We start from the raw sequence: 72,089 nt of genomic DNA on the forward strand, positions 1-72,089 counted from the left end.
CCTCCTCTTGCCTTGTTGGAAAAGGAAGGGGGAAGGGAGAAAGAGGAAAGGGGGGCGCTGCCCCTCCCTTCCTTGTCCTATTCGGACTAGGGGGGAGGGGGCGCGCTGCCTGCCCTGGCCGGCTCTCCTCTTCTCCCTTATGGCCCATGTAGGCCCAATAACCCCCGGGGGGTTCCGGTAACCCCCCGGTACTCTGGTAAAATCCCGATTTTACCCGGAATGTTTCCGATATCCAAATATAGGCTTCCAATATATCAATCTTTATGTCTCGACCATTTCGAGACTCCTCGTCATGTCGGTGATCAAATCCGGGACACCAAACAACCTTTGGTACATCAAAACACAAAAACCCTAATTATGATCGTCACCGAACTTTAAGCGTGCGGACCCTACGGGTTCGAGAACTATGTAGACATGACCGAGACACGTCTCCGGTCAATAACCAATAGCGGAACCTGTATGCTCATATTGGCTCCTACATATTCTACGAAGATCTTTATCGGTCAGACCGCATAACAACATATGTTGTTCCCTTTGTCATCGGTATGTTACTTGCCCGAGATTCGATCGTCGGTATCTCAATACCTAGTTCAATCTCGTTACCGACAAGTCTCTTTACTCGTTCCGTAATACATCATCCCGCAACTAACTTATTAGTTGCAATGCTTGCAAGGCTCAAGTGATGTGCATTACCGAGAGGGCCTAGAGATACCTCTCCGACAATCGGAGTGACAAATCCTAATCTCGAAATACGCCAACCCAAAAAGTACCTTCGGAGACACCTGTAGAGCACCTTTATAATCACCCAGTTACGTTGTGACGTTTGGTAGCACACAAAGTGTTCCTCCGGTAAACAGGAGTTGCATAATCTCATAGTCATAGGAACATGTATAAGTTATGAAAAAAGCAATAGCAACAAACTAAACGATCAAGTGCTATGCTAACGGAATGGGTCAAGTCAATCACATCATTCTCCTAATGATGTGATCCCGTTAATCAAATGACAACTCATGTCTATGGTTAGGAAACATAACCATCTTTGATCAACGAGCTAGTCAAGTAGAGGCATACTAGTGACACTCTGTTTGTCTATGTATTCACACATGTATTATGTTTCGGTTAATACAATTCTAGCATGAATAATAAACATTTATCATGATATAAGGAAATAAATAATAACTTTATTATTGCCTCTAGGGCATATTTCCTTCAGTCTCCCACTTGCACTAGAGTCAATAATCTAGATTACACAGTAATGATTCTAACACCCATGGAGCCTTGGTGTTGATCATGTTTTGCTCGTGGAAGAGGCTTATTCAGCGGGTCTGCAACATTCAGATCCGTATGTATCTTGCAAATTTCTATGTCTCCCACTTGGACTAAATCTCGAATAGAATTGAAGCGTCTCTTGATGTGCTTGGTTATCTTGTGAAATCTGGATTCCTTTGCCAAGGCAATTGCACCAGTATTGTCACAAAAGATTTTCATTGGACCCGATGCACTAGGTATGACACCTAGATCGGATATGAACTCCTTCATCTAGACTCTTTCATTTGCTGCTTCTGAAGCAGCTATGTACTCCGCTTCACATGTAGATCCCACCACGACGCTTTGTTTAGAAATGCACCAACTGACAGCTCCACCGTTCAGTATAAACACGTATCCGGTTTGCGATTTAGAATCGTCCGGATCAGTGTCAAAACTTGCATCAACGTAACCATTTACGATGAGCTCTTTGTCACCTCCATATACGAGAAACATATCCTTAGTCCTTTTCAGGTATTTCAGGATGTTCTTGACCGCTGTCCAGTGATCCACTCCTGGATTACTTTGGTACCTCCCTACTAGACTTATAGCAAGGCACACATCAGGTATGGTACACAACATTGCATACATGATAGAGCCTATGGCTGAAGCATAGGGAACATCTTTCATTTTCTCTCTATCTTCTGCAGTGGTCGGACATTGAGTCTTACTCAACTTCACACCTTGTAACACAGGCAAGAACCCTTTCTTTGCTTGATCCATTTTGAACTTCTTCAAAACTTTGTCAAGGTATGTGCTTTGTGAAAGTCTAATTAAGCGTCTCGATCTATCTCTATAGATCTTAATGCCAAATATGTAAGCAGCTTCACCGAGGTCTTTCATTGAAAAACTTTTATTCAAGTATCCCTTTATGCTATCCAGAAATTCTATATCATTTCCAATCAATAATATGTCATCCACATATAATATCAGAAATGCTACAGAGCTCCCACTCACTTTCTTGTAAATACAGGCTTCTCCAAAAGTCTGTATAAAACCAAATGCTTTGATCACACTATCAAACAGTTTATTCCAACTCTGAGAGGCTTGCACCAGTCCATAAATGGATCGCTGGAGCTTGCACACTTTGTTAGCTCCCTTTGGATCGACAAAACCTTCTGGTTGCATCATATACAACTCTTCTTCCAGAAATCCATTCAGGAATGCAGTTTTGACATCCATTTGCCAAATTTCATAATCATAAAATGCGGTAATTGCTAACATGATTCAGACAAACTTAAGCATCGCTACAGGTGAGAAGGTTTCATCGTAGTCAATCCCTTGAACTTGTCGAAAACCTTTCGCAACAAGTCGAGCTTTGTAGACAGTAACATTACCGTCAGTGTCAGTCTTCTTCTTGAAGATCCATTTATTCTCAATTGCTTGCCGATCAACGGGCAAGTCAACCAAAGTCCACACTTTGTTCTCATACATGGATCCCATCTCAGATTTCATGGCTTCTAGCCATTTTGCGGAATCTGGGCTCACCATCGCTTCTTCATAGTTCGTAGGTTCACCATGATCTAGTAGCATGACTTCCAGAATAGGATTACCGTACCACTCTGGTGCGGATCTTAGTCTGGTTGATCTACGAGGTTCGGTAGTAACTTGATTTGAAGTTTCATGATCATTATCATTAGCTTCCTCACTAATTGGTGTAGGTGTCACAGAAACCGGTTTCTGTGATGTACTACTTTCCAATAAGGGAGCAGGTACAGTTACCTCATCAAGTTCTACTTTCCTCCCACTCACTTCTTTCGAGAGAAACTCCTTCTCTAGAAAGACTCCGAATTTAGCAACAAAAGTCTTGCCTTCAGATCTGTGATAGAAGGTGTACCCAACAGTCTCCTTTGGGTATCCTATGAAGACACATTTCTCCGATTTGGGGTCAAGCTTATCAGGTTGAAGCTTTTTCACATAAGCATCGCAGCCCCAAACTTTCAGAAACGACAAGTTTGGTTTCTTGCCAAACCATAGTTCATAAGGCGTCGTCTTAACAGATTTCGATGGTGTCCCATTTAACGTGAATGCAGCCGTCTCTAAAGCATAACCCCAAAACGATAGCGGTAAATCAGTAAGAGACATCATAGATCGCACCATATCTAATAAAGTATGATTACGACGTTCAGACACACCATTACACTGTGGTGTTTCGGGTGGCGTGAGTTGCGAAACTATTCCGCATTGTTTCAAATGTAGACCAAACTCGTAACTCAAATATTCTCCTCCACGATCAGATCATAGAAACTTTATTTTCTTGTTACGATGATTTTAAACTTCACTCTAAAATACTTTGAACTTTTTCAAATGTTTCAGACTTATGTTTCATTAAGTAGATATACCCATATCTGCTTAAATCATCTCTGAAGGTGAGAAAATAATGATATCCGCCACGAGCCTCAACATTCATTGGACCACATACATCTGTATGTATGATTTCCAACAAATCTGTTGGTCTCTCCATAGTACCGGAGAACGGCGTTTTATTCATCTTACCCATGAGGCACGGTTCGCAAGTACCAAGTGATTCATAATCAAGTGGTTCCAAAAGTTCATCAGTATGGAGTTTCTTCATGCGCTTTACACCGATATGACCTAAACGGCAGTGCCACAAATAAGTTGCACTATCATTATCAACTCTGCATCTTTTGATTTCAACATTATGAATATGTGTATCACTACTATCGAGATTCATCAAAAATAGACCACTCTTCAAGGGTGCATGACCATAAAAGATATTACTCACATAAATAGAACAACCATTATTCTCTGATTTAAATGAATAACCGTCTCACATCAAACAAGATCCAGATATAATGTTCATGCTCAACGCTGGCACCAAATAACAATTATTTAGGTCTAATACTAATCCCGAAGGTAGATGTAGAGGTAGCGTGCCGACCGCGATCACATCGACTTTGGAACCATTTCCCACGTGCATCGTCACCTCGTCCTTAGCCAATCTTCACTTAATCCGTAGCCCCTGTTTCGAGTTGCAAATGTTAGCAACAGAACCAATATCAAATAACCAGGTGCTACTGCGAGCATTAGTAAGGTACACATTAATAACATGTATATCACATATACCTTTGTTCACTTTGCCATCCTTCTTATCCGCCAAATACTTGGGGCAGTTCCGCTTCCAGTGACCAGTCTGCTTGCAGTAGAAGCACTCAGTCTCAGGCTTAGGTCCAGACTTGGGTTTCTTCTCCTGAGCAGCAACTTGTTTGCTGTTCTTCTTGAAGTTCCCTTTCTTCTTCCCTTTTCCCTTTTTCTTGAAACTGGTGGTCTTATTGACCATCAACACTTGATGCTCCTTCTTGATTTCTACCCCCGCGACTTTTAGCATCGCGAAGAGCTCAGGAATAGTCTTATTCATCCCTTGCATATTATAGTTCATCATGAAGCTTTTTTAGCTTGGTGGCAGTGATTGAAGAACTCTGTCAATGACACTATCAACAGGAAGATTAACCCCCAGTTGAGTGAAGTGATTATGATACCCAGACATTTTGAGTATATGTTCACTGACAGAACTATTCTCCTCCATCTTGCAGCTATAGAACTTATTGGAGACTTCATATCTCTCAATCCGGGCATTTGCTTGAAATATTAACTTCAACTCCTGGAACATCTCATATGCTCCATGACGTTCAAAACGTCGTTGAAGACCCGGTTCTAAGCCGTAAAGCATGGCATACTGAACTATCGAGTAGTCATCGACTTTGCTCTGCCAGACGTTCATAACATCTGGTGTTGCTCCTACAGCAGGCTTGGCACTTAGCGATGCTTCCAGGACGTAATTCTTCTGTGCAACAATGAGGATAATCCTCAAGTTACAGACCCAGTCCGTGTAATTGCTACCATCATTTTTCAACTTTGCTTTCTGAAGGAACACATTAAAATTCAACGGAACAACAACACGAGCCATCTATCTACAATCAAACATAGACAAGCAAGATACTATCAGGTACTAAGTTCATGATAAATTTAAGTTCAATTAATCATATTACTTAAGAACTCCCACTTAGAAAGATATCCCTCTAATCCTCTAAGTGATCACGTGATCCAAATCAACTAAACCATGTCCGATCATCACGTGAGATGGAGTAGTATTAATGGTGAACATCAATATGTTGATCATATCTACTATATAATTCACGCTCGACCTTTCGGTCTCCGTGTTCCGAGGCCATATCTGTTATATGCTAGGCTCGTCAAGTTTAACCTGAGTATTCCCCGTGTGCAACTGTTTTGCACCCGTTGTATTTGAACGTAGAGCCTATCACACCCGACCATCACGTGGTGTCTCAGCACAAAGAACTTTCGCAATGGTGCATACTCAGGGAGAACACTTATACTTTGATAATTTAGTGAGGGATCATCTTATAATGGTACCGTCAATCAAAGCAAGATAAGATGCATAAAAGATAAACATCACATGCAATCAATATAAGAGATATGATATGGCCATCATCATCTTGTACTTGTGATCTCCATCACCGAAGTACCGTCATGATCACCATCGTTACCGGCGCGACACCTTGATCTCCATCGTAGCATCGTTGTCGTCTCGCCAATCTTATGCTTCCACGACTATCGCTACCGCTTAGTGATAAAGTAAAGCATTACAGCGCGATCGTATTGCATACAATAAAGCGACAACCATATGGCTCCTGCCAGTTGGCGATAACTCGGTTACAAAACATGACCATCTCATACAATAAAATTTAGCATCATGTCTTGACCATATCACATCACAACATGCCCTGCAAAAACAAGTTAGACGTCCTCTACTTTGTTGTTGCAAGTTTTACGTGGCTGCTACGGGCTTAGCAAGAACCGTTCTTACCTACGCATCAAAACCACAACGATAGTTTGTCAAGTTGGTGCTGTTTTAACCTTCGCAAGGACCAGGCGTAGCCACACTTGGTTCAACTAAAGTTGGAGAAACTGACACCCGCCAGCCACCTGTGTGCAAAGCACGTCGGTAGAACCAGTCTCGCGTAAGCGTACGCGTAATGTTCGGGCCGCTTCATCCAACAATACCGCCTAACCAAAGTATGACATGCTGGTAAGCAGTATGACTTATGTCGCCCACAACTCACTTGTGTTCTACTCGTGCACAACATCAACGCATAAAACCTAGGCTCGGATACCACTGTTGGGGAACATAGTAATTTCAAAAATATTCCTACGCACACACAAGATCATGGTGATGCATAGCAACGAGAGGGGAGAGTGTAGTCTACGTACCCTCGTAGACTGGCAACGGAAGCGTTGACACAACATAGAGGAAGTAGTCGTACGTCTTCCCGATCCGACCAATCCAAGTACCGAACGTACGACACCTCCGAGTTCTGCACACGTTTAACTCGGTGACGTCCCTCGAGCTCCGATCCAGCAAAATGTTGAGGGGGAGTTTCATCAGCACGACGGCGTGATGACGGTGATGATGTTCTACCGATGCAGCGCTTCGCCTAAGCACCGCTACGATATGACTGAGGTGGAATATGGTGGAAGGGGGCACCGCACACGGCTAAGGAACGACCACGAAGATCAACTTGTGTGTCATAGGGTGCCCCCTTGCCCCCGTATATAAAGAAGGGAGAGGGGAAGGTACGGCCGGCCCTAGGGGTGCGCCTGGAGGAGTCCTACTCCCACTAGGAGTAGGACTCCCTCCTCTTGCCTTGTTGGAAAAGGAAGGGGGAAGGGAGAAAGAGGAAAGGGGGGCGCCGCCCTTCCCTTCCTTGTCCTATTCGGACTAGGGGGGGAGGGGGCACGCGGCCTGCCCTGGCCGGCCCTCCTCTTCTCCCTTATGGCCCATGTAGACCCAATAACCCCCCCCCCCCGGGGGGGGGGTCCGGTAACCCCCCGGTACTCCGGTAAAATCCCGATTTTACCCAGAATGTTTCCGATATCCAAATATAGGCTTCCAATATATCAATCTTTATGTATCAACCATTTCGAGACTCCTCGTCATGTCCGTGGTCACATCCGGGACACCAAACAACCTTCGGTACATCAAAACTCAAAAACCCTAATTACGATCGTCACCGAACTTTAAGCGTGCGGACCCTACGGGTTCGAGAACTATGTAGACATGACCGAGACACGTCTCCGGTCAATAACCAATAGCGGAACCTGGATGCTCATATTGGCTCCTACATATTCTACGAAGATCTTTATCGGTCAGACCGCATAACAACATACGTTGTTCCCTTTGTCATCGGTATGTTACTTGCCCGAGATTTGATCGTCGGTATCTCAATACCTAGTTCAATCTCGTTACTGGCAAGTCTATTTACTTGTTCCGTAATACATCATCCCGCAACTAACTTATTAGTTGCAATGCTTGCAAGGCTTAAGTGATGTGCATTACCGAGAGGTCCCAGAGATACCTCTCCGACAATCGGAGTGACAAATCCTAATCTCGAAATACGCCAACCCAACAAGTACCTTCGGAGACACCTGTAGAGCACCTTTATAATCACCCAGTTACTTGTGACGTTTGGTAGCACACAAAGTGTTCCTCCGGTAAACGGGAGTTGCATAATCTCATAGTCATAGGAACATGTATAAGTTATGAAGAAAGCAATAACAACAAACTAAACGATCAAGTGCTAAGCTAACGGAATGGGTCAAGTCAATCACATCATTCTCCTAATGATGTTGAAGGTGCGTTATATCGACTAGAGGGGGGTGAATAGGCGATTTTTATGAAAGTCTTCAAAACGTGGAAGTTTCGAAGACAAATGATAGAAATAAACCTATTACCATGCAGCGGAAGGTAGACTGCACTAGGCAAACCATAGTCAAGTATTCAATGAAGTGAAAGCACAATGACTAATAGCAACTAGGTAGTAAGGATCAGGTAGGAAGATATTATGAAGCCGATCAGAACAGGCAGTCACTCAGTGAAGACAGAAGATAGTGCAATCATACATGACTTCACAAGGACCAACAGTAAGTAAAGGGAAGGGAAGGATGAAACCAGTGAAACGTTGAAGACAATGATTTGTTGGACCAGTTCCAGTTGCTGTGAAAACTATACGTCTGGTTAGGGCAGCTAGGTATTTAAACCTGAGGACACACAGTCCCGGATACCCAGTCCTGAACACGCAGCTCAGGACACCCAGTCCTCACCGTATTCCCCTTGAGCTAAGGTTACACAAACCTTGCCCAATCACTCTGGTAAGTCTGCAAGGTAGACTCCCAAACCTTCACAGACTTTGTTCACCGGCGATCCACAATGACTCTTGGATGCTCAGAACGCGATGCCTAACCGGCTGGAGGATTCACAGTCCTCAAGTGTAATAAGTCTTCAGATCACACAGACAAGAAGACTTAAGTGATGCCTAACACTCTTTGGCTCTAGGTGTTTAGGGCTTTATCCTTGCAAGGAATTCTCTCTCAAAGGATTCTAGGTGGGTTGCTCTCAAACGACAAAAGCCGTTCTCTAACTCTGAGCAGCCAACCATTTATGGTTGTAGGGGGTGGGCTATTTATAGCCACTAGGCAACCCGACCTGATTTGTCCGAAATGACCCTGGGTCACTAAGGAACTGACACGCGTTCCAACGGTCAGATTTCAAACACACACGACAACTTTACTTGGGCTACAAGCAAAGCTGACTTGTCCGACTCTGGACAAGATTCACTCTCATAGTCTTCACTCGAAGACATAGGTTTTGGTTAAGCATCACTTCTGTCATTCTGACTGGTTCTCTTGGACCCCACTTAACAGTACGGTGGTTCCTATGACTTAATAAAGAAGAAAGAGAACTATGAAAGATCTGAGTCTTCAAGCTCCATAGGCTTCATGCGATGTCTTCTCTTGTCATAGTCTCCAATGATTATATCTTCATATACCACCTTTGACATCAATGTCTTCATACATTTTTAGGGGTCATCTCTGGTAGGAAAACCGAATCAATGAGGGACTTCTACCTGTGTTATCCTGCAATTCTCACAAACACATTAGTCCCTCAAATAGGTTTGTCGTCAATACTCCAAAACCAACTAGGGGTGGCACTAGATGCACTTACAATCTCCCCCTTTTTGGTGATTGATGACAAACTAGTTGAAGTTTTCAACGGGGAATATAATATGTGAAATTGTAAAGGATAAGGAATTGTCTTCATAAGTTGCAAGGGCTCCCCCTGAAGATGTGCATATAAGTAATTTGCTTTTGGAATGCAAATGCACATGGCAGGTTGTACTCGTGGAGATCCTCTTCAACTTATGATGACAATTCATTATGCATGTGAAGGTATGTGAAGATAATGACATGCATAATGGAAAATGGACGTCTGCAAAATGATCTAAGTGCGGAATTTATCGTCGCACATGCGGAATTTATCATCGCATCACAAAGTAGCAAATAAGTAGCGGACGACCATCGAGTTTAGGTGTTACAACTCAAAGAACCAAATGTATCAAAACGAGAGTTGTAAACACTAGGCAAAATATAAAGCAACCGCCCATGTGGACCCGCTTGAAGACTATCAAACTGATATGCTTCTCCCCCTTTTGTCAGTAAGGACCAAAAAGGTTTGAAGACATAGAGCATCTACTCGTTCCCATGAAGAGTAGGTGAAGCAGCAGGGTCGTCGGTGGTGTTCGGCGGTGCAGAAGAACTTGGAGCAGTGTCGAAGCGTGCTGAAGGAGGTGGCGGTGAAGTAGCATCGTCTTCGTCCTCGATCACTTTGGCATTCACAGTTGCCGCAGAGGAAGAGAACTCAGAGTCTTCAAGAGATGGAGTTCGTCACAGCACTGCCCTTCGAGGAGGTGTGGAGCCAAACTTGAAGTGTTCAGAGAAGCCATCCTCTTGAAGATCATCTTCAGAGCACATAAGCGTCAGCCCTTTCCATGTGCGTCGAGAGGTTTCATGGGCAACAAAGGCATTCTTGGTGGCAAGATTGCGAATGCGGTTGACATCCACCAAGAGGTTTTGCATTTGGCGCTTCAGCCAGTCATGATGCCTATCCTGTTTCTGATGAAGAGCCACCAGAAGCTCTCAGTCATTGAGAACACGAGATCACTTCTTGGGTCGTTGGGAAATAGTGCTTTCGGTGGCTTCAGTAAGGGCACGATGAGGTGCACGTGTAGTTCCAGCCAGAGGATAAACACGGGTGACGGCTTCAACTCCTTCAATGTTCTAAGAGAAACTTTGATGCTCCGCATTCTGAAGACTAAGAGGCTCCTTGGCAGGCTCAGGATAAATGGCTTTAACGGACATATCCACATCAGGCAGAAAGATTCGATGATTGCGAGCAGATGGCTGATATGAGATAGCGGAGTGGAGTTTAATCAGCCACATTATCCATAGAGCATAGAACTTCAAGCCAAAAAGATCAGAGCCTGATGCAGCAAGTTGGCGGATGAAGAAGTCCTATGCATTAAAGCATTTGCCATGAAGAATATAGAAGACCAAAGTCTTCATTGCACCTTCCAGCTTGGCATGTGGAGAATGTCCTTTGATGGGCCAGAGAGTTCGCCTTATGATGTGATAAATAGTCCTTGGCAGATACTCAAAGTCTTCAATAAAGAACTCCTTAGGATATGCAGCATCTTGTGGCAAGGGCTTCATCATACTGAGCATCTGACTCATGTTTGGTTCAGGCTTCTGAAAGATGCTCTCCATAGCTTCACTGTGAAGCTGACACCCAGGTTCGTAGAGATCGCCAGGAGTGGGCAGACCAGTGAGCTCAATGATATCAAAGGCTTTGGCTTCGTGATGAACATTTCCTGTCATCCACTCCAGGACCCAAGTCTTCGGATCTCTGTTGTACCCACGGATGTGAAGTGTGACATAGAATTGGAGCAACAACTCTTCATTCCAGTGCTCTTGGTCGATGACAAACGGCGACAATCCAACCTCTTTGAAGCAATCCAGAGCTTCTTCCAGACAGGGCAGACCAGCTATTGCTTCGGCGTCAAGACGCTTATGTGGGAAGATGCGACCTTGATTGTACAGAATGCAGGAGTAATAGCTTCGCTGCGGATAGCTCTAGAACCGATCAGAAGATATTCTTTCCCTTGAGTAGGGGTTCCTGGAGCTATTGAAGAAAGTGTTTTCTGCTTTGAAGCCATTGACATTGAAGGATCCAGGTGCTGATGCAGGACCTGGAAACCTGGGCAACCTTGGAATTGGCTTCTGTACCTGAGGCTTGTGCTCAACATGATAGTCAAACTGAGGACCAGCAGCAGGCGCAGGAACAGAAGCAGTAGCATCATTGGCTTCGCTGACTTTTGGTGCTTGGGTTGGTGTGGGTTCCACATTTGCTTCAGCCATGACAGCGTCAGTGGCTTCATTTGTTTTGGTGGTGGCAGCCTCAAGATTCTCAACCTCCACTTGATGAGCTGGAGGGTCGGTCACAGTCACGTTCTCCTCGAGAACAGCTTCTTGGTGAGACGGGGGTGTAGCAACTCTTGGGGTTTCTTCTTCATCGACTGATGTAACCGGAACATCTTCAGCCGCTTTAGCTTCAGACTCGGAGACTGGAGGCCTTGGTCCTTTGCGAAGCCTGCGTAACGCTGGCGACGCTTGTGGAGTTGGGGTTGGTTGGGCCTTAAAGTCATCGTCCTCTTGTGCTTGTGGGTGATTGGCCCATGATGCATCCTGAGCAATTGGCGTCAGAGGACGACCAATGCTGATGAGTTCGCTGTGCGTAAGCACAGGCGATGATACCTGTTGGTGCTCGATCTAAGGAAGAACTGCATCATCTTCAACATGGTCATGGTGACCAATGTCTTCAGCAGCGGTGGGATCAGCTGCTGGAAAGTCTTCAGCTTCATGAGCCTCTGTGAAAGCAGGCTCATGGACAGTCAGTTGGCGCTCTTGATGTTCAGTGGCAGGGGGAACCATGGAGATGGGTTCAACAATTAAGGGCTCTATGGGAGCAACCCGTTCCTTCTTGGTCTTCCACTTCTTCTTGGAGGGAGCAGTAGCAGAGGCTTCAGGATGTTTCCTCTTTCTGGCTTCAGCCTCAGCAGTCCTCGTCTTTTTCAGTTCTGAAGCGGTTGACCGGGCCTTTGGCTTCAAGCCAGTCATGCTAGTTGGGAAGACAATGGGATCTACTTCCTGCCTTGGTGCGTTGGGTTCGGCCACAGTGGGCTTCTTCTTCTGCTTAGCAGCCATCCTGGGATCAATGCCCGGATGCCCAAGGGCCTTGCGCTTCTCAGCCTCATTGTAGCCTTGCACACACTTGTCAGCCAGGCTCTTCATGCGCTCACGAGAACCCTGAGCTTCTGCACGTTTCTTGAGAAAGGCTTTTTTGAGCTCGTGCAGCATAATCTTGAAGTTTTTCACCTCTTGCACGCTGAGCTTGGCCATATGCTTCTTGAACTGAGCTTTCTCAAAGTCAATCTTTTGGTTCAGTTCAAGAATGCGCTGGGCGATAGCTAATTCTAAAGCAATGGCACCATGGAAGGCAACACTGAGGCCAATTGGAAGTTGCAGATCTTCGAAGCTGAGGTTGGGCGTGTCAAACCACTCATCAATGAAGTTATGGATGATTGCCACGTCAAAGAGAGGTAGATCATTGAAGATTTCTGCTTCTTCTTTGCTCTTGATCAGTTGCTCAAGAGCGTCATCTGCAAGATCTTCATCACTGGACAGATCGATGGCATCGTTGCGCAGAATAGCAGCAGCTGTCAGTTCTTGGCCGGTGTGTGGCAGAGGCATCTTGACTTTCTGGGGCTTGGAGATGCGTGACAAATCTTCAGACTGCACATTGTCTTCAGGAGGGGCAGTAGCCAGTGGCTTCGCCCGTGAGATTTTTGGTGCAGAGGCAGGCTTTGAAGCTTTAGGCTGCTTCAACTTCTTTGGCTTCGGCGCTGCAGGCGCTTCATCTGATTCAGCCTCATCTGCAGGCTCATTCACGGCTGTCCCTTGAACCATGATATGAGTGATGAGACCTTCCAAGTTGTAGAAGGGCCCAAGAAGATTGGGTTCAGCTTCGCGGGTGCCATCGGCACGTGGAGCAGAGGGACCAGGGTTGAAGTCTAATCCCAAAGACTTCTTGTTCTGCTTTGCCGAATTCTGGGCAAACTGGAAGTTGCGCTTGAACATATTGTCATCACGACACCATAGCAGTGATGATGGGTCTGTTGGAAATATGCCCTAAAGGCAATAATAAAAGGATTATTATTATATTTCCTTGTTCATGATAATTGTCTTTTATTCATGCTATAATTGTGTTATCCGGAAATCATAATACATGCGTGAATAGATAGACACCAACATGTCCCTAGTAAGCCTCTAGTTGACTAGCTCGTTGATCAACAGATAGTCATGGTTTCCTGACTATGGACATTGGATGTCATTGATAACGAGATCACATCATTAGGAGAATGATGTGATGGACAAGACCCAATCTTAAACATAGCACAAGATCGTATAGTTCGTTTGCTAGTGTTTTTCCAATGTCAAGTATCTTTTCCTTAGACCATGAGATCGTGTAACTCCCGGATACCGTAGGAGTGCTTTGGGTGTACCAAACGTCACAACGTAACTGGGTGACTATAAAGGTATACTACGGGTATCTCCGAAAGTGTCTGTTGGGTTGACACGGATCAAGACTGGGATTTGTCACTCCGTATGACGGAGAGGTATCTCTGGGCCCACTCGGTAATGCATCATCATAATGAGCTCAAAGTGACCAAGTGTCTAGTCACGGGATCATGCATTACGGTACGAGTAAAGTGACTTGCCGGTAATGAGATAGAACGAGGTATTGGGATACCGATGATCGAATCTCGGGCAAGTAACGTACCAATTGACAAAGGGAATTGTATACGGGGTTGCCTGAATCCTCGACATCGTGGTTCATCCGATGAGATCATCGAGAAGCATGTGGGAGCCAACATGGGTATCCAGATCCCGCTATTGGTTATTGACTGGAGAGCCGTCTCGGTCATGTCTACATGTCTCCCGAACCCGTAGGGTCTACACACTTAAGGTTCGGTGACGCTAGGGTTGTAGAGATATGTATATGCAGTAACCCGAAAGTTGTTCAGAGTCCCAGATGAGATCCTGGACGTCACGAGGAGTTCCGGAATGGTCCGGAGGTAAAGATTTGTATATGGGAAGTTGTCATACGGTCACCGGAAAGGTTCGGGGGCATATCGGTATTGTACTGGGGCCACCGGAGGGGTTCCGGGGGTCCACCGGGAGGGGCCACCTCTCCCAGAGGGCCTTATGGGATGTACGAGGAAGGGATCCAGCCCAAAGTGGGCTGGGGCACCACTCCCCCCTAGGGCCCATGCGCCTAGGGTTGGGGGAAACCCTAAGGGGGCGCCCCCCTTGCTTGGGGGGCAAGCCCCCTCCCCTTGGCCGCCGCCCCCCCTCTAGATCTCATCTAGAGGGGCCGGCCCCCCTTCTCCCTTCCCCTATAAATAGAGGGGAGAGGGGAGGGCTGCTAGACACATCCAAGGCGCAGCCCCTTCCCTCCCCAACACCTCTCCTCCCCCGTCACGAGCTTGGCGAAGCCCTGCCGAGTACTGCTGCTCCACCACCACCACGCCGTCGTGCTGCTGCTGGAGCCATCTTCCTCAACCTCTCCTTCCCCCTTGCTGGATCAAGAAGGTGGAGACGTCACGCTGACCGTACGTGTGTTGAACGCGGATGTGCCGTCCGTTCGGCGCTAGGATCTCCGGTGATTTGGATCACGTCGAGTACGACTCCCTCATCCCCGTTCTCTTGAACGCTTCCGCTCGCGATCTACAAAGGTATGTAGATGCAATCTGAATACTCGTTGCTAGATGAACTCATAGATGGATCTTGGTGAAACCGTAAGAAATTTTTTGTTTTCTACAACGTTCCCCAACAGTGGCATCATGAGCTAGGTCTATGCATAGTTCTCTTTGCACGAGTAGAACACATTTTGTTGTGGGCGTAGATGTTGTCAACTTTCTTGCCACTACTATTCTTACCTTGCTTCAGCAGTATTGTGGGATGAACCGGCCCGAACCAACCTTACACGTATGCTTACGTGAGACCGGTTCCACCGACTGACATGCACTAGTTGCGTAAGGTGGCTGGCGGGTGTCTGTCTCTCCCACTTTAGTTGGAGCGGATTCGATGAAAAGGGTCCTTATGAAGGGTAAATAGAAGTTGACAAATCACGTTGTGGCTTTCACGTAGGTAAGAAAATGTTCTTGCTAGAACCCTATTGCAGCCACGTAAAACTTGCAACAACAATTAGAGGACGTCTAACTTATTTTTGCTGCAAGTGTTTTGTGATATGATATGGCCAAAGTTGTGATGAATGATATATATGTGATGTATGAGATGTTCATGCTATTGTAATAGGAATCACGACTTGCATGTCGATGAATATGACAACCGGCAGGAGCCATATGAGTTGTCTTTATTTTTTGTATGACCTGCGTGTCATTGAGAAACGCCATGTAAATTACTTTACTTTATTGCTAAACGTGTTAGCCATAGTAGTAGAAGTAATAGTTGGCGAGCAACTTCATGGAGACACGATGATGGAGATCATGATGATGGAAATCATGGTGTCATGCCGGTGACAAGATGATCATGGAGCCCCAAGATGGAGATCAAAGGAGCTATGTGATATTGGCCATATCATGTCACTACTATTATTTGATTGCATGTGATGTTTATCATGTTTTTGCATCTTGTTTACTTAGAACGACGGTAGTAAATAAGATGATCCCTCATAATAATTTCAAGAAAGTGTCCCCCCTAACTGTGCACCGTTGCAACAGTTCGTTGTCTCGAAGCACCACGTGATGATCGAGTGTGATAGATTCCAATGTTCACATACAACGGGTGTAAGACAGATTTACACATGCAAACACTTAGGTTGACTTGACGACCCTAGCATGTACAGACATGGCCTCGGAACACAGAAGACCGAAAGGTCGAGCATGAGTCGTATAGAAGATACGATCAACATGAAGATGTTCACCGATGTTGACTAGTCCGTCTCACATGATGATCGGACACGACCTAGTTAACTCGGATCATGTTATACTTAGATGACTGGAGGGATGTCTATCTGAGTGGGAGTTCATTGAATAATTTGATTTAGATGAATTTAATTGTCAGGACCCCGACTCAATGCCACATCGATCTAGCATGTAACACCTCATATCACTTTGCGGCCTCACGCACGGTATTCCCACGGGTGTCGCCTTACCTTTGCCCGGGACCGTTTGCGCCTTTTGGCACACGTATATGACAGTGTCGCTAGCATCCATATGATAAGGAGCCCGGGCTGACATGGCTAGTCGTAAACCCAAAGTGGCACATACTTACAGGGACAGGCATCCATGACCCAGCATCGAACGTGTCGGTCATCAGCGAGTTAATCCAGGCTGTAGCACTGGGCTAGCAGGACTCCGGTATTCATCGCGTGACATTTCCCTGAAGGGACAGACACAGGAACGAAGAAGGACACATGCCGGCCAGCCTAAGTGTTCCGAAGCAGTAGCAAGCTACCATGGCTCAGTGAAACACTAGGAGACATTTCCCCGTAAGAGAGGCTACTAAAGATAAACAACTAGATGGTCAGATCCCACACATACCAAGCATTTCAATAACATACACACAATATGCTCGATATGTGCAAATACAACATGGCATCACAACATGACTCTACGACTCAAGTAATTTATTCAATAGGCTCCGAGGAGCGAGATATTACAAACATGGGTCTCATGACCCAACAATCAGAGCATACAAGTCAAAGCACATGCGGAAGCTTAACATGTCTGAGTACAGACATCTATAAATGAAAAAGGCTGAGAAGCCTGACTATCTACCAGATCCTGCCGAGGGCACAAGATCGTAGTTGAGGTAACAAGCTAAACGTCGAAGTCCACGTGGAACTACTAGTGAGACCGAAGTCTCTCTGCAAAAACATAAAATAGGCAAACGTGAGTACAAATGTACCCAGCAAGACTTACATCAGAACTAACTACATATGCATCATTATCAACAAAGGGGATGGTGGGGTTTAACTGCAGCAAGCCAGCTTTGACTCGGTGGCTATCCTGAACTACGACTGCAATGTAACTCTTTTGAGGTGGCGCACACGAGTCCACATATTCCCCATATCAATACACCACTATGGATCCGCTCCCGTCTCCCTACGAGAACGCTATCCATAGCACTCACGCTTATCTTGCGTATTTTTAGGGTATCCACTTTCACTTGTCTATGAACTGATATAAGCAACCCAGAAGTCCTTTACCGTGGACACGGCTATTCGAATAGATGATGTTAACCCTGCAGGGGTGTACTTCTTCATACATGTTTCCACCACTTAGCGTCTGCACACGACATGTGCTCGGCAGACTTCAAGCGAAAGCCGACGTGGGTGTAGACCACGACCTACCTAAACACTCAAGTCTCTAGTCCAGGTTTATCGCCTATTCGGGTTCCATCCATGAGGAGATCCGGCCGGAGTTTCGCTCACAGCCCCAAACGATGTGAACAGGGTTCCGTGACACCAAACGGGCGCCCGGTATACCCGGCCACGTGCCTACCGCATCACAGCCCACCCCTACGGCCAGCGCTGTCCACGGCCTCCAGCATACTACAAACACCAGAAACTACTTGCAACTCCTGGACAGAGGATGAGGGTGAATAAGAAGTCGAGCGGGGTCATATTTCAGGGCCCAATGTATGGTAGTAGCTGAATCATGGATCACAAACACAGAACTCAGTTCCTGAGGATGGCTGCAATGAGACAACCCACCATGTACTCCTACATGGCCTCTCACCGCTACCTTTACCAAATCGTGTTCACACACTTAGCTCACACACAGTAGGACATGTTCACACGCCTCTGATTCATCCCCGATGAATCAGACCTGACTCAACTCTAAGCAGTAGCAGGCATGACAAACAAACATGAATGAGTAGGCACAACAGGGCTCAAACAACTCCTACTCATGCTAGTGGGTTTCATCTATTTACTGTGGCAATGACAGGTCATGCAAAGGATAAAGGGGTTCAACTACCGCAACAAGTAACAGATGAATCGTTGTTATCCTAATGCAGTAAAAGAGAGCAGGAGCGAGAGAGTAGGATTGTAACGGAATGAACAAGGGGGTTTTGCTTGCCTGGCACTTCTGAAGATAGCATTGAGTCTTCATCAGTGTCAACGATCACATCATCGGTATCACGTCTATCGAGAGGGGACAAATACCGGCAACATAGAAGGGAACACAATCAATGCAATGCACAATATGATGGATGATCATGACATGGCAAAATGAATGTGTTTTGAGCTAATGCAACTAGCAACAAATTAAATGAAGTTGGTTTGAATACAAGATTCAAATTTAAACTCCATATGTGATTATTCAAATGCCATTTAATTTATTTGTGCTAAACAGCAGCTATAAGTTGTTCTAACATGCATGAAAATGGTACAGATGGATTCCTTGAATTTTTCTGATAATTTTTCATATATAAATTATTTAATTTGGAGTTACGGTTGAATTTCTATGAATTTTAGAAGTTTTAGGCATTTTCTGGAATTTCCTGAATAATAATAAATCCAGAAATGAATTATGGCGTCAGCACCACGTCACAGTGACGTCAGCAGGGTCAACTGGGCGCCCCAGGTCAAACTGACCTGTGGGACCCATATGTCAGCGTCACACTTAGTTAACAGGGGGGTTATCTGCTTAATTAAAGGATTAGGGGGGGTCGGGGCCCACTGGTCAGTGTTAGTGGCTAATTAGGTTTAGTTAATGGCCTGGGGCCCACACGTCAGTGAGAGAGAGGGGAGGGTCAAACCGGGCAGTGGGTCAACCCACGCCGGTCAAGGGTCAACGGTCGCCGGCGTTTAGCCGCCGGCGAGTCCCGACGCGGTGGTGCGCTGCGGAAATGGCCTACAGAGCGCCGTTTGGCGCGCGGAGCACGACTACGGGATGCGGACGCTCGTCCGCATCTAACCAGGGTGGTGGCGCGGCCGGGGAGTGGCCGGAGAGTGGTCGGCGACGAGCTTTAGCGGCGGCCGGAGTTCGGCGTCAGTGAGGACGGCGCTGCGGTGCACGGGGAAAGGAGCAGGTGTGTGCGTTCGGCTCCTGAGAGCACGGTTAGCAGGCGGGTGCTACTAGGGCGAGCGGAGGAGCTCGGGAGCACGGGGCTCACTGGCCATGGCGATGGGCGGAGCTCGGTTTCGTGGGGCGGCGGCTAACGGACGAGAACGGAGGGGGTGAGCAAGGGGGGAAGGCGCAGGAGCTCACAGCGAGTTCGAGGGGGCAGTCAGCAGGCTCGGGGACGTCCGGTGTGCGGCAAATCGACGACGGCGATCATCGGACAGAGACGAGGAAGATGGCGACGATGGCGGCTCCATAGGGCCTCTGCGTTGGCTTTCCTCAATGGAGAGGCGTGGTGCAAGGTGGCGGAGGTGCTGGACTGATCGGGGAGGCAAGGCATCGGCGGTGGGCACGGCGAACGGCGTCGGTGGCGACGGGGCTCTGCTCGGTGGAGGAGAGAGGGAGCCAGAGAAAAGGGGGAGAAGGCACGGGGAGAGTGCGAGGCCTGGGAGGGTGCGTGGCGTCGCGGACGAGGTCCAGGGCGACGAGAGGAAGCAGGAGGTGGCCAGGGGGAAGCAGGAGGTGGCCGAGGCCTCTCGGGCGCGCGCCACGCCTCGCCTCTGTTCGTCCTCCTGGCAGAGGAGGAAGATGACAAGGGGGAGGAGGTGGGCTGGGCCGGCTGGGCCGGTTGGTGGGCGCCAGGTGGGCTGTAGGTGAGTTAGGTAGGCTTCTGCTCTTTTTATTTTTTATATATATTTCTTCTGTTTTGTTTTATTTAATTTATTTTGCCACTGTTTTGAATTTAAAATAATTCAAACAATGCCAAAAACTCCTCTGAATATTTTATATTGCTAGATGGGATTTTCCAAAAGCTTATAAAATATTTCAGGGGGTATTTGAAATTATATTCTAATTATATGAATATAATTCAAATTCAAATAGCTAATGAATTAAATCCAAAGTCCCAAAAATAAATCCTTTTAAAATGTTCATTATTTTTGGTTTGGATCAAAACCCTTGCCAAAAATATTAAACATCTAAGAGGAGCATTTTGGAACAATGAATGAGATTTTAGGGTTTTTGCACTTCTTTTATTTAAGTTTTTGAGGCTTTCAAAATTCCTCAGTTCATGTTTCGAAAATATAGACATGATGCACACATGAAGCTAGCCTAGAGCACTACCAGCAGCTAGGGATGTGACATTAATTATCATGAACTTAGTCTAAAATCTTTACAACATGTATTGTAGATCAAATGGCCAACGTTGTCCTCAACTTCAACGCGTTCCTAGAGAAAACCAAGCTGAAAGACGATGGCAGCAACTATACGGACTGGGTCCGGAACCTGAGGATCATCCTCATAGCTGCCAAGAAAGATTATGTCCTACAAGCACCGCTAGGTGACGCACCTATTCTCCTTGTGGAACAAGACGTTATGAACGCTTGGCAGACACGTACCGATGATTACTCCCTCATTCAGTGCGGCATGCTTTACAGCTTAGAACCGGGGCTCCAAAAGCGTTTTGAGAGACACAGAGCATATGAGATGTTCGAAGAGCTGAAAATGGTTTTTCAAGCTCATGCCCGGGTCGAGAGATATGATGTCTCCGACAAGTTCTTCAGCTATAAGATGGAGGAAAACAGTTCTGTCAGTGAGCACATACTCACTATGTCTGGGTTACATAACCGCTTGACTCAGCTGGGAGTTAATCTCCCGGATGACGCGGTCATTGACAGAATCCTTCAGTCGCTTCCACCGAGCTACAAGAGATTTGTGATGAACTTCAATATGCAGGGGATGGAAAAGACCATTCCCGAAGTATTTGCAATGCTGAAATCAGCAGAGGTAGAAGTCAAAAAGGAACATCAAGTGTTGATGGTGAATAAAACCACTAAGTTCAAGAAAGGCAAGGGTAAGAAGAACTTCAAGAAGGACGGCAAGGCAGTTCCTGCGCCCGACAAGCTAGCTGCCGGGAAGAAGCCAAAGAATGGACCCAAGCCCGAGACTGAGTGCTTTTATTGCAAGGGAAGTGGTCACTGGAAGCGGAACTGCCCCAAATACTTAGCGGACAAGAAGGCCGGCATCACGAAAGGTATACGTGATATACATGTAATTGATGTGTACCTTACCGTACTTGTAGTAGCTCCTGGGTATTTGATACCGGTGCGGTTGCTCACATTTGTAACTCAAAGCAGGAGCTGCGGAATAAGCGGAGACTGGCGAAGGACGAGGTGACGATGCACGTCGGGAATGGTTCCAAGGTCGATGTGATCGCCGTCGGCACGCTACCTCTACATTTACCTACGAGATTAGTTTTAAACCTCAATAATTGTTATTTAGTGCCAGCTTTGAGCATGAACATTGTATCAGGATCTCGTTTAATTCGAGATGGCTACTCATTTAAATCCAAGAATAATGGTTGTTCTATTTATATGAGAGATATGTTTTATAGTCATGCTCCGATGGTGAATGGTTTATTCTTAATGAATCTCGAGCATAATGCTACACATATTCGTAGTGTGAATACCAAAAGATGTAAGGTTGATAATGATAGTCCCACATACTTGTGGCATTGCCGCCTTGGTCACATAGGTGTCAAACGCATGAAGAAGCTCCACGCAGATGGACTTTTAGAGTCTCTTGATTACGAATCATTTGACACGTGCGAACCATGCCTCATGGGTAAAATGACCAAGACTCCGTTCTCAGGAACAATGGAGCGAGCAACCAACTTATTGGAAATCATACATACTGATGTGTGCGGTCCAATGAGTGTTGAGGCTCGCGGTGGCTATCGTTATGTTCTCACCCTCACTGATGACTTGAGTAGATATGGGTATGTCTACTTAATGAAACACAAGTATGAGACCTTTGAAAGGTTCAAGGAATTTCAGAGTGAGGTTGAGAATCAATGTGACAGGAAAATCAAGTTCCTGCGATCAGATCATGGAGGAGAATACTTGAGTCACGAATTTGGCACACACTTAAGAAAATGTGGAATAGTTTCACAACTCACGCCGCCTGGAACACCTCAGCGTAATGGTGTGTCCGAACATCGTAATCGCACTCTGTTAGATATGGTGCGATCTATGATGTCTCTTACCGATTTACCGCTATCATTTTGGGGCTATGCTTTAGAGACTGCTGCATTCACTTTAAATAGGGCTCCGTCGAAATCCGTTGAGACGACACCGTATGAATTATGGTTTGGGAAGAAACCTAAGCTATCGTTTCTAAAAGTTTGGGGATGCGATGCTTATGTCAAGAAACTTCAACCTGAAAAGCTCGAACCCAAGTCGGAAAAATGCGTCTTCATAGGATACCCTAAAGAAACTATTGGGTATACCTTCTACCTCAGATCCAAAGGCAAGATCTTTGTTGCCAAGAATGGATCCTTTCTAGAGAAGGAGTTTCTCTCGAAAGAAGTAAGTGGGAGGAAAGTAGAACTTGATGAAGTATTACCTCTTGAACCAGAAAGTGGCGCAACTCAGGAAAATGTTCCTGTGGTGCCTGCACCAATTAGAGAGGAAGTTAATGATGATGATCAAGATACTTCTGATCAAGCTCCTACTGAAATTCGAAGGTCCACAAGGACATGTTCCGCACCAGAATGGTATGGCAACCCTGTCTTGGAAATCATGTTGTTAGACAACGGTGAACCTTCGAACTATGAAGAAGCGATGGCGGGCCCGGATTCCGACAAATGGCTGGAAGCCATGAAATCCGAGATAGGATCCATGTATGAAAACGAAGTATGGACTTTGACTGACTTGCCCGTTGAGCGGCTAGCCATAGAAAATAAATGGATCTTTAAGAAGAAGACAGACGCGGATGGTAATGTGACCATCTATAAAGCTCGGCTTGTCGCTAAGGGTTATCGACAAGTTCAAGGGGTTGGCTACGATGAGAATTTCTCACCGGTAGCGAAGCTGAAGTCCGTCCGAATCATGTTAGCAATTGCCACATTCTATGATTATGAGATATGGCAAATGGACGTCAAAACGGCATTCCTTAATGGTTTCCTTAAGGAAGAATTGTATATGATGCAGCCAGAAGGTTTTGTCGATCCTAAGAATGCTAACAAGGTGTGCAAGCTCCAACGCTCGATTTATGGGTTGGTGCAAGCATCTCGGAGTTGGAACATTCGCTTTGATGAGATGATCAAAGCGTTTGGGTTTATGCAGACTTATGGAGAAGCCTGCGTTTACAAGAAAGTGAGTGGGAGCTCTGTAGCATTTCTCATATTATATGTAGATGACATACTTTTGATGGGAAATGATATAGAGCTTTTAGACAACATTAAGGCCTACTTGAATAAGAGTTTTTCAACGAAGGACCTTGGAGAAGCTGCTTATATATTAGGCATCAAGATCTATAGAGATAGATCAAGACGCCTCATAGGTCTTTCACAAAGCACATACCTTGATAAGATATTGAAGAAATTCAATATGGATCAGTCTAAGAAGGGGTTCTTGCCTGTGTTGCAAGGTGTGAAATTGAGCTCAGCTCAATGTCCGACCACGGCAGAAGATATAGAAGAGATGAGTGTCATCCCCTATGCCTCAGCCATAGGTTCTATTATGTATGCCATGCTGTGTACCAGACCTGATGTAAACCTTGCCGTAAGTTTGGTAGGTAGGTACCAAAGTAATCCCGGCAAGGAACACTGGACAACGGTCAAGAATATCTTGAAGTACCTGAAAAGGACTAAGGAAATGTTTCTCATTTATGGAGGTGACGAAGAGCTCGTCGTAAAGGGTTACGTCGACGCTAGCTTCGACACAGGTCTGGATGACTCTAAGTCACAAACCGGATACCTGTATATTTTGAATGGTGGGGCAGTAAGCTGGTGCAGTTGCAAGCAGAGCGTCGTGGCGGGATCTACATATGAAGCGGAGTACATGGCAGCCTCGGAGGCAGCGCATGAAGAAATTTGGGTGAAGGAGTTCATCACCGACCTAGGAGTCATACCCAATGCGTCGGGGCCGATCAAACTCTTCTGTGACAACACTGGAGCTATTGCACTTGCCAAGGAGCCCAGGTTTCACAAGAAGACCAGGCACATCAAGCGCCGCTTCAACTCCATTCGTGAAAATGTTCAAGATGGAGACATAGATATTTGTAAAGTACATACGGACCTGAATGTAGCAGATCCGTTGACTAAACCTCTCCCTAGAGCAAAACATGATCAACACCAGAATTCCATGGGTGTTCGATTCATCACAATGTAACTAGATTATTGACTCTAGTGCAAGTGGGAGACTGTTGGAAATATGCCCTAGAGGCAATAATAAAAGGATTATTATTATATTTCCTTGTTCATGATAATTGTCTTTTATTCATGCTATAATTGTGTTATCCGGAAATCGTAATACATGTGTGAATACATAGACACCAACATGTCCCTAGTAAGCCTCTAGTTGACTAGCTCGTTGATCAACAGATAGTCATGGTTTCTTGACTATGGACATTGGATGTCATTGGTAACGAGATCACATCATTAGGAGAATGATGTGATGGACAAGACCCAATCCTAAACATAGCACAAGATCGTATAGTTCGTTTGCTAGAGTTTTTCCAATGTCAAGTATCTTTTCCTTAGACCATGAGATCGTGTAACTCCCGGATACCGTAGGAGTGCTTTGGGTGTACCAAACGTCACAACGTAACTGGGTGACTATAAAGGTATACTACGGGTATCTCCGAAAGTGTCTGTTGGGTTGACACGGATCAAGACTGGGATTTGTCACTCCGTATGACGGAGAGGTATCTCTGGGCCCACTCGGTAATGCATCATCATAATGAGCTCAAAGTGACCAAGTGTCTAGTCACGGGATCATGCATTACGGTACGAGTAAAGTGACTTGCCGGTAACGAGATTGAACGAGGTATTGGGATACCGACGATCGAATCTCGGGCAAGTAACGTACCAATTGACAAAGGGAATTATATACGGGGTTGCCTGAATCCTCGACATCGTGGTTCATCCGATGAGATCATCGAGAAGCATGTGGGAGCCAACATGGGTATCCAGATCCCGCTGTTGGTTATTGACCGGAGAGCCGTCTCGGTCATATCTACATGTCTCCCGAACCCGTAGGGTCTACACACTTAAGGTTCGGTGACGCTAGGGTTATAGAGATATGTATATGCAGTAACTCGAAAGTTGTTTGGAGTCCCAGATGAGATCCCGGACGTCACGAGGAGTTCCGGAATGGTCCGGAGGTAAAGATTTGTATATGGGAAGTTGTCATACGGTCACCGGAAAGGTTCGGGGGCATATCGGTATTGTACCAGGGCCACCGGAGGGGTTCCGGGGGTCCACCGGGAGGGGCCACCTCTCCCGGAGGGCCTTATGGGCTGTATGAGGAAGGGATCCAGCCCAAAGTGGGCTGGGGCGCCACTCCCCCCTAGGGCCCATGCGCCTAGGGTTGGGGGAAACCCTAAGGGGGCGCCCCCCTTGCTTGGGGGGCAAGCCCCCTCCCCTTGGCCGCCGCCCCCCCTCTAGATCTCATCTAGAGGGGCCGGCCCCCCTTCTCCCTTCCCCTATAAATAGAGGGGAGAGGGGAGGGCTGCTAGACACATCCAAGGCGCAGCCCCTCCCCTCCCCAACACCTCTCCTCCTCCGTCACGAGCTTGGCGAAGCCCTGCCGAGTACTGCTGCTCCACCACCACCACGCCGTCGTGCTGCTGCTGGAGCCATCTTCCTCAACCTCTCCTTCCCCCTTGCTGGATCAAGAAGGTGGAGACGTCATGCTGACCGTACGTGTGTTGAACGCGGATGTGCCGTCCGTTCGGCGCTAGGATCTCCGGTGATTTGGATCACGTCGAGTACGACTCCCTCATCCCCGTTCTCTTGAACGCTTCCGCTCGCGATCTACAAAGGTATGTAGATGCAATCTGAATACTCGTTGCTAGATGAACTCATAGATGGATCTTGGTGAAACCATAAGAAAATTTTTGTTTTCTACAACGTTCCCCAACAGGGTCAACATCTGCAGGCTGTGGTCCACGGACCATGCAGGGATAGAAGCCTTGTTCAATGGCTTCATCTCTGGACCTGGGTTGAAGATTTTTGTAGAGGATGTCTCCCCATGGTCGCTTGATGGCATTCTTTTCAGCATATTCCTTTGTCACAAATCTGTACTTGAACCACAGTTCTGCCCAATATCGTCGAATCCATTGGATTCATGTCTTGCGCTGATTGTAATCCTCTTCAGGATCTGTCTTGTACAGCTCTGAGAGGTCATCAGGCAGATCTCTTGATGTTTCTCCTCGACGCTTTCTGCCACCCTTCCTTGCTGATTTCTCTGCAGCCATGAACTTTAAACTGAATGGCTTCAATACGTTCAAAGGCTTCAAAGGCTTTCGCTTGCTGGACAAACATGAACTGGCTTCGGGAGAATTTATGTGATACTGTAAGAATTCTACAAATGAATGCAGACTATGAGAACCAAGGGATTCTCCCACGGACATGTACCTGTGATAGCATTAAGGTGCGAGGGAAGGGGAAGAGGTCATATGCATTCTCAGAAGATTTTGAAGATAAATCAGTTTAGAAGACATTGACCTCATCGTGCGAAGACATTCACTCATAGATAAGGAGTTGGTTCCAGATTTGTACGAATCCACGGATTAGTACAAGTGAGAAATCTAACTACTTTGTGAAGCATAAGTGAATATACTAGGCATATTATGAGATGCAGTATGAAATAGATCCAACTTGTGTGAATAGAAACTGCTTGTGGTAGAAAGTGACGAATCTATAGGATCAAAGGGGCCGTAAAAAGGAAGTTTTATTTACCACACAAAGAACTGCTAGACGGAGTGGAAGAGGAGGCCGAGCAGTCCGATCGTCCATGCCCTAACTTGGCGACGGAGGACACCTACGGGGACGGCGGAGAAGACAATGTCCGCGGTCGGCGTGAAGACGGCGTGGGAGAGGTTGCGGCAGCTAAGCGCTTCGTCACCGGTGTTGTCGAGGGCTAGCGATGGCGCTAGGGTTCGTGCGAGAGTGGAATAAGAGATAATGACTGTGGTGAGGCGTGTATTTGTAGGGACAGGGGCGTCTCAGTGTTATTACACAGGTGCCCCTGGCGATTCACATCTGAGGAACACGTGGCCATCATGCAGCATGTTAGAGGTTGTTCCACGTCCCACGCACGCCTGGATTGTCGGGTGGTCGTTCCCACTTCTCCGGGTTTCAGGTGAAGGAATTAGCATTGAAAGCGGACTTAATGTTTGTCTCTGTATCTTCTGCTGACAAGGACGCAGAGAAGACATTTGACAGTTTCAAAAGAATGCATATGATTTGGAGAGATAGAGTTTGAGATAGAAAGCATAGAGAGGTTAGGGTCCGATCACATTCACTTAGTTCAAAAGATTCAACAAGAAGACATAGCTATAAGTGAATGCTATAGAGGACAGAAAGCTAGTATATATATAATCAACATAGTGAAGATAATCATGAAGACATGTTGAGATTGAAGCCAAACCAAATGTGAAGACATAGCAAATGTAACGCCATGAGTGAAACACTTCAAACAGAACATTTGGTGGTGGCGTTACCCACTGTATAGGAAGTATTAGACCCAGACACGGCGCACAATTATCGTGGCGCTCCGAAGTCAAATTCCTCATTAATGTATTCACACTTAGAATGCATGTCTTCATTGATTGAAGATATACTTTACTTCGTGTGTTGCACATCTAAGTCATCAATATGCATAAGTGTTAGGATGTGTGCCTGATCACAGGACATTTGAGGATTCCAAGATATTTAGCTCACACCGTAACTTGCAAAATCTCTTCTCATCCAAGGGCTTGGTGAAGATATCTGCCAATTGTTCTTCAGTGTTGACATGTATGATATCAATGTCTTCCTTCACAACATGATCTCTGAGAAAGTGATGACGAATCTCAATGTGCTTTGTCTTCGAGTGCTGAACTGGGTTGTTGGCAATCTTGATGGTGCTTTCATTGTCGCAGTAGAGTGGCACTTGCTTCAGATGAATGCCATAGTCTTTGAGTGTTTGCTTCATCCACAGAAGCTGAGCGCAGCAAGATCCAGCAGCAATGTATTCAGATTCAGCAGTGGAGAGAGATACACAGTTCTGCTTCTTTGAAGACCAACATACAAGTGATCGTCCTAGAAAATGACATGTGCCTGATGTAGACTTGCGATACACCTTGTCACCAGCATAATCAGCATCCGAGAATCCAACCAGATCAAACTCTGAGCCCTTTGGATACCATAATCCTAGAGTTGGGGTGTGAGCCAAATATCGAAGAATTCGCTTCACAGCTAAGTGATGTGATTCCTTTGGTGCCGCTTGGAATCGAGCACACATGCAAACACTAAGCATAATATCTGGCCTACATGCACATAGATAAAGTAAAGAACCAATCATGGAGCGGTATACCTTTTGATCGAACTCTTTACCATTGTCGTCGGGACCCAGATGATGTTTGGCTGGCATTGGCGTCGTGAAGCCTTTGCAGTCTTGCATACCGAACTTCTTCAGGCAATCTTTGAGATACTTCTCTTGAGATATGAAGATGCCATTGCGTTGCTGTCGTATTTGAAGACCGAGGAAGAACTTTAGCTCTCCCATCATGGACATCTGATATTGCTCTTGCATCATATATCCAAACTCTTCACTGTACTTCTGATTGGTGCAGCCGAAGATAATGTCATCCACATATATTTGGCACACAAATAGTTCACCATAATATGTCTTCGTGAAGAGAGTGGGGTCAAGGGAACCAGGTGTGAAGCCTTTGCTCTTCAGGAAGTATTTGAGTGTGTCATACCAAGCCCGAGGGGCTTGTTTGAGGCCATACAGTGACTTGTTGAGCTTGTATACCATGTCAGGATGTTTTGGATCTTCAAAGCCAGGCGGTTGTGCAACATACACTTCTTCTTCAATCTTGCCATTGAGAAAAGCACTCTTCACATCCATTTGATATAGAAGTATGTTATGATGATTTGCATAGGCCAGCAGTATGCGTATGGCTTCAAGTCGAGCCACAGGAGCAAATGTTTCATCGAAGTCAATCCCTTCCACTTGAGTATATCCTTAAGCAACGAGACGAGCTTTGTTTCTGACAACTTGACCATGCTCATCTTGCTTGTTGCGGTATATCCATTTGGTGCCTATTATATTGTGCTTCCGAGGATTAGGACACTTAACCAGTTCCCATACATTATTTAGCTCAAACTGTTGAAGCTCTTCTTGCATAGCTTGAATCCATTCAGGTTCCATGAAGGCTTCTTAAACTTTCTTGGGTTCTGTTACTGAGACGAATGCGAAGTGTCCACAGAAATTTGCTAGCTGTGTTGCCCTTGAACGAGTGAGCGGACCGGGTGCATTGATGCTATCAATTATTCTCTCAATCTGCACTTCATTGGCAACACGAGGATGTACAGGGCGAAGATTTTGCTCTTGCTGATCATTGTCATTGTTAGAGGGATTGTCTTCAGGCTGAGCATTGTCTTCAGGTTGATCAGGTGCGGAGATAATAAGTTCCTCTTCAGGTTGAGCTTCAGAGGGTATGATTTCTCCAGTTCCCATTAGTTTGATTGATTCACTGGATGGAACTTCATCTAGCACATTTGGCAGGTGCTCTCTTTGTGAACCATTAGTCTCATCGAACCGCACATCCACTGTTTCAACCACTTTATAATGAAAGAGATTGAAGACTCTGTAGGAGAGCGAATCCTTTCCATATCCAAGCATAAAACCCTCATGTTCTTTTGGTGCAAATTTTAAAGTGTGATGTGGATCCTTGATCCAGCACCTGGCGCCAAATACTCTGAAGTAACTAACATTTGGCTTCTTGCCAGTAAGGAGCTCATAAGATGTCTTGTTCAGAAGCTTGTGAAGATAAACACGATTGATTGTATGGCATGCAGTATCAATGGCTTCAGGCCAGAATTTTCTTGGAGTCTTGTATTCATCAAGCATCGTTCGGGCCATCTCAATGAGTGTTCTGTTCTTGCGTTCGACGACGCCATTCTGCTGTGGCGTGTATGGAGCTGAGAATCCATGTGTGATGCCCAAAGTATCAAGATATGTATCAAGGCCAGTGTTCTTGAATTCAGTGCCATTGTCACTTCTGATGTGCTTTATCTTGGTGCCATAGTTGTTCATTGCTTGATTGGCGAAGCGTCTGAAGACATCCTGCACTTCAGTCTTGTAGAGGATTATGTGCACCCAAGTATATCTAGAATAATCATCAACAATGACAAAGCCATAGAGACAAGCAGTACTAGTAAGAGTTGAGTAATGAGTGGGACCGAAAAGATCCATGTGGAGCAGTTCGAAGGGTCGAGTTGTTGTCATGATTGTCTTCGGGGATGTTTGGCCCTCGTCATCTTTCCTACTTCACAGGCACCGCATAAGTGATCTTTCTTGAACTTGACTCCCTCGGTGCCTATGACTTGCTTCTTCTTTGCAAGGGTGTGGAGGTTCCTCATGCCAGCATGCCCTAGCCTCCGATGCCAGAGCCAGCATTCTGAAGCTTTTGCCATAAGACATACAACAAGCTGTGGTCCTGCTGAGAAATCTACCACGTACAAATCATCCTTCCTATACCCTTCAAACACTAGAGACTTGTCAGATTCCATTAGAACAAGGCAACGATATTTTCCAAACATCACGATCATATTTAAATCACAAAGCATTGAGATAGACATTAATTTGAAGCCAAGGGATTCAACAAGCATGACTTTATCCATGTGTTGATCCTTTGAGATTGCAACTCTACCTAGACCCAATACCTTACTTTTACCAGTGTCAGCAAATGTGATGTGACTCTTGTCGGATGGACATAAGGTTGAGTCCATAAGAAGGCTTCTCTTGCCAGTCATGTGATTGGTACACCCACTATCAATAATCCATTCTGAAGCTGCTGGTGTCGTACCCTACAGTGCAGTTAGGGGGATAGGCTTCACAAAGAGAATTGTGAAGCAAAAACATTTGATGAACCAGTGGGTTATGAAATCTTAGATCGATATTTGGACTGATAGGGAGAGTAGCAAGCGATTCAGGAACGAAGTACATAATAAGACCATTCGGGCATTTGATCTTGCGCCCTACAAGATGTTTAAGGTCCCCAGCAATAGCGTCAGACGATTTTGGTTTTTTGCTGGAGACCCTTCCCTGCAAAAGAGAGTTAAGCTTTCTTAGCCACCCACATCTTCAAGGGTGGCTTAGAAGCAATACGTCTAAGTGCAACATCTGAGAACTTTGGCTTTGGAGCCCTAGCAAAAAGTCTTGCAGGAGGACAATAGTACTCATAAGAATAAGCAGAATAGTTCTTGGTCCTATGAACATGGCGGTTTGATGAACCGCGCTCATATTCATAGGCCTGAGTACGGTTTTCCTGCAAAACATTTGCGTTAGTGTGACTCAGGTGAGTCCTCTGTTTGTATGAAGCCTTTGGACCGTATGAAGCCTGTGGTCTGGGATTTGTCTTCTTCACCTGTGGTGTCATGATGACATTCACAGGAAGATTCTCCAAACACTTTTTCGGCACCCAGATCTTCTTCATAGGCGGTCCATTCCTGCAGTTAGTACCAATATACCTGGCAAACACTTCACCATTCTGATTCTTAAACAGTTTATAGTTTGCATCAAAGGATTCATCAATGACAATGGGGTTAGCACGAGTGAAGCCAGATAGAGTGGATGGATCTGCTGAAGGTTCCTTTGCAGCAACCCATGTGGTTTTGGGGTACTGCTCAGGTTTCCAGTAAGAGCCATCAGCATTCATTTTCCTTACGAACCCAACACCCTCTTTCCTAGGGTTTCGGTTCAGGATCTGCCTTTTGAGGACATCACATAGTGTCTGATGCCCTTTGAGACTTTTGTACATCCCTGTTTCAAGCAATGTCTTCAACCTAGCATTCTCATCAGCAATAGCAGTGGTATCCTCAGCAGAGGGGTTAGTTCCCACATCAACAGTTGAAGATATTGCAACAGTAGCAGCAGTAGAACATTCAGCAACAGAGGTAGCATTATCACGCTCAATGCATTTAAGACATGGTGGTTTAAATCTTTCCTGAGCTGAACTGATCTGTTCGGCGCGAAGCGACTCGTTTTCTTTCTGAAGATCTTCATGAGCCACTCTCAATTTCTCAAGATCTTGCTTCCTTTGAAGATAATCATAGGAAAGCCTTTCATGAGCTGTTGAGAGCGTTTCATGATGACTTTCAAGTTCCTCATACTTAACGTGAAGATTTTTTATGTCTTCAATTAAGGACTGAGATCGAGTCATTTCAGCGTCTAACAGATCATCGCTTTTGTCTAACAGTTTTTGAATGTGTTCCATGGTTTTCTGTTGTTCAGTTGCAATTTTAGCGAGTGTTTTGTAGCTGGGTTTGGAACCACAATCAGAGTCATCGTCACTAGATGTTTGATAGTGAGTAGTGCGTGTGTTTACCTTGGCACCGCGTGCCATGAAGCAGTAGGTAGGAGCGGAGTAGTCCTTGTCATTTGCATCGGTGTCGGTGATGGAGTCATTGTCTTGAGTGTTGAAGATGGACTTGGCAACGTATGCTGTAGCCAGACTCGCAACGCCAGAATCAGACTCCTCCTTAGACTCCACCTCCGCCTCGTCAGAAGCGGACTCCTCTCTGAATCCATTTCCTTGCCAACAAACGCACGTGCCTTGCCAGATGAGCTCTTCTTGTGTGATGAAGACTTTGAGGAGGACTTGGAAGAAGACTTTGAGTATTTCTTCTTCTTCTTGTCATCAGAATCATACTCCTTGCTTTTCTTTTTCTTCTTGTTCTCAATGTCCCACTGCGGACACTCAGAGATGTAGTGGCCAGGTTTCTTGCACTTGTGGCATGTTTTCTTCTTGTAGTCATGAGCAGAAGCTTCATCATTCCTTGAGCTTGATCGTGAAGACTTTCTGAAGCCTTTCTTCTTGGTGAATTTTTGGAACTTCTACACAAGCATAGCAAGCTCCTTTCCAATGTCTTCAGGATCATCAGAGTTGCTGTCAGATTCTTCTTCAGATGAGGAGACAGCTTTTGCCTTCAAGGCACGAGTTCACCCATAGTTGGGACCGTAGATATCTCTTTTCTCAAAAAGCTGAAACTCATGTGTGTTGAGCCTCTCAAGTATGTCAGACGAATCGAGTGTCTTGAAATCAGGACGTTCTTGAATCATCAGGGCTAGGGTGTCAAACGAACTGTCAAGTGATCTCAGGAGTGTCTTGACGACTTCATGCTTGGTGATCTCAGTAGCGTCGAGGGCTTGAAGCTCATTTCTGATGTCAGTGAGTCGATCAAACGTGAGCTGGACATTCTCATTGTCATTTCTCTTGAAGCGGTTGAAGAGGTTGCGAAGGACACTGATTCTCTGATCTCTCTGGGTTGAGACGCCTTCGTTGACCTTGGAGAGCCAGTCCCAGACTAGCTTAGATGTTTCCAAAGCACTCACGCGGCCATACTGTCCTTTGGTCAGATGACCATAGATGATATTCTTGGCAGTAGAGTCCAGTTGAACGAACTTCTTGACGTCAGCAACAGTGACACCTTCTCCAGCCTTGGGAACGCCGTTCTTGACGACATACCATAGGTCGACGTCAATGGCTTCAAGATGCATGCGCATCTTATTCTTCCAGTAGGGATATTCAGTTACATCAAAGACGGGGCACGTAGCGGAGACTTTAATTATCCCTGCAGTCGACATAGCTAGAACTCCAGGTGGTTAAACCGAATCACACAGAACAAGGGAGTACCTTGCTCTGATACCAATTGAAAGTGCACTATATCGACTAGAGGGGGGGGTGAATAGGCGATTTTTATGAAAGTCTTCAAAACGTGGAAGTTTCGAAGACAAACGATAGAAAGAAACCTATTACCATGCAGTGGAAGGTAGACTACACTAGGTAAACCATAATCAAGTATTCAATGAAGTGAAAGCACACTGACTAATAGCAGCTAGGTAGTAAGGATCAGGTAGGAAGATATTTTGAAGCCGATCAGAACAAGCAGTCACTCAGTGAAGACAGAAGATAGTGCAATCATACAATGACTTCACAAGGACCAACAGTAAGTAAAGGGAAGGGAAGAATGAAACCAGTGACTCGTTGAAGACAATGATTTGTTGGACCAGTTCCAGTTGCTATGACAACTGTACGTCTGGTTAGGGCGGCTAGGTATTTAAAACTGAGGACACACAGTCCCGGACACCCAGTCCTGAACACGTAGCTCAGGACACCCAGTCCTCACCGTATTCCCCTTGAGCTAAGGTCACACAGACCTCGCCCAATCACTCTGGTAAGTCTTCAAGGTAGACTCCCAAACCTTCACAGACTTCGTTCACCGGCGATCCACAATGACTCTTGGATGCTTAGAACGCGACATCTAACCGGCTAGAGGATTCACAGTCCTCAAGTGTAATAAGTCTTCAGATCACACGGACAAGGAGACTTAACTGATGCCTAACACTCTTTGGCTCTGGGTGGTTAGGGCTTTATCCTTGCAAGGAATTCTCTCTCAAAGGATTCGAGGTGGGTTGCTCTCAAACGACAAAAGCCGTTCTCTAACTCTGAGCAGCCAACCGTTTATGGTTGTAGGGGGTGGGCTATTTATAGCCACTAGGCAACCCGACCTGATTTGTCCGAAATGACCCTGGGTCACTAAGGACCTGACACATGTTCCAACGGTCAGATTTCAAACACACACGACAACTTTACTTGGGCTACAAGCAAAGCTGACTTGTCCGACTCTGGACAAAATTCGCTCTCATAGTCTTCACTCGAAGACATAGGTTTTGGTTAAGCATCACTTCAGTCATTCTGACTGGTTCTCTTGGACCCCATTCAACAGTACGGTGGTTCCTATGACTCAATAAAGAAGAAAAAGAACTACGAAAGATCTGAGTCTTCGAGCTCCATAGGCTTCATGCGATGTCTTCTCTTGTCATAGTCTTCAATGAGAATATCTTCATATACCACCTTTGACATCAATGTCTTCATACATTTTTAGGGGTCATCTCTGGTAGGAAAACCGAATCAATGAGGGACTTCTACCTGTGTTATCCTGCAATTCTCACAAACACATTAGTCCCTCAACTAGGTTTGTTGTCAATACTCCAAAACCAACTAGGGGTGGCACTAGATGCACTTACAGATGTGATCCCGTTAATCAAATGACAACTCATGTCTATGGTTAGGAAACATAACCATCTTTGATCAACGAGCTAGTCAAGTAGAGGCATACTAGTGACACTCTGTTTGTCTATGTATTCACACATGTATTATGTTTCCGGTTAATACAATTCTAGCATGAATAATAAATATTTATCATGATATAAGGAAATAAATAATAACTTTATTATTGCCTCTAGGACATATTTCCTTCACCTTCGTCCCCTCTCGGCGCCGCCCCTCTCCCGCTAGCTCCCTGCCAAAGCGCGAAGCCCTCAGCCGCCGGCAAATGAGGACACACATGCGAGGAGCGCGGCGCAGAGCAGCGGTCTCCTCCTTGCCGCGACGAGCGCCCTGCTGCCGTCGAGGCCCTCTTGTCACCTCCAAACTGGTCTGCTCCCCGATATCTCTCTCGCTCTCAATATCTTCTTTCTGTTGTTTCTTTTCTCATTCGAACATAGATCAGAAAGCTCTTGATCCACCAAAACGTTGATCATGTGCAATTGTTTATATATTAAGAGGGGGTAGTGTATCTCTAGACATACATAGTACGAGAAAAACACCCAAAACCTCCTAACTACCGATCCACAAAAGGGGTGTTGATGGGTTAGAAGGTTGTCTACTACCGCCGGAAACTCTAGGGTAGTGCTGGCGACATCGTGCTGCTGTTGCTGCTGCTCTGGCTCTTGCTCGCTCACGCTGCTACTCTACTCTTCCCCTCACTCATGTCGCTGCTCTGCTCTTGCTCTCGCTCGCGCTACTGATGCTGGTACACATGCTGCCATAGCTACACGAGTTGCTGCTCTGGCTCTAGTTCGCGTTGCTGCTCCAGGCGCTGTTGCTCTGGCTGCTATCTGCTATAGTGTTCCCTGCCGATTGCCTGCTGATTTAGATCATTGTTTCTCAACTACTAGTGCTCGAGCGGCCTAAACTACATGTGAAGTGCTTCTCTTCTACCAGTGCGTTCAGTTTCGACAGTAACATTCAGATTCCATAGTAAATTTCAGTTTCGACAGTTAAGTTTAGAGTGAATAGTTTTTACCTCATCTATTGTAGTCAGGTGTTTTTTTTTGGTTTTGTAAATTTTACATCTACCACTTTTTGGTAATGTATTTTACATCATCTATTGGAGATGCTATTAAAACCCACTTGAGATTAACGATGTTTGTCTTATACTGCTTCAGCCTCGAAGTCTTACGGCTCGCGGGAGCTTCTCCAACGACAGAACCATCCATCACAACAGAGCAGTACCTTGAACGCCATCTACAGACGCCTCAGATCTTCCTCCACACCTGCGATAGCCACCTCTACCATAACTTCTTCAGTGACCAACCCAATGATGCTGAGGTCGACACGGCTACGACAAAGAGGTTGTACACTTGTCGCATCAGTTATTACTCTACATTCATGTCGATCCATTAGGGCTATTTTGGTTCAAAGGAAAAAATGAAGGAAAAACATAGCAATATGAAATTTTCCTATGGTACTCTACTATTCAATTATTCATGCATTTGGTTGAAAGGAATGGAGAAAAACATCCACCTGGACCTACTTTTCAAAATCATATGCATGAGAACAAGACTAAGTGCATTAGTGGCAGAATAACATTCTAACTATACACATTTTCATATTGTTTGACTTTAATTTGACCATGTTTCTTTGCATTCCTCTGTTCTTCCAATTCCTGTGAACCAAACAACAAAGTTGACTGAAATCCAGTGTTTACAAATGCTCTGTTTCCCACGCGCATTCCTATCCTCTTCCGGTGTTTTGCCTATTCCTGCATTTTTAGAATCTTGCAGGCCAAAGGAGCCCTTACACAATTACTTCAGTTACAGATAAGTGTTGAAGAAAACTTTGTGTGGTTTTGTCCTGCTCCTGCCACGACGTCGTCCACCTCACCTAAGCTTCTCCATCAACAGAAGCATCAACCCCACCAGACATCACGACTCCTGACCGTCTTTGCTACCTCAGATCTCCTTCCCTGCTGCCGGCACCCACCGCAATTGCATTGCTATCATTGACTCAGCAGATGAACCTGAGGAGTACACGGGTCCGCAAGAGAGGCCGCACTCTTTTGCTTCTACTTATGCTATGCATTTCTTAATATTGCCTGCTACTTTATCATTCTGTTCACCTCTTAGACTCCAACTCAGGCCCAAATTAATGTTTAATCTTGAGTTTTAAAATTCTTGTGGGACACATATCGAGGCAGCAATGAATATTAGCTCTGTCTATTATCTGGTTCACCTAGGCCATGTCTATGTGGTTCATCTTGGGTGGAAAACAAGCAGTATGTTCATCTTGGGTGGGAAACAAGCAGTAAACAATCATCATTTATCTTTTTATTAAATTAGAGCTATCATCAGCCTGCTATCATTGTTTTTGGATCTATCCACTGGTTGTTACCATCACTCTAGATTTCTGCATGCTCTCCTCACATAATCTCACTATATCTTTTTCGTATGCATGCCAGATATTGTACCTAGTCATGCTGGACATGTAGAGAAAAAGAGAAGAGTTTTGCGCGGCAATACAATGTCATGCAGACATCGCTCCATGGTGAGTGCAATGGTAAACTCCCCTCCTCCAGATTGTAATCCACAGGAAGATATATGTTCAGAGGCAAATTCACACGGAGTTGACCACTCCTATTTACCCCCCCCTTCAAGGTGTTTGCTCTAACTTGACATGATGATGTTGGTCACATCATGGATATGTTGCATTGTAGTGCTTACTTTCGACATCATATATGTCATCTGCTAGTTTAGACATGTTTGTAATGCCACTTGTTTAGTTTCTATATCATATATGTGAACTATGCAATCTCATCTTTTTTTAGCCAGCCATAATATATGTGAAATATGCAATGCCATCCTGTTTAGCCAGGCATCATATATCTGAATTATATCTTGCCATTCCTTCTCTTCATTACATTTCTATTTGTCGACAATGCTTGTACATTCAACTACTCTTCCTATGAATCAGCCATTTGAGTGGGTGATGGAAAAATCTAGAGTGAAAATAAGGTCTTCAGAGAAAACAATGCTACTTGTCGAAGCAGATCTCATGTTGGGTCTAGATAGCTCCTCAGAGATGGTCTCAAAGATAGATGACTAGTCATATTCCCCCACCGCGGTGTATGCTCTAACTCGGCACGGTTATACTGCTCATATCATCATATGGTGTCTTGTATTCCATAGTTTAGACATCATATACACAATATTCAACACCATGTTCTTAGTTCAGACATCATATATGTGAATGCCATCTGCTTAGTATATAAAGCACATATGTGAATTATATCATGTGATCCTGATTACTTAGATAACATGTATGTGAATTATGTCATGCGAACCTATTTACTAAAGACATCATATAATTATCGCATGCCATCATGTTTAGTTAGTCATCATATCTTTGAATTATGTCATGCTATGCTATCTAGTTTAGATAGACATCATATATGTGAAATTATGTAATGCTATCCTTTTTAGTTAAACAATATATATGTGAACTATTTCATGCCCTCTTTTTTCCACACTATCTATTGCATCTATCTCTCATACAAGGTCTGTGCGTTCAACTACTTTTATTGTTTATCAGCCATTTGAATTGGAGGGGATGATGGCAGTATCTAGCAGAGTAAAACACAGTCTTCAAATAAAGCAGTGCTACCTCTTGGTGGAGATAGCACCTGGTTGTACATGCACAAGAACCAGCCCTACCACACATAACCTAGACTCTCGCAGATTGTACCCCTACTTCGATGGACAGAGAACCAACTTCAACCAATCTAACCCCAACCCCAGTAAATAGTAATCCAGTTCCAGTTGACATAGCACCATCTCAAACACAGAGCTCCTAGACAACAGCAGTTAGTAAGGTAGCTCCAGTGCCCAAAGCACCAGGCTTACCACGGTGAACCCCAACTCCACCCATTAGTACACCTATTCCTGTGGACGAAGCACAACCAGCCATTCGTACTATAGTATCTATCGCATTTGATATTGTTAAATCCTATGTGTGTATCTTCTCATCATGGAAATATTATACTAAAGATGAAGGAAAAAGCCAGTTGCATGTGTTCGTCCATGAGTTATGTGTAAGTAATGTTATTCATGGCAATTACTTTGCTTTGTCCCATACATTCTACCTCCATGCTGGTTATAATACATCAAATGTTCCCATTTTTCTCTATAGAGAAGGACCGATTTTGAAACTCAGGATGAGGTAATCTGTGCTAATACCTCTGCTATCTTCAAGAATGCTTTGTGGCAGTATCGGAATTACCTCAAGAAAATGTACTTCACTGGCAAGGAAACTCATCAAATTCCCTTGCTTTATCTTGAGACACATTTACGGGACGATGACTGGGAACGCCTTGTTCTGTACTGGTCCCGAGGCAAGAATGTGATAAGGTCTATGAGATCATTTTTTATTTTGAAGTACTGCATGCCTGCGTCTTACTATACTCTGTTCATGTAGAACAAGTGCTTAAACCTAAAGAACAACTGTTCTCATTTAAGATTCCATTGCTATGGTGCATACTTCTTTGCTCTTGTATCACTGTATTTACTCGTACAAACTTATTTTTAAATTGAAGGATCCAATCGAAACTCCAATGGCACAATAGGTATGTTTAAACACGTTTCTTTAACGGGTTTGCTCTTCTAAATTGCTATGTTGATTTCAATTTCAATTGTGTATACAACCGACTTCTTATATCATGCACATTACTAGCATCACAACAGAGCCAATAGTGTTGTTGTACATGTATACCCGTGCTGCCCATCTGAAATCTTGTTGTGCCGTGTAGTTTCCTACACTTGTATTCTTTCAATGCTGCTTTGCCTTGAACTGATATGATTTGAACCGTGTCTCTATTTTGATTTGGCAAGATAATGCAGTGACCATATCACATAGATATATGTTTGTTTGATGCTTTTATTATGTACTACTTCGCAATAGAAGACTTGGTGGTTTAACCCTATCCACCTTACTACTAAACTGGTTCACCGAAATGAGTTTCATATACTACATGTTAAACCTATTATGTGTTTGCTTGTTTCTTCTTTTAGATGCTCACAAAATATTGGGGAAGAGTATCTTATTAAGCAATGGTAAAGGAAGTAATGCAGAAAAGATTCATGCTAGTGAGACATCCTTGTTGGTCTCCAACAAAGCTGATAAAATGACTAAGGAAAACTATCTTGAAGACAGTGAGACAACCCCAAAGTCTTGTCTTGATGTAGTGTTCGAGTTACTGGCCACTAACGCAGGCACAAGCTCTTTGAACTCACTGTCTGAATCAGTTTGGTTTCACGAGTCTCAACTACAAGATGAAAGACATCGATCAGCTGTGCTGCGATAAGAAGCCAAAGGACTGAGAAAGTCCCTAGAGAATTCAGATATATACTTTCTGGTGCAGCAACAAGCATTGGAGGATTTTAGCGCCAAACAAGAGACAGCTAATAAGCTTGCTAAGCTTATTGCCAGCATGGTGGATACACAGGATAATGTTTCTTGAGCTCTTCTGAAGTTCTTTCAGTTATGGACTTGTTTTACTGCTGCGTTTATTTACAGTCATGGCCAATTTAGACGCCCAGTGTATGTAATATGCTGCTTTGTTCCCTATATTTGCAGTGGTGGCGAACTTTGATGCCCAGTGGATGTAATATGTGTAATAGCCGTAATAGCCTAGCATAAGTTGCTTGCTTATTTATTTCCTTATTACCTTGTTTATTTGCTTGGTCGTGGTCACTGTAGTTCTTTTTCCGCCGTTTTTTAGTGGCCACAATACAATATATTTTTAGAACTAGGGCACAATAACCGTCACTACTGCAGGTTGCTGCTAACGCGACACTACGATCAGAGACCCTTCGACGAAACTGTGTGCGATGCCATAATCGCAAACGATGGTGTAAAAACCATCAAAAAGGGTGCAAAATGTTTGCAATGGAGGATGCATCAAACACGGTTCAGATTTTCATTGTGTGTGCGATACAGGGCATACAATTTTTTTGGGGAACGTAGTAATTTCAAAAATTTCCTACGCACATGCAAGATCATGGTGATGCATAGCATGAGAGGGGAAGAGTGTTGTCCACATACCCTCGTAGACCATAAGCAGAAGCGTTATGACAATGTAGTTGATGTACTCGTACGTCTTCACGATCGACCGATCCTAGTATCGAAAGTATGGCACCTCCGCGATCTACACACGTTCAACTTGGTGACGTCCCACGAACTCAAGATCCAGCAGAGTGTCGAGGGAGAGCTTCATCAGCATGATGGCGTGATGACGGTGATGATGATGCTATCGGAAAAGGGCTTCGCCTAAGCACTACTATGATATGACCGAGGTGGATTATGGTGGAGGGGGGCACCGCACACCGCTAGAAACAATCAACTTGTGTGTTCTAGGGTGCCCCTACCCCCGTATATAAAGGAGCAAGGGGGAAGGCCGGCCGGCCCTGGGGCGCGGCAAGGAGAGGGAGGAGTCATCCTCCTAGTAGGAGTAGGACTCCCTCTTTCCTAGTCCAACTAGGAAGAAGGAGGGGGAAGGAAAGAGAGGGAGAGAGGGAGGGAAAGAGGGGGCGCCACCCCCTCCTTGTCCAATTCGGACTCCCAAGGTGGGGGGGCAGCCCTTTGGCCCCTCCTATCTCTCTCTCACAAGGCCCATGTTGGCCCATTAGTTCCCTCGGGGGTTTCAATAACCCCTCGGCACTCCGATAATTATCCGGTGACCCCCGAAACTCATCCGGTGTCCGAATGTAGTAATCCAATATATCAATCTTTATGTCTCGACCATTTTGAGACTCCTTGTCATGTCCGTGATCACATCCTGGACTCCGAACTACGTTCGGTACATCAAAACACATAAACTCATAATACCGATCATCACTGAACGTTAAGAGTGCGGACCCTACGGGTTTGAGAACTATGTAGACATGACCGAGACATGTCTCCGGTCAATAATCAATGGCGGAACCTGGATTTCATATTGGCTCCCACATATTCTACGAAGATCTTTATCGGTCAAACCACATAACAATATATGTTGTTCCCTTTGTCATCGGTATGTTACTTGCCCGAGATTCGATCGTCAGTATCTCAATACCTAGTTCAATCTTGTTACCGACAAGTCTCTTTATTCATTCCGTAATCCATCATCCCGCAACTAACTCATTAGTCACATTGCTTGCAAGGCTTATATTGATGTGCATTACCGAGAGGGCCCAAAGATACCTCTCCGACAATCGGAGTGACAAATCCTAATCTCGATCTATGCCAACTAGAGTCAATAATCTAGTTCACATCGCTATGTGATTAACACCCAAAGAGTGATCATGTTTTGCTTGTGAGAGAAGTTTAGTCTACGGGTCTACAACCTTCATATCCGTATGTATTTCACAAATTTCTATGTCTACAATACTCTGCACGGAGCTACTCTAGCTAATTGCTCCACTTTCAATATGTATCCTGATCGAGAATTAGAGTCATCTAGATCGATGTAAAAAGCTTGCATCACTACTAGGAAAAGGGCTATAGCTAATATGGATATTAATGGCCCACCACCTATGTGGTGCGCCACTGCTATATAGCAGTGGTGCACCATGTGTAGGTACGTCATTAGTGTCCATATCACTAATGGCGCACCACACCCACGGTGTGCCACTAATAACAATTTTTTTTCCAAAACTAGTAATGGTGCACCAGGGCATAGTACGCCATTACTAGTTTTAACTAGTAATGGCGCACCACACACTGTGTGTGCCACTACTAACAATTTTTTTTACTTTTTTTTCAAAACTAGTAATGGCACATGTAACACCCACAATGCGGCTATATCTCCCACGTGTCGGGGCACGACTTAGAGGCATAGCCGCATGGTAGGTTTGTCGCAAGAGGGGTAATCTTCACACAATCCCATGTACTGAATAAGAATGGGATAAAGAGTTGGCTTACAGTCGCCACTTCACACAAATACAAGCTAAACATACAACATCCAGATTACAATCAAGGTCCGACTACGGAACCAAAATAAAAGAAGACAACCCCAAATGCTAGATCCCCGATCGTCCCAACTGGGCTCCACTACTGATCAACCGGAAAAGACATAAAACATCGAACATGATCTTCATCGAGCTCCCACTTGAGCTCGGTTCCATCACCTGCACTGGTATCATCGGCACCTACAACTGTTTGGAAGTATCTGTAAGCCATGAGGACTCAGCAATCTCACACCCGCGAGATCAAGACTATTTAAGATTATGGGTAGGAAAAGGTAGTGAGGTGGAGCTGCAGCAAGCACTAGCATATATGGTGGCTAACTTACGCAAATGAGAGCGAGAAGAGGAGCAAAGCACGGTCGTGAACTAGAAGTGATCAAGAAGTGATCCTGAAACTACTTACGTTCAAACATAACACAAGAACTGTGTTCACTTCCCGAACTCTGCCGGAAAGAGACCATCACTGCTACACACGCGGTTGATGCATTTTAATTAGGTTAAGTTTCAAGTTTTCTACAACCGGATATTAACAAATTCCCATCTGCCCATAACCGCAGGCACGGCTTTCGAAAGTTCAAAATCCTGTAGGGGTGTCCCAACTTAGCCCATCACAAGCTCTCACGGTCAACGAAAGATATTCCTTCTCCTAGGACGACCCGATCAGACTCGGAATCCCGGTTACAAGACATTTCGACAATGGTAAAACAAGACCAGCAAAGCCACCCGAATGTGCCGACAAATCCTGATAGGAGCTGCACATATCTCGTTCTCAGGGCACGCCAAATAAGCAATCCGTACAACTAAAACCAACCCTCAAGTTTCGCCAAGGTGGCGCCGCAAGGGGATCTAGTTTGGACCAACACTCAGAGGAGCACTGGCCCGGGGGTTTAAAATAAAGATGACCCTTGAGTCTGCAGAACCCAAGGGAAAAAAGGCTTAGGTGGCAAATGGTAAAACCAAGGTTGGGCCTTGCTGGAGGAGTTTTATTCAAGGCAAACTGTCAAGGGGTTCCCATTATAACCCAACCGTGTAAGGAACGCAAAATCAAGGAACATAACACCGGTATGACGGAAACTAGGGCGGCAAGAGTGGAACAAAACACCAGGCATAAGGCCGAGCCTTCCACCCTTTACCAAGTATATAGGTGCGGTAAAGTAAATAAGAGATAATAATGATATCCCAACAATAACCATGTTCCAACAAGGAACAAACTTCATCTTCACCTGCAACTAGCAACACTGTAAGAGGGGCTGAGGAAAGCGTAACATAGCCAAACAACGGTTTGCTGGGAAAGCTGGGAAAGGTGGGTTAGAGGCTTGACATGGCAATATAGCAAGTGGTAGGTATCACGACATAGCAAAAGAATGAGCAACTAGAAAGCAAAGATAGAAGTGATTTCGAGGGTATGGTCATCTTGTCTGAGATCCCGCAAGGAAGAAGAATGCGTCCATGAAGAAGACAAACGAACATAGTCGAATGAATCCTCACAACTCCGGAATGAAACCGAAGCTAACGCGAGAAGAAACCCGGAAAGAAGCAAACAACATGGTAAACAACCATCACATAATCATGGCATGATGCACAACCAAGTATGATGCATGTCCGATTTAATGAGGCATAGTATGGCAAAGTGCACAAGCAAAGCTACAAGTTAAATGGAGTTCGATATGCAATGAGTTACATATTGACGGAACACCACATTCAAGTTATTTAGTTCGATCTCGTTTATGTACCCAACAATATTAAATGTTGATTAACATGGCAAGATGTGAGGCATAAGTAAACTAACTATCTAGTCGAGTTTAAATGAGGCCGGAACAACAAGCAAACAAGTCTGGAAAATCCTCATGTTCATATTAATGGATTCTGTTCTGCCCTAAACACAATTTTAGGTTTTCTAAACATGCAAACAAAGTGAACCAAGATAAACTAGGCATTTTTCTACCCCATTTACATATAAAGTTTATTAAGAATGGAGCTACTGTTATTTAGTTATGAATTAAAACATTTTAACATGGCAATAGGCAAATTAAAGCAAACATCAATTTAAACATTTTTAACATGCATGAAAGTGGCATATTAATAATCTACACATAATTCTAAGCATTTTTCATATATAAAGTTTTTACATATGATGCATGGTTTGAGAGTTATTATATGCATGAAGTGCAAGGGGTTTTCTGCAAAACTGGTAAACTCTGGAATAAATGCTAAAATCCTAGAGCCAAAAAAAAAACATTACGGGCCGAATCTAAGCAGAGGCCCAACAGGGTAACAGGCGTAACATGGTTAAACAGCGCTCCGAGAGTAATATAGTGGAGGGCTGCGGGGAGCTCACCATGGGCTTGGCCCGTTCGGTGGAGAGGCTGGCCGGAGCCGGGCCTTGCTGGAGGATGCGGCCCACGTGGGGACGAGGAGGCCGGCTTGGTCTCGCTAAATCAAGACGAGCAGGGGCAGCGGTCAACGGGCGAAAGGGAGGTGGACCAGGCGCGTGGAGCGGAAGCGGTCAACGCGAGCGCTCGTCGTCTCGTCCTGTCGCTCGAAGCGGAGAGCACAGTTAGGCGAGGCGGACGCAGGTGGGATTCCGGCAAGCGGTAGGATCCGGGCAGAGGCGACCCGATCAGGCGGGGGGGGGGAGAGGTCCTGCGGGGTAGCCACGAGGGCGGCGGCAGCCATGGGAGCTCCTGCTCGAGAGGAGACGCGAGGTAGGGGACGGAGTGGACGCGGCAGGAGGTGAATGGCGCGGCTGCTGCTTGAGGAACGACGATGATGGGGGACCGTGGCGGCGTAGCGGATCCAGGCGGAAGGAGCAATGGGGAGGTGGCCGGAGGAGGCGGGCCGAGGTCCTTGGCAGGGAAGCAATGACCAGCTCCTGGTGGTGGTAGTCGACGCCTTGGTTCCGGCAGGTTGGCACGCGAGCCAGCGAGGAACTCCGGCGACGGGTGGCTGACGGTGACACGAGCGCCAGCAACGGGCAGAGGGAGGCGGATCCGGTGGAGCTCAACTCCGGCGAGCTACTTCTCGTTGTCGGCCGGACGGAGATGGGTCGAGGGCGGCGACGCTCCTGCTTGAACGGGGTGAGAGAGACAGAGAGGTTAGAAAGAGAAAAGGGGGGAAAAGAGGAAGAGGGGCACGAGCAAGGACGAACGGGAGGCACGAGAGCTTGGCTCCATGGAAGTGCTCGAGAGGGAGGGGATCCAGACGCGCTTTGCTGTGGTTGGGCGGCGACGGAAAACGAGTGAGGCACGGGAGGATGGTGGTTGGCTGTGGGTGATCCCAATGGGGATTCGGTAGAGTGGCGGCAGCGACGACTGGAGGATGGGACAACTCGCCTAATATTTAGGGTTGCCCTCTTATATACGTTATTGGATTTGGTTAGGGGGTATTCGGTCCGTCCGATCATAATCAGGCGGTCGAGAAAAATAGGCTAGGGAGTCTAAGTAAGAAAACGGTGATGTTTTGTAGATGTTTGGGGATGTTCCGGACCCATCGGTCACAACTGCTCGGGTCGGGTCCGGGACTGTTTCCGGATGCGTGCGAGGGGTCGATGCATTGCACAAAGAGGGGTAGGCTGGGCCTAGGTGGACTGCGAGGAAGGGCTTGGGCTGAGAAGAAAGAGGGGGAATGCAGCCCGATGACTGTTTCCGGAGATTGAAAACGTCCTACGATAGACCGGCTATAATACCGCTATAGTTATTCGTTGGGGCGTCAAACGGACTCCAGATGCGATGAAATTTGGCAGGCAACCTACTGACAACAAAACAACATCGCACGCCAACTTCTATCCCATTCCGAGAACATTTTCCGTCCACTTATAAAATACTATTTCGGACGTGCCGCGGGTGCGTGCAAGTGTGTCTGGGCTCAGAACGGACAACAGAGAGAACTGGACGGATGCAAGTTTTGAAAACATGATGATGCAATGCACATGATGACATGACAAGATGCAACACGCAAGCGAATGACATGGCAATGATGGCGAATAACTAGGAGACACCTGGCACATCGTTCTCGGGGCGTCACAACGCACCAGGGTATAGTGCGCCATTACTAGTTCAAACTAGTAATGGCGCACCACAACCACAGTGCGCCACCACTAACAATTTTTTTATTTTTTTTGCAAAACTAGTAATCGTGCACCACGTAACAGGTGCGCCATTTACTAATGGCGCATTGTTAGGTGGTGCGCCATTGGTAACCTGAGAGCAGCTAGATATTTTGGACGGCCACCTACCACACTCAATTTCCCCACATCATTCTCTCCACCTCCTCCTCCAAGCTTGTCTCGGTTGCCTTCTCCTCCTCACCTCATTTGTACCATAGATTCACCCAAATTAAGTGGTTAAATTTCCTTTTTTGATAGGTAAGTAAGGGGAAAGCTTTCTTTATGTTGTAGATCTACTTTTTTCTCCCTCCAACAACATGCACATGCACTTTTTATGGCCTAGATCTACGTATGTTTGTGGTGTTGCATATGTTTGTGTTTGCAGGTACCTGTATTTGAAATGCGATTGAGGGAGTCTTGAATTAGGGGGTGTCCGGATGGCCGGACTATACCTTCAGCCGGACTCCTGGACTATGAAGATACAAGATTGAAGACTTCGTCCCGTGTCCGGGAGGGACTTTCCTTGGCGTGGAAGGCAAGCTTGGCGATACGGGTATGCAGATCTCCTACCATTGTAACCGACTCTATGTAAATCTAACCCTACCCAGTGTCTATATAAACCGGAGGGTTTTAGTCCGTAGGACAACATACACATCAATAATCATACCATAGGCTAGCTTATAGGGTTTAGCCTCCTTGATCTCGTGGTAGATCTACTCTTGTACTACCCATATCATCAATATTAATCAAGCAGGACGTAGGGTTTTACCTCCATCGAGAGGGCCCGAACCTGGGTAAAACTTCGTGTCCCTTATCTCCTGTTACCATCCAGCCTAGACGCATAGTTCGGGACCCCCTACCCGAGATCCGCCGGTTTTGACACCGACATTGGTGCTTTCATTGAGAGTTCCTGTGTGTCATCGCCGTCAGGCTCGATGGCTCCTACGATCATCGATAGCGATGCAGTCCAGGGTGAGACCTTCCTCCCCGGACAAATCTTCGTCTTTGGCAGCTTCGCACTGCGGGCCGATTCGCTTGGCCATCTGGAGCAGATCTACGCCCCTGGCCATTAGGTCAGATTTGGAAGTTTAAACTACACGGCTGACATCCGCGGGGACTTGATCTTCGACGGATTCGAGCCACTGCCAAGCGCGCTGCACTGTCACAACGAGCATGATCTAGATCTGCTGCCGAACAGTGCCCTGGAGGCCGCACCCGCATCGACTCCGACCCTTAATTCGGAGCCAACTACGCCGATCGAGGATGGGCGGTTGGACGCCACCTGAGGGGCTGCGACCCCAACGGTGATTGAGCCAAGCACCAGCCCCGTACTCTGCGAGACTCGTAACTCCAAGGAGCCGGACTCTTCTCGGGACTCCGAACCCTCCGTGCCCCTGCCGATCGAATCCGATTGGGCGCCGATCATGGAGTTCACTGCCGCGGACATCTTTCAGCACACGCCTTTCGGTGATATCCTGAAGTCACTAAAGTCTCTCTCTTTATCAGGAGAGCCCTGGCCGGACTACGGTCAGCAAGGTTGGGGTACGGACGATGAAGAAATTCAAAGCCCACCCACCACCCACTTTGTAGCCACTATCGACGACTTAACCGACATGCTCGAATTCGACTCCGAAAACGTCGACGGTATGGACGCCGATGAAGGAGATGATGAAGAACCAGCGCCTACTAGGCCCTGGAAAGCCACCTCATCATATGACATATACATGGTGGACACCCCAAAAGAGGGAGATGGCGACGGAACAGCGGAGGATGACCCCTCCAAGAAACAACCTAAGCGCCGATGTCAACGGCGCCGCTCAAAATCCCGCCAAAACAAACACGTTGATTCCAGCATGGGAGATAATAATACTCCGGAAAGCGCCAAAGAAAACCCCCTCCAGCAAGATTTAGCACAGGAGGATGGAGAAACCAGCCCTCATGAGAGAGCGGCAGACAGAGAGGTCGAGGACAATAATTATATGACTCCCTCCGAAGACGAGGCAAGCCTCGACGACGATGAATTCATCGTGCTAGAGGATCCCGTTGAGCAAAAGCGTTTTCAATGCAGGCTTATGGCCACGGCAAGAAGCCTCAAGAAAAAACAGCAACAACTTAGAGCTGATCAAGATTTGCTAGTCGACAGATGGACTGAAGTCCTTGCGGCCGAAGAGCATAAACTCGAATGCCCCTCCAAGAGATACCCAAAGCGCAGGTTGCTACCCCGATTAGAGGAGGAAGCACTTGATGCGGCCGACCAGCCACCTCGTGGTCGCGACAGAGAAGCCTCTCGGCCCTCCACTCAAGCCGCACCCCGTACCAAGGCACGGGAATATGCACCGGACTTACGAGACATGTTGGAGGACAAGGCAAGGCAAACAAGATTGATCTACGGATCGCGCGGGCGCCCCATGGCTCGAGACGGTAACCGTCACGCCGGCCACAAATTCGGCGGGGCCGAACACAGTAGACAAGGCTCATTGGAGCTACGTCATGATATAGCCCAGTACAGAGGCGCCGCACACCCACTCTGCTTTACAGACGAAATAATGGATCATCAAATCCACGAGGGTTTCAAACCCGTAAACATCGAATCATATGATGGCACAACAGATCCCGCGGTATGGATCGAGGATTATCTCCTTCATATCCACATGGCCCGCGGCGATGATTTCCACGCCATCAAATACCTCCCACTCAAGCTTAAAGGACCAGCTCGGCATTGGCTTAACAGCTTGCCAACAGGATCAATCAGTTGTTGGGAGGACCTGGAAGCCGCATTCCTCGACAATTTCCAGGGCACTTACGTGCGACCCCCAGACGCTGATGACCTAAGTCACGTAATTCAGCAGCCAGAGGAATCGGCCAAGCAATTCTGGACACGGTTCCTAACAAAGAAAAATCAAATAGTCGACTGTCCAGACGCTGAGGCCCTAGCAGCCTTCAAACACAATATCTGTGACGAGTGGCTGGCCCGGCACCTTGGACAGGAAAAGCCGAAATCTATGGCAGCACTCACGACACTCATGACCCGCTTTTGCGCGGGAGAAGACAGCTGGCTTGCTTGTAGCAACAATATGACCAAGAACCCTGGTAATTCGGACACCAGGGACAGTAGTGGCAGGTCGCGTCGCAACAAGCAGAAGCGCCGCATTAACGGCGACAATGCTGAGGATACGGCAGTTAATGCCGGATTCAGAGGCTCTAAATCCGGTCAGCGGAAAAATCCATTCAAAAGGAATCCTAGGGGCCCGTCCAGTTTGGACCAAATACTCGACCGCTCGTGCCAGATACATGGCACCCCCGAAAAGCCAGCCAATCACACCAACAGGGATTGTTGGGTGTTCAAGTAGGCAGACAAGTTAAACGCTGAAAATGAAGACAAGGGGATGCATAACGATGACGACGAGGAGCCCCGGCCACCGAACAACAGTGGACAGAAGGGTTTTCCCCCACAAGTGCGGACGGTGAACATGATATACACAACCCATGTCCCCAAAAGGGAGCGGAAGCGTGCGTTAAGGGACGTATACGCGGTAGAGCCAGTCGCCCCAAAGTTCAACCCATGGTCCTCCTGCCCGATCACCTTTGATCGAAGGGACCATCCCACTAGCATCCGTCATGGAGGATTCGCCGCATTGGTTCTAGACCCAATTATTGACGGATTTCATCTCACTAGAGTCCTTATGGACGGCGGCAGCAGCCTGAACCTGCTTTACCAGGATACAGTGCAAAAAATGGGCATAGATCCCTCGAGGATTAAGCCCACCAAAACGACCTTTAAAGGCGTAATACTAGGTGTTGAGGCCAACTGTACAGGCTTAGTCACACTTGAAGTGGTCTTCGGATCTCCGAATAATTTCTGAAGCGAGGAGTTAATCTTCGACATAGTCCCGTTTCGCAATGGCTATCACGCACTGCTCGGGCGAACCGCATTCACTAAGTTCAATGCGGTACCGAATTACGCATACCTTAAGCTCAAGATGCCAGGCCCTCGAGGAGTAATTACGGTCAATGGAAACACCGAACACTCCCTCCGAACGGAGGAGCACACGGCGACCCTTGCATCGGAAGTACAAAGCAGCCTCTCCAGGCAGTTCTCCAGTCCGGCCACTAAACGACCAGACACCGTCAAGCGCGCCGGAGTAACCTACAACAAGACCGCCTGGCACGATCCGAGCAGGCGTAGCAATGCGGCCCCAAGCCCAACCCTCGCAAAAAGGCGACGCCAGTACTTCGCGTACATAACTACGCTCTAGAGATACCATGGGCATAGGGGAAGGGGCACCATCACGGCACGCCCAAAACACGACTTAAACCGTACCAGGGGCTGCCGATTTTTTAATTTTCTCCTACTTTCAGGACTTCATCCTTCGGAAGGCCTGTTAGGCAGTTCAATTGCCGCACAAACGATGCAAGAACCAGGGAAGCAGACAAGCCACGCCGCACTACGAAACTCCCAGGTGGTTTCTATCACGAGCAGTATACCCGTTCCGCATACTATTCCGCAGCTTGCCCCTGGAACGGACATGTTAACTAGTCCAACCTTCCACTTATCGCATTATTTGTATTGTTCTGCTTTGATCGCATCCCTTTTTAATAAACAATGCATAGCTTTCGTCTATTTTTGCATTACCTTTTTTCTTTATATATGTTCCTTAACGACATGTTGCACCCGTACACGCTGGTACGGCCAAAATACGCCAGGGGCTTTAGTACCCCTCAATATGGCGTGAGAAGTCCGAACACTTTAACAAGTGCGGCACCCCGAACTTATAGCATTATATGCATCGGCTCCGAATCATGTCTTGGGTCAATAGTTGGGTTTTCCCGACTCCTATGTTTTGGTGCCTTACGTTCCGCTATATCGGCTAAGGTAGCACTAGGAGAACCACTGTGATTGTGCCTCGGTTGAGCTGGGTCGAGCACCTCAGTGGAGAAAGCTAAAACTGACTGTCATGATGAAGCGAGAGCTAGTCGCTGTTCGAGAGGTTTTTTCGAGTCCCTAAAGACTTATGCCGCTTAGGGCGAGGAGCCGGCTCTGTCCGGCCAAGGCGTGGATAGCCCCCCGAACTCGATCTTCCGAATACCAGGGGCTTCGCCGAAATTTAAAATTATAGAATTCTATGGCTAAGTGAGCGTGTTCACGCATTATAGTCCGATTGCCTTGTTCGTTGGGCTGAGCGCCTCCCTCGAAGGACACAAACATGGGAAAAAGAGCGCTCAGGTTTATCCCCGAACACCCCAGCACTAGCGGCACGGGGGCAGAAGCCGACGACTCGCCATCTCTCAGAATTGATAAACAGCCGCACAGAAGGTAATATTTTAAATTCCAACAGCATTGCTTAGCGCATATAAACAAGTTTTCAGCGCACAGGACAAAACGGGCAAGTTTGACTCAAAAATTACATCCCTAGAACATTCATCTGCCACAAGGCGGGCACCCTTCAGAACATCCTTATAGTAATTCTCGGGCTTGCGATGCTCTTTCCCCGGCGGTGGCCCGTCCTTCACAAGCTTCTCAGCATCCAGCTTGCCCCAGTGCACCTTAGCACGGGCAAGGGCCCTACGGGCACCCTCAATGCAGACGGAGCACTTGATTACTTCGAGCCTTGGACAGGCCTCCACCAGCCGCCGCACCAGCCCGAAATAGCTCCCAGGCAGAGCCCCTCCGGGCCACAGCCGAACAGTGAGGCCCTTCATGGCTTGTTCGGCCGCCTTGTGAAGCTCGACCAGTTACTTCAGCTGGTCGCTCAGGGGCACGGGGTGTCCGGCCTCAGCGTACTGAGACCAGAACACCTTTTCCGTCGAGCTGCCCTCCTCGGCTCGATAGAATGCGGCGGCATCGGACACACTCCGGGGAAGATCTACGAACGCTCCTGGAGAGCTCCGGATTCGGGTAAGTAACAAGTAACTCACGTTTATGTGTTTGCTTTGCATAAAGAATGCCTTACCCGCCGCTATCTTCTTCACCTCATCCAACTCCTGGAGGGTCTTCTGGGATTCGGCCTTGGCAGATTTGGCATTCTCAATAGCCACTGCAAGCTCGGACGCTTGCGTCTTTGAGTCAAGCTCCAAACTCTCATGTTTTTTCATGAGAGCCTGGAGCTCTTGCCGCACCTTGCCAACCTCAGCCTCATATTTCTCCCGCTCGGTGCGCTCCGAGGCCGCGCTCTTCTCAGCCTCGACCAGCGCTTTCTTAAGGGTCGCCACTTTAGACGTGGCCCCTACAATAGCCACGATAATCCTGTCATTCTTTGCAATTGCACCTTTATATATATATATATATATATATATATATATATATATATATATTTAACAAGGTATTTCTTACCTTCATTATCCTCGAGTTGCTTCTTGGCACGCTCGAGCTCTTGCTCGGACCGCTCGAGGTTCTGCTTTAGCATGTCCACTTCCGCAGTCAGTGCGGCAGACGCAAGCAGGGAAGCCTGCATACGCATATTGACTCATTTTTGTTAGACTCCTGCGGATTTTATTTGATCCTCTATTCGGCTTTTCTTCCCGAACGCCAAACAGAGCATCAGGGGCTACTGTCTATGCGGTACTATTATTTACACATTCTTTACTTACCTCAAAGCCTGTCAAAAGGCTAGTACAAGCTTCAGTCAGTCCGCTCTTGGCGGACTAAACCTTCTGGACCACCGCACTCATAATGGCACGGTGCTCCTCGTCGATGGAGGCGCCTTGGAGCGCCTCCAACAGATTGTCCGGCGCCTCCGTTTGGACGGGGGCCACCGGCACAATGGGCTGGCTCCTCTTGGAAGGAGGTCGCCCGCTGGACTCTGGAACCTTTGAAGGTTCCGGAGCAGTGTCCTTCCTAGAGCCTGACTTGGAGCCCTGGGGGGTTTCATCCCCTTGGCTCCCGGAGTCCGGGAGGTCGCCTTGCGGTGCCTCCAGGACCACCTCCTCCCGGCTTGGAACCTGTTGGGACAACACTTCGGTGTCGTCCGTAGGGCGGGGGGAGGAAGTCGTCGGAAGCGAGTTCACATCCGACGAGTCCAGGGAGCCGCTCGACGACGCGTCGAGCCAGTCTTTGGGTGGGCTGCATAAACATATTCGACGTGAGGGAAAGCTATGCAATAAACGAATACTATGAATTACTCTGGTATCCGGATACTTACGATTGGCCAGGGGCTTGGCCCTGGGCGCCCACTCCTCTCCGCCACCGTCGGCGTCGGTGGAGCAGTCCGGAGGAAGGGTTTTCCCCTTCTTGGACCCTTCGGCCTCCCCAGTTGGGGCGGCCTTCCTTTTCTTCCCTTCCCCCGCTGGAGGGGGAGGGGTCTCTTCTTCCTCCTCCTCGTCTTCACGGGAGGAGTGCGTCTTGGATTCGTCGGATGATGAATCCGACACCTCCGGGCGTCGGGCACTCTTTCGAGTCCCCGCGGCCTTCTTCTTGACCTTCTTCTCCGGCACCACATAGGGTGCCGGAACCAGCAGCCTCGCCAAGCGAGCGTCCGTTGGGCCTTCGGGCAAAGGGGCCGGACAGTTGATCTGTCCGGACGTCACCTGCCAATCCTGTCAAAGGAAAGGGAGCTTAGATCCCGCATGGAGTCAAACTATGAAAAACTGATACCCTGTAAAAGGAAAAAACAGCTTACCGCAAGAGCGTGACGATGTGCACTGAATCCGTGATCCTCAGTAGCGGATGCGGGAGCCTCGACACCCTTTAAAAGCACCTTCCAGGCATCTTCGTATGTTGTGTCGAAGAGCCTGATCAGAGTTTGGTGCCGCGCCGGGTCGAACTCCCACAGGTTGAAAGCCCGTTGTTGGCACGGGAGGATCAAGCGGATGAGCATAACCTGGACTACGTTGACAAGTTTGAGCTTCTTGTCCACCAGGGTTTTGACACATGTTTGGAGTCTGGTCAGCTCTCCTTTTTTACCCCACGACAGGCCCATCTCTTTCCAGGACGTGAGCCGCGTTGGGGGTCCAGACCGGAACTCGGGGGGTGCGACCCATTCGGCATCGCGCGGCTCGGTGATGTAAAACCACCCCGATTGCCACCCCTTTAGGGTCTCCACAAAGGAGCCTTGAGCCAGAGGACGTTGGCCATCTTGCCCACCATGGCGCCTCCGCACTCCGCCTGGCTGCCGCGCACCACCTTCGGCTTGACGTTGAAAGTCTTGAGCCATAGGCCGAAATGGGGGCGGATGCAGAGGAAGGCCTCGCACACGATGATAAACGCCAAGATGTTGAGGACGAAGTTCGAGGCCAGATCGTGGAAATCTAGGCCGTAGTAGAACATGAGCCCCCGGACAAATGCATGGAGAAGGAAGCCCAGTCCGCGGAGCAAATGGGGGAGGAATACCACCCTCTCATGGGGCCTAGGGGTGGGGATGAGCTGCCCCTTTTTGGGGAGCCGGTACGCGATGTCGTTAGACAGGTATCCGGCCTTCCTCAGCTTTTTGATATGTCCCTCCGTGACGGAGGAGACCATCCACTTGCCTCCCGCTCCGGACATGGCTGGAGAAGGTTGAGGTGAGGAGTGCGGACTTGGGCACTGGAGCTCGAGTGCGCAAGAATGGATAGGCGAAGGAGGAAGAAGGCGTAGGTGAAAAGTTGGATCTTTATCCCCTTATATGGGTGGACGCAGCTACATGTCCCCACCAGCGTGATAAAACTCGCTTATCTCCAAGCGCCATAATCGATGGTGCGGTTGGGTTACCCACGCCCGTATTGATGAGAATCCCGGAATAAGGGGACACGATCTCTGCTTTAACAAGATGTGCCAAGGAAACCGCCTCGCATAACGCGCTAAGATGGGACAGTAAAACGGTTCAAATAAAAGATTGGCCGTGGTGTGATGTCACACTACGGAATACGTCAGCAGATTAGTTTGTGGAAATATTATTCTCTCTATGGCAATATGTGGAAACTTATTTTTCAGAGCCGGACACTATCTTTGTGTTCAAAATCTTCTATGAAGTACTTGGAGGAGGAACCCGCCTTGCAATGTCGAAGACAATATGCGCGCCGGACTCGTCGTCATTGAAGCCTGGTTCAGGGGCTACTGAGGGAGTCCTGGATTAGGGGGTGTCCGGATGGCCGGACTATACCTTCAGCCGGACTCCTGGACTATGAAGATACAAGATTGAAGACTTCGTCCCGTGTCCGGGAGGGACTTTCCTTGGCGTGGAAGGCAAGCATGGCGATACGGATATGCAGATCTCCTACCATTGTAACCGACTCTATGTAACCCTAACCCTACCCGGTGTCTATATAAACCGGAGGGTTTTAGTCCGTAGGACAACATACACATCAACAATCATACCATAGGCTAGCTTCTAGGGTTTAGCCTCCTTGATCTCGTGGTAGATCTACTCTTGTACTACCCATATCATCAATATTAATCAAGCAGGACGTAGGGTTTTACCTCCATCGAGAGGGCCCGAACCTGGGTAAAACTTCGTGTCCCTTGTCTCCTGTTACCATCCAGCCTAGACACACAATTCGGGACCCCCTACCCGAGATCCACTGGTTTTGACACCGACAGCGATAGTTGCCAATATTTTGTCGGAATGTTGATTCATTTCCGTTTCGCCGAGAATTTGGCACTATGCATTCTTTTTGGTCCTATTTTTAGGCAAAGTCATGCCAACTTTTTTTTGGTTCTAAAATATCGTTTTGCTCTACCCCGCAGGTGACCATGGTCCGCACGATGACCGAAGGCATCGTGAATAGGTTTTTGAGCTCCGCGAAGGCCGAGATGCTTAAAAAGAACGAGACGGAGATAAGATGTCCGTGTCGAAGATGCAAGCTGAAGAGCCTTATGGACCCGGATTCCGTACAGGTGCGGGACCACCTGCTCTTGCGTGGTTTCATGGATGGCTATCGGTGGCAAGGTGATGAAGATGATTATGAAGTCGTCCATGGGGGCTGGGCAAGAAATGAGGAAGGGAAGCAAGACAACCGTGGCGAGGGCGGGCGAGAAGACGAAGAATCTCCAGGACATGATCACGAAGTAGATGCAGTACACAGTCATCATGTAGAAGATGCCGGACATGATGATGAGGAAGATTACGGAGCAGACGAAGAGCATGATCATGAATATGAAGATGCCGGAGCAGATGACGATGGACCATCAATGGGCTGGGTGCAGGACCCTCATATTCAAGAGCTGATTCTCAAGTAGACGGATAATGCAAGAGCTGCCGCCCGAGAGAAAGCCAAGCTAGATCAACTGGAGATAGACGCGGTTACTCCATTGTATGAAGGATGCAGGCCCGAGGATACCCGCCTGAAAGTAACACTCATGGCTCTGGAGATGAAGGTAAAACACAAAATGACCGACGCATGCTTCGACGAGAACATGTCATTCTGGCACGAACGTCTTCCCAAGGGGAACAAGTACCCGACCAGTTTCAAGGAGGCGAAGAAAATCGTGTGTCCTCTGAATTTACCACACGTGAAATACCATGTGTGCATGAACAATTGCATCATTTATCGGGACGAGCATGCGGAGTCTACCATATGTCCGGTGTGCGGCGTCACTCGATACAAGAAGAGGAAAAAGGTTCTCGAAAAGTGGTGTGGTACTTTCCAATCACTCCTCGTCTGCAGCGGTATTTCGCGGACCCTAAGCTAGCAAAGCTCCTGTGTTATCACGCGGATAGGGAGGAGAAGAAGCGAGAAGATGACGGAAATGATCCGGAGATAAATAAAAAAGACAAGATGTTGAGTCACCCTAAGGATGCGAGCCAATGGCAAGCGTTGAACTTCGAACACCCAGAATTTGGGGACGATCCAAGGAACATCGTGCTGGGCGCGAGCACCAATGGAGTCAATCTGTTTGGCAGCCAGAGAAGCAAACATAGCACATGGCCTGTGTTTGTGTGGATGTACAGCATGATGCTGTTCGAAAGGATGAATGGTGTCATCAAAGGATACATTCGCAACATGTCACGTCCAGAGGGAAGCATAGCCAGGGGATTTCTGACCGAAGAGTACATCTCCTATTGCACGAATTATCTAGGCATCGAGAACCCCGTTGGTCTGCCCGTCAACAGGCACCTTGGCAGGCTCACTGGATGGGGTCACCGCGATGGTCGCCGTGAAATGCATGTCGACTTCGAGGGTCGACTCGCGACTTTGAAAGAGCAAACCTAGTCGCGCTACAACACATAGATGTGGTTGATCCTTGGGTGGTAGAGCACAAAACCTTTATTGAGAAGACGTACAATGACCGAGGCCAACAGAGGACGGACGGAGATAAAATCAAAGAGCAGAACTCATGTTTGACGCGTTGGTTCAAGGAGAAGCTTCTGTCGTACCCTTTACATGAGGATTCTTCCGCGCAAGAAAAACTCATATTTGCCTTGTCACAGGGCGCTGAGCACAACCTGATGACCTATGAGGCGTACGATATCAACGGCTACACATTCTTCACCGAGGACAAGGACATGAAGAGCGATGGTTATCAGAACTCCGGGGTAAAGATGGAATCCTACACCGGTAACGACAAGGAAAAATACTACGGAAGGATCAAGGAGATCTGGGAGCTGAGCTACGCTAGAGAGAAGGTCCCGATGTTCCGTGTCAGATGGGCAAAGAGCGTCCTAAAAGAAGACCGGTATTTCACCACCATGGTTATACCCGAAGCCAAATCCAAGACCGCGGGCGCAAACTTCACCATAAAAAATGAGCCATGGGTACTGGCTTCCCAAGTGGGCCAATGCTTCTTCATTACCGACCCGTCAAAGCCCAGTCGTGTTGTCGTGAGGAGAGGCAAAAGGTAGATCATCGGAATGGATGGAGTCGCCAATGAGCAAGACTTCGACAAGTATGGCGACCCGAAGATGGAACATGACGACGACGATGAAGTGCCACACACCACAAGAAGAAGCAGGACCACCCTACCTAAAGGACGTCCGTTCAACAGAAGAACTCTATTTGTGAAAAAGAAGTGCAAGAAGATTGTGAAAAGATGGCTAGCTAAGATCGATTGTATTTAAATTGGAGTCTTAATTTCTCGATTGTATTTCCACATATTGAAATGATATTTCTTCTGTTCTAGTCCTCATGAATATTTATTTATGTTTATTCTGGTATACCAATTTTTATTTATGTTTATTCTGGTATTGAATTTCTAACTCACAAAAAGTATTGAATTTGTTAATATTTTTTGAACTCATGAATATTTTTAAATTTCATGGACATGTTTTGAATTCATGAATGTTTTTTCAAATTTGATGATATTTTTTCATATTCATAAATGTTTTACCTATTCAAAAATGGATGCAATTAAAAATAAAAAACAAATTTGATGATATTTTCAAATAGCAAATTTGATAATATATTTTCATATTCATAAATATTTTCATATAACAAATTTGATGATGTTTTTTCACATTCATAAATGTTTTCAAATTTGATCGTCATTTTCTAAAAAATTATTAGATTCAACAAAAAATAAAAAAAGTTACTAATGGCGCACCAGGAGAAGGTGCGCCATTGCTATAAAGGTACTTATGGCGCACCCCTAGGAGGTGCGTCATTGGTATACCAATTTTTATGATATTTTTTCAAATATTTTCAAATAACAAATTTGATGATACTTTCAAATAACAAATTTGATGATATTTTTTCAAATTCATAAATATTTTCAAATAACAAATTTGATGATATTTTTTCACATTCATAAATGTTTTCAAATTTGATCGTCATTTTCTAAAAAATTATTAGATGCAACTAAAAATAAAAAAAGTTAGTAATGGCGCACCAGGAGAAGGTGCGCCATTGCTATCAAGGTACTTATGGCGCACCCCTAGGAGGTGCGCCATTGGTATACCAATTTTTATGATATTTTTACGACGAACTCTTTTATCACCTCCATAACCGACAAATATTTCCTTAGTCCTCTAAGGATAATTTTGACCGCTGTCCAGTGATCACCTCCTAGATCACTAGTGTACTCCATTGCCAGAATCATGCTAAGGTATACAATAGGACTGGTACACATCATATCAAACTTTATAGAACCTATGACTGAGGCATAGAGAATGCCTTTTCATTATCTTTCTATTCTCTGCTGTGGTCGGGTTTTGAGTCTTTACTCAACTTCACACATTGCAACACATGCAAGAACTCCTTCTTTGATTGTTCCATTTTGAACTACTTCAAAATCTTGTCAAGGTATGTACTCATTGAAAATATATCAAGTGTCTTGATCTATCTCTATAGATCTTGATGCTCAATATGTAAGTAGCTTTACCGAGGTCTTTCTTTAAAAAAACTCCTTTCAAACACTCCTTTATGCTTTCCAGAAAATTCTACATTATTTTAGATCAACAATATGTCATTCACATATATTTATCAGAAATGCTGTAGTGCTCCCACTCACTTTCTTGTAAATACAAACTTCACCGCAAGTCTGTATAAAACCATATGCTTGGATCACTTTATCAAAGCATATATTCTAACTCCGAGATGCTTGCACCAGTCCATAGATGGATCGCTGGAGCTTCCTCACTTTGGTAGCACCTTAAAGATCGACAAAACCCTTTGGTTGCATCATATACAACTCTTCTTTAAGAAATCCATTATGGAATGCATTTTGACATCCATTTGCCAGATTTCATATAATGCGGCAACTGCTAACATGATTCGGACAGACTTTTAAGAATCGATACAAGTGAGAAAATCTCATCGTAGTCAATACCTTGAATTTGTCGAATTTTTTTGCGACAATTTGAGCTTTGTAGATAGTAACACTACTATCAGCATCCGCGTTGCTCTTGAAGATCCATTTATTCTAAATGACTCACCGATCATCGGGCAAGTCAATCAAAGTCCATACTTTGTTCTCATACATGGATCCCATCTTAGATTTCATGGCCTCAAGCCATTTTGCGGAATCTGGGCTCATCATCGCTTCCTCATAGTTCGTAGGTTCGTCATGGTCTAGTAACATGACTTCCAGAACAGGATTACAGTACCACTCTGGTGCGGACCATACTCTGGTTGACCTACGAGGTTCGGTAGTAACTTGATCTGAAGTTTCGTGATCATCATCATTAGCTTCCTCACTAATTGGTGTAGGAATCACTGGAACTGATTTTTGTGATGAACTACTTTCTAATTCGGGAGAAGGTACAATTACCTCATCAAGTTCTACTTTCCTCCCACTCACTTCTTACGAGAGAAACTCCTTCTCTAGAAAGGATCCATTCTTAGTAACAAAATATCTTGCCTTCGGATCTGTGATAGAAGGTGTACCCAACAGTTTCTTTTGGGTATCCTACGAAGACGCATGAGTCCGATTTGGGTTCGTGCTTATCAGTTTGAAACTTTTTCACATAAGCATCACATCCTCAAACTTTAAGAAATGACACCTTTGGTTTCTTGCCAAACCATAGTTCATACGGTGTCATCTCAACGGATTTAGATGGTGACGTATTTAACATGAATGCAGCTGTTTCTAATGCATAACCCCAAAACGATAGTGTTAAATCGGTAAGAGACATCATAGATCGCACCATATCCAATAAAGTACGATTACAATGTTCGAACACAGCATTATGATGTGGTGTTCCAAGTGGCGTGAGTTGCGAAACTATTCCATATTGTTTCAAATGAAGACCAAACTTATAACTCAAATATTCGCCTCTGCGATCAGATCATAGAAACTTTATTTTCTTGTTACGATGATTTTCTGATACGTCTCCAATGTATCTATAATTTTTTGCCTGTTTTAGGGTTTCGAAGAAAAGAAATATCAAACGGAGTCCAAACGGAATGAAATCTTCGGGAACGTGATTTTCTCAACGAACAAGACTCGGGAGACTTGGACCCTACGCCAAGAAAGAAAAGAGGAGGCCACGAGGTAGGGGGCGCACCTACCCACCCCCCAGGCGCGCCCTCCACCCTCGTGGGCCCCCTGTTGCTCCACCGACGTACTCCTTCCTCCTATATATACCTACGTACCCCCAAACGATCAGATACGGAGCCAAAACCCTAATTCCACCGCCGCAACTTTCTGTATCCACCAGATCCCATCTTGGGGCCTGTTCCGGAGCTCCGCCGGAGGGGGCATCGATCACGGAGGGCTTCTACATCAACACCATAGCCCCTCCGATGAAGTGTGAGTAGTTTACCTCGGACCTACGGGTCCATAGTTAGTAGCTAGATGGCTTCTTCTCTCTTTTTGGATCTCAATACAATGTTCTCCCCCTCTCTTGTGGAGAACTATTCGATGTAATCTTCTTTTTGCGGTGTGTTTGTTGAGACCGATGAATTGTGGGTTTATGATCAAGTCTATCTACGAATAATATTTGAATCTTCTCTGAATTCTTTTATGTATGATTGGTTATCTTTGCAAGTCTCTTCGAATTATCAGTTTGGTTTGGCTTACTAGATTGATATTTCTTGCAATGGGAGAAGTGCTTAGCTTTGGGTTCAATCTTGCGGTGTCCTTTCCCAGTGACAGTAGGGGCAGCAAGGCATTTATTGTATTGTTGCCATCGAGGATAACAAGATGGGGTTTTCTGCATATTGCATGAGTCTATCCCTCTACATCATGTCATCTTGCTTAAGGCGTTACTCTGTTTTTAACTTAATACTCTAGATGCATGCTGGATAGCGGTCGATGAGTGGAGTAATAGTAGTAGATGCAGGCAGGAGTCGGTCTACTTGTCTCAGACGTGATGCCTCTATAGATGATCATACCTAGATATTCTCATAACAACGCTCAATTCTGTCAATTCCTCAACAGTAATTTGTTCACCCATCGTAGAATACTTATGCTCTCGAGAGAAGCCACTAGTGAAACCTATGGCCCCCGGGTCTATCTTCATCATATTAATCTCCTACTACTTATTTATTTCCTTTGCTATTTCCTTTGCCTTTATTTTACTTTGCATCTTTATCACAAAAATACCAAAAATATTATCTTATCATATCTATCAGATCTCACTCTCATAAGTGGCCTTATAGGGATTGACAACCCCTATTTGCGTTGGTTGCAAGGATTTATTTGTTTTGTGCAGGTACGAGGGACTCACGCGTAGCCTCCTACTGGATTGATACCTTGGTTCTCAAAAACTAAGGGAAATACTTACGTTACTTTGCTGCATCATCCCTTCCTCTTCATGGAAAACCAACGCAGTGCTCAAGAGGTAGCAAGAAAGATTTCGTGCGTCGTTGCCGGGGAGGACTACGCAAAAGTCAACATACCAAGTACCCATCACATACCCTTATCTCCCGCATTACATTATTTGCCATTTGCCTCTCGTTTTCCTCTCCCCCACTTCTCCCTTGCCGTTTTATTCACCCTCTCTCTCTCTCTCTCTATCATCCCTCTCTTTCTCTATATGCCTCCTTTTGCCCGCTTGCTTTTTGTTTGCTTGTGTGTTAGTTTGCTTTCTTGTCACGATGGCTCAAGATAATACTAAATTATGTGACTTCACCAATACCAACAACAATGATTTTATTAGCACTCTGATTGCTCCTCTTACCGATGCTGAATCTTGTGAAATTAATACTGCTTTGCTGAATCTTGTCATGAAAGATCCGTTTTCCGGCCTTCCTAGTGAAGATGTCGCTACCCATCTAAATAGCTTCATTGATTTGTGTGACATGCAAAATAAGAAAGATGTGGACAATGCTATTGTTAAATTGAAGCTATTTCCTTTTTCTGTTAGAGATCGTGCTAAAGCTTGGTTTTCGTCTTTGCCTAAAAATAGTATTGATTCATGGAATAAGTGCAAAGATGCTTTTATCTCTAAGTATTTTTCCTCCAGCTAAGATCATCTCTCTTAGAAACGATATTATGAATTTTAAGCAACTTGATCATGAACATGTTGCACAAGGTTGGGAGATAATGAAACTAATGATACGTAATTGCCCTACTCATGGTTTAAATTTGTGGATGATTCTTCAGAATTTTTATGCCGGATTGAATTTTGCTTCTAGAAATCTTTTAAATTCGGCCACGGGAGGCACTTTTATGGAAATCACTTTAGGAGAAGCTACTAAACTCCTAGATAATATTATGGTTAATTATTCCCAATGGCATACTGAAAGATCTACTAATAAAAAGGTGCATGCGATAGAAGAAATTAATGTTTTGAGTGGAAAGATGGATGAACTTATGAAATTATTTGCTAATAAGAGTGTTTCTTCTGATCCTAATGATATTGCCTTGTCTACTTTGATTGAGAATAATAATGAATCTATGGATGTGAATTTTGTTGGTAGGAACAATTTTGGTAAGAACGCGTATAGAGGAAATTTTAATCCTAGGCCTTATCCTAGTAATCCCTCTAATAATTATGGTAATTCCTACAACAATTCTTATGGAAATTATAATAAGATGCCCTCTGATTTTGAATCTAACATTAAAGAATTTATTACTTCGCAAAAGAATTTTAATGCTATGATTGAAGAAAAATTGCTTAAGATTGATGATTTGGCTAGGAATGTTGATAGAATTTCTCTTGATGTCGATTCTTTGAAACTAAGATCTATTCCACCTAAGCATGATATCAATGAGTCTCTCAAAGCCATGAGAATTTCCATTGATGAGTGCAAAGAAAGAACCGCTAGGATGCGTGCTAAGAAAGATGCCTTTATAAGAGCGTGTTCTTCTAGTTCCTATGAAAATAAAGATGAAGATCTAAAAGTTATTGATGTGTTCCCTATTAAATCTTTGTTTTGCAATATTAATCTTGATAATGATGGGACTGAATATGATCCACCTTTACCTAGAAGGCGTTCCAAGAATTCGGAATTTGTTGATCTTGATGCTAAATTTGATAAAAGTGGGATTGAAGAAATTAAAACCCTAGATGTTGCTAAAGCCACTATTATGGATTTCAAGGAATTTAACTATGAAAATTTCTCTTTGATTTATTGTATTTCCTTGTTGCAATCCGTGCTAAATTCTCCTCACGCTTATAGTCAAAATAAAGCGTTTACTAAACATATCGTTGATGCCTTTATGCAATCTTATGAAGAAAAACTTGAATTGGAAGTTTCTATCCCTAGAAAACTTTATGATGAGTGGGAACCAACTATTAAAATTAAAATTAAAAATCATGAATGCTATGCTTTATGTGATTTGGGTGCTAGTGTTTCCACGATTCCAAAGTCTTTGTGTGATTTGTTAGGTTTCCGTGATTTTGATGATTGCTCTCTAAACTTGCACCTTGCGGATTACACTATTAAGAAACCTATGGGAAAAATTAATGATGTTCTTATTGTTGCAAATATGAATTATGCCCGTAGATTTTATTGTTCTTGACATAGATTGCAATCCTTCATGTCCTATTATTCTTGGTAGACCTTTCCTTAGAACGATTGGTGCAATTATTGATATGAAGGAAGGAAATGTTAGATTCCAATTTCCATTAAGGAAAGGCATGGAACACTTTCCTAGAAATAAAATTAAATTACCTTATGAATCTATTATGAGAGCCACTTATGGATTGCCTACCAAAGATGGCAATACCTAGATCTATCCTTGCTTGTTATGCCTAGCTAGGGGCGTTAAACAATAGCGCTTGTTGGGAGGCAACCCAATTTAATTTTTGTTCCTTGCTTTTTGCTCCTGTTTACTAATAAATAATTTATATAGCCTCTGTTTGTGTTGTGTTTTTTGTGTTTAATTAGTGTTTGTGACAAGCAGAACCGTTGGGAAGACTTGGGGAAAGTCTTGTTGAACTTGCTGTAAAAAACAGAAACTTTAGCGCTCACGAGAACTGCTGTCATTTTTATTTGTAAAGTGATATTTAGTTAATTATTTTTGCAGATGATTAATAGATAAATTACTCACGTCCAGAATTTTATTTTAGAATTTTTGGGGTTCCAGATCTTGCGCTAGCTACAGATTACTACAGACTGTTCTGTTTTTGACAGATTCTGCTTTTCGTGTGTTGTTTGCTTATTTTGATGAATCTATGGCTAGTAAAATATTTTATAAACCATAGATAAGTTGGAATACAGTAGGTATAACACCAATATAAATAAATAATGAGTTAATTACAGTACCTTGAAGTGGTCTTTTATTTCCTTTCGCTAACGGAGCTCACGAGATTTTCTACTTTATGTTTTGGGTTGTGAAGTTTTCAAGTTTTGGGTAAAGATTTGATGGATTATGGAACAATAAGTGGCAAGAGCCTAAGCTTGGGGATGCCCATGGCACCCCCAAGATAATCTAAGGACACCTAAAATCCAAAGCTTGGGGATGCCCCGGAAGGCATCCCCTCTTTCGTCTACTTCTATTGGTAACTTTACTTGGAGCTATATTTTTATTCGCCACATGATATGTGTTTTACTTGGAGCATCTTGTATGATTTGAGTCTTTGCTTGTTAGTTTACCACAATAATCCTTGCTGTACACACCTTTTGAGAGAGCCATACATGATTTGGAATTTGTTAGAATACTCTATGTGCTTCTCTTATATCTTTTGAGTTATATAATTTTGCTCTGGTACTTCACTTATATCTTTTAGAGCACGGTGGTGGATCTGTTTTATAGAAACTATTGATCTCTCATGCTTCACTTAGATTATTTTGAGAGTCTTAATAGCATGGTAATTTGCGTAAAATCCTAATATTCTAGGTATTCAAAGTTAGTAAAATTTTCTTAAGAGTGTTTTGAATACTAAGAGAAGTTTGATGCTTGATGATTGTTTTGAGATATGGAGGTAATAATATCAAAGTCATGCTAGTTGAGTAGTTTTGAAATTGAGAAATACTTGTGTTAAAGTTTGCAAGTCCCGTAGTATTCACATATGGTAAACGTTATGCAACAAATTTGAAACATGAGGTGTTATTTGATTGTCTTCCTTATGAGTGGCGGTCGGGGACGAGCGATGGTCTTTTCCTACCAATCTATCCCCCTAGGAGCATGCGCGTACTGCCGAGGTTTTTGATGACTTGTAGATTTTTGCAATAAGTATGTGAGTTCTTTATGACTAATGTTGAGTCCATGGATTATACGCACTCTCACCCTTCCATCCTTGCTAGCCTCTTCGGTACCGTGCATTGCCCTTTCTCACATTGAGAGTTGGCGCAAACTTCACCGGTGCATCCAAACCCCGTGATATGATACACTCTTTCACACATAAACCTCCTTATATGTTCCTCAAAATAGCCACCATACCTACCTATTATGGCATTTCCATAGCCATTCTAAGATATATTGCCATGCAACTTTCCATCATTCCGTTCATCATGACACATTCATTATTTTCATATTGCTTAGCATGATCATGTATTGACATTGTATTTGTGGCAAAGCCACCGTTCATAATTCTTTCATACATGTCACTCTTGGTCCATTGCATATCCCGGTACACCGTCGGAGGCATTCATATAAATTCATCTTTTGTTCTAGTATCGAGTTGTAATCATTGAGTTGTAAATAAATAGAAGTGTGATGATCATCATTTTCTAGAGCATTGTCCCAAGTGAGGAATAAAAAAAAGAGAAAGGCCATAAAAAAGAGAAGGCCCAAAAAAATGAGAGAAAAAGAGAGAAGGGGTAATGTTACTATCCTTTGCCACACTTGTGCTTCAAAGTAGCACCTTAATCTTCATGTTAGAAAGTCTCTTGTTTTGTCACTTTCATATACTAGTGGGAATTTTTCATTATAGAACTTGGCTTGTATATTCCAACAATGGGCCTCCTCAAGTGCCCTAGGTCTTCGTGAGCAAGCAAGTTGGATGCACACCCACTAGTTTCTTTTGTTGAGCTTTCATACATTTATAGCTCTAGTGCATCCGTTGCATGGCAATCCCTACTCCTTGCATTAACATCAATCGGTGGGCATCTCCATAGCCCATTGATTAGCCTCGTTGATGTGAGACTTTCTCCTTTTTTGTCTTCTCCACATAACCCCCCTCATTATATTCTATTCCATCCATAGTGCTATGTCCATGGCTCGCGCTCATATACTGCATGAAAGTTTATAGGTTTGAGATTACTAAAGTATGAAACAATTGCTTGGCTTGTCATCGGGGTTGTGCATGATGAGAGCATTCTTGTGTGACGAAAATGAAACATGACTAAACCATATGATTTTGTAGGGATGAACTTTCTTTGGCCAGGTTATTTTGAGAAGACATAATTGCTTAGTTAGTATGCTTGAAGTATTATTATTTTTATGTCAATATGAACTTTTGTATTGAATCTTTCGGATCTGAATATTCATACCACAATTAAGAAGAATTACATTAAAATTACGCCAAGTAGCACTCCGCATCAAAATTTCTGTTTTTATCATTTACCTACTCGAGGACGAGCAGGAATTAAGCTTGGGGATGCTTGATACGTCTCCAACGTATCTATAATTTTTGATTGCTCCATGCTATATTATCTACTGTTTTGGACATTATTGGGCTTTATTGTCCACTTTTATATTATTTTTGGGACTAACCTATTAACCGGAGGCCCAGCCCAGAATTGCCGTTTTTTTGCCTGTTTTAGGGTTTCGAAGAAAAGGAATATCAAACGGAGTCCAAACGGAATGAAACCTTCGGGAACGTGATTTTCTCAACGAACAAGACCCGGGAGACTTGGACCCTATGTCAAGATAGCAAATAGGAGGCCACGAGGTAGGGGGCGCGCCTACCCCCCCAAGCGCGCCCTCCACCCTCGTGGGCCCCATGTTGCTCCACCGACGTACTCCTTCCTCCTATATATACCTACGTACCCCCAAACGATCAGATACGGAGCCAAAACCCTAATTCCACCGCCACAACTTTCTGTATCCACGAGATTCCATCTTGGGGCTTGTTTCGGAGCTCCACCGGAGGGGGCATCGATCATGGAGGGCTTCTACATCAACACCATAGCCCCTCCGATGAAGTGTGAGTAGTTTACCTCAGACCTACGGGTCCATAGTTAGTAGCTAGATGGCTTCTTCTCTCTTTTTGGATATCAATACAATGTTCTCCCCCTCTCTTGTGGAAAACTATTCGATGTAATCTTCTTTTTGTGGTGTGTTTGTGGAGATCGATGAATTGTGGGTTTATGATCAAGTCTATCTACGAATAATATTTGAATCTTCTCTGAATTCTTTTATGTATGATTGGTTATCTTTGCAAGTCTCTTCGAATTATTAGTTTTGTTTGGCCTACTAGATTGATCTTTCTTGCAATGGGAGAAGTGCTTAGCTTTGGGTTCAATCTTGCGGTGTCCTTTCCCAGTGATAGTAGAGGCAGCAAGGCACGTATTGTATTGTTGCCATCGAGGATAACAAGATGGGGTTTTCTTCATATTGCATGAGTCTATCCCTCTACATCATGTCATCTTGCTTAAGGCGTTACTCTGTTTTTAACTTAATACTCTAGATGCATGCTGGATAGTGGTCGATGAGTGGAGTAATAGTAGTAGATGCAGGCAGGAGTTGGTCTACTTGTCTCGGACGTGATGCCTATATACATGATCATACCTAGATATTCTCATATCTATTCTCAATTCTGTCAATTGTTCAATAGTAATTTGTTCACCCACCGTAGAATACTTATGCTCTCGAGAGAAGCCACTAGTGAAACCTATGGCCCCCGGGTCTATGTTCATCATATTAATCTCCTACTACTTAGTTATTTCCTTTGCTATTTACTTTGCCTTTATTTTACTTTGCATCTTTATCACAAAAATAACAAAAATATTATCTTATCATATCTATCAGATCTCACTCTCGTAAGTGGCCTTATAGGGATTGACAACCCCTATTTGCGTTGGTTGCGAGGATTTATTTGTTTTGTGCAGGTACGAGGGACTCGTGCGTAGCCTGATACTGGACTGATACCTTGGTTCTCAAAAACTGATGGAAATACTTACGCTACTTTGCTACATCATCCCTTCCTCTTCGGGGAAAACCAACGCAGTGCTCAAGAGGTAGCATTTTCCACTTCACTCTGAAATTCTTTGAACTTTTCAAATGTTTCAGACTTATGTTTCATTAAGTAGATATACCCATATCTACTGAAATCATCTGTGAAGGTCAGAAAATAATGATACCTGCCACGAGCCTCAACACTTATCGGATCGCATACATCAGTATGTATTATTTCCAATAAGTCAGTTGCTTGCTCCATTGTTCCAGAGAACGGAGTCTTAGTCATCTTGACCATGAGGCATGGTTCGCAAGCATCAAGTGATTCATAATCAAGTGATTCGAAAAGTCCATCAGCATGGAGTTTCTTCATGCGCTTTACACCAATATGACCTAAACGATAGTGCCACAAATAGGTTGCACTATCATTATTAACTTTGCATCTTTTGGCTTCAATATTATGAATATGTGTATCACTACGATCGAGATTCAATAAACTATTCACCTTGGGTGTATGACCACAGAAGGTTTTATTCATGTAAACAGAATAACAATTATTCTTTGACTTAGATGAATAACCGTATTGCAATAAACATGATCCAATCATATTATGCTCAACGCAAACACCAAATAACATTTATGTAGGTTCAACACTAATCCCGAAGGTAAAGGGAGTGTGCGATGGTGATCTTATCAACCTTGGAATCATTTCCAACACACATCGTCACCCTCAACTAGTCTTTGTTTATTTTGCAACTCCTGTTTCAAGTTACTCATACGTCCATTTTGCATCATGCTTTTATATCAATATTTATTGCATTATGGGCTGTTATTACACATTATGTCACAATACTTATGCCTATTCTCTCTTATTTTACAAGGTTTACATGAAGAGGGAGAATGCCGGCAGCTGGGATTCTGGGCTGGAAAAGGAGCAAATATTAGAGACCTATTCTGCACAGCTCCAAAAGTCCTGAAACTTCACGGAAGCTATTTCCAGAATATATAAAAAATACTGAGCGCAAGAAGTTCCATAGGGGGGCCACACCCTGGCCATGAGGGTGGGGGGGCGCACCCTACCCCTTGGGCGCGCCCCTGCCTCGTGGGCCCCCTGGTGGCCCTTCGATGCCCATCTTCTGCTATATGGTGTCTTTCGTCGAGGAAAAAATCATAAGCAAGCTTTTGGGATGAAACTCCGCCGCCACAAGGCGGAACCTTGGCGGAACCAATCTAAGGCTCCGACGAAGTTGTTCTGCCGGGGAAACTTTCCTCCGGGAGGGGGAAATCATCACCATCGTCATCACCAACGCTCCTCTCATCGGGAGGGGGTCAATCTCCATCAACATCTTCAATAGCACCATCTCATCTCAAAACCTAGTTCATCTCTTGTATCCACTCTTTGTATCCAAACCTCAGATTCGTACCTGTGGGTTGCTAGTAGTGTTGATTACTCCTTGTAGTTGATGCTAGTTGGTTTACTTGGTGGTAGATCATATGTTAAGATCCATTATGCATATTGATACGTCTCCAACGTATCTATAATTTTTGATTGCTCCATGCTATATTATCTACTGTTTTGAATGTTTATGGGCTTTATTATACACTTTTATATCATTTTTGGGACTAACCTATTAACCCAGAGCCCAGTGCCAGTTTCTGTTTTTACCCTG

Source organism: Triticum dicoccoides, chromosome 2A (assembly GCF_002162155.2).
Source record: "Triticum dicoccoides isolate Atlit2015 ecotype Zavitan chromosome 2A, WEW_v2.0, whole genome shotgun sequence".
NCBI lineage: Eukaryota > Viridiplantae > Streptophyta > Magnoliopsida > Poales > Poaceae > Triticum > Triticum dicoccoides.